This window comes from Coregonus lavaretus (genome assembly GCF_964263955.1).
Source record: "Coregonus lavaretus genome assembly, chromosome: 10".
NCBI classification, from domain to species: Eukaryota; Metazoa; Chordata; class Actinopteri; order Salmoniformes; family Salmonidae; genus Coregonus; species Coregonus lavaretus.
In genome coordinates, this window is record NC_139997.1 from 3,955,177 (window position 1) to 4,027,265 (window position 72,089).

Consider the following 72,089-nt stretch of genomic DNA (forward strand, 5'->3'; position numbering starts at 1 on the left):
TATTCAGAGACTTGTCCCGAAGCCACTCCTGCATTGTCTTGGCTGTGTGCTTAGGGTTGTTGTCCTGTTGGAAGGTGAACCTTCGCCACAGTCTGAGGTCCTGAGTGCTCTGGAGCAGGTTTTCATCAAGGATCTCTCTGTACTTTGCTCCGTTCATCTTTGCCTCGATGCTGACTAGTCTCCCAGTCCCTGCCGCTGAAAACATCCCCACAGCATGATGCTGCCACCACCATGCTTCACCATAGGGATGGTGCCAGGTTTCCTCCAGACGTGACGCTTGGCATGCAGGCCAAAGAGTTCAATCTTGGTTACATCAGACCAGAGAATCATATTTGTCATGGTCTGAGAGTCTTTAGGTGCCATTTTGCAAACTGCAAGCGGGCTGTCACGTGCCTTTTACTGAGGAGTGGCTTCCGTCTGACCACTCTACCATAAAGGCCTGATTGGTGGAGTGCTGCAGAGATGGTTGACCTTCTGGAAGGTACTCCCATCTCCACAGAGGAACTCTAGAGCTCTGTCAGAGTGACCATCGGGTTCTTGGTCACCTCCCTGACCAAGGACCTTCTCCTCTGATTGCTCAGTTTAGCCGGGCGGCCAGCTCTAGAAAGAGTCTTGGTGGTTCCAACTTCTTCCATTTAAGACACTGTGTTCTTGGGGACCTTCAATGCTGCAGACATTTTTTGGTACCCTTCCCCAGATCTGTGCTTCGACACAATTCTGTCTCGGAGCTCTCCGGACAATTCCTTCGACCTCATGGCTTGGTTTTTGCTCTTACATGCACTGTACCTGGCGCCGACAAAGATGGCAGCCACGCGACTATCTCTTAGGAAACATTGCGGTATTTTGTTTTGTTATTAAAGTGTTTTGTGTCATTACATACAGCCGGGAAAACTATTGGATATCAGAGTGACGGTAACTCACCAGCATTACGACCAGGAATACGACTTTCCCGAAGCAGATCCTTTGTTTGCTCTCCCCAGGGCAACTGAACTGATTCCAGCGGCTGACCCAAAACATTGCCGGCGGAGGAGAGGCACTCGGAGCGGCCTGCTGGTTCGACTTTGGAGGCGCGCACACCAACCACCGCTTCTAAGTATATTACTCGCTAATGTTCAGTCTTTGGATAACAAAGTTGACGAGTTCAGGGCAAGGGTTTCTTTCCAGAGAGACATCAGGGATTGTAACATACTCTGTTTCACGGAAACATGGCTCTCTCAGAATATACTGTCTGAGTTGGTCCAGCCAGTTGGGTTCTCAGTTCATCGCGCAGACAGAAATAAATATCTCTCCGGGAAGCAGAAGGGCAGAGGTGTGTGTTTCATGATTAACGACTCAGGTGTAATTGTAGTAAGATAGAGGAACTTGAGTCATTCTGTTCACCCGACCTAGAATACCTCACAATCAAATGCCGACCGTATTATCTCCCAAGATAATTTTCTTCGGTTGTAGTCATGGCCGTGTATATCCCCCCTCAAGCCGATACCATGACGGACCTCAAAGAACTTCACTGGACTTTATGCAAACTGGAAAGTTGGCATAAAGGCTGCATTTATTGTAGCCGGGGATTTTAACAAAGCAAATTTGAGGACTAGGCTGCCGAAGTTCTATCAACATATCAACTGTTGTACTCGGGCTGCTAAAATCCTCAACCATTGCTATTCGAACTTCCGGGATGGTTATAAGGCCCTCCCCCGCCCTCCTTTCGGCAAATCTGACCACCTCCATTTTGCTCCTCCCTTCCTATAGGCAGAAACTCAAACAGGAAGTACTCATGCTAAGGACAATTCAACGCTGGTCTGACCAATCAGAATCCACGCTTCAAGATTGTTTTGATCATGCGGACTGGGATATGTTCCGGGTAGCTTGCGAAAATAATTTAGACGAATAAACTGAAATGGTGACTGAGTTTATCAGGAAGTGTATAGGAGATGTTGTGCCCACTGTGACTATTAAAACCTACCCTAACCAGAAATCGTGGATAGATGGCAGCATTCGCACAAAAATGAAAGCGCGAACCACCGCATTTAACCATGGCAAGGTGACTGGGAATATGGCAGAATACAAACAGTATAGCTACTCACTCCACACGGCAATTAAACTGGTAAAACATCAGTATAGAGACAAAGTGGAGTAGCAATTCAACGGCTCAGACACGAGACAAATGTGGCAAGGTCTACAGACAATCGCGGACTACAAAAAGGAAAACCAGCCACGTAGCCAACACCGACGTCTCGCTTCCAGACAAGCTAAACACCTTCTTCGCCCGCTTTGAGGATAACACAGTGCCACCGACGCGGCCCACTACCAAGGACTGTGGGCTCTCCTTCTCCGTAGCCGAAGTGAGTAAGACATTTAAGCATGTTAACCCCCGCAAGGCTGCCGGCCCAGACAGCATCCCTAGCCGCGTCCTCAGAGTATGCGCAGACCAGCTGGCTGGTGTGTTTACAGACATATTCAATCTCTCCCTATCCTAGTCTGCTGTCCCCACTTGCTTCAAGATGGCCACCATTGTTCCTGTACCCAAGAAAGCAAAGGTAACTGAACTAAATGACTATTACCCCGTAGCACTCACCTCTGTCATCATGAAGTGCTTTGAGAGACTAGTCAAGGATCATATCACCTCTACCTTACCTGTCACCCTAGACACACTTCAATTTGCTTACCGCCCCAATAGATCCACAGACGATACAATTGCCATCACACTGCACACTGCCCTATCCCATCTGGACAAAAGGAATACCTATGTAAGAATGCTGTTCATTGACTATAGCTCAGCATTCAACACCACAGTACCCCGCACTGTGCAACTGGGTCCTGGACTTCCTGACGGGCCGCCCCCAGGTGGTGAAGATAGGAAACAACATCTACACTTCGCTGATCCTCAACACAGGGGCCCCACAAGGGTGCGTGCTCAGGCCCCTCCTGTACTCCCTGTTCACCCATGACTGCGTGGCAAAGCACGCCTCCAACTCAATCATCAAGTTTGCAGACGACACAACAGTAGTAGGCTTGATTACCAACAATGACGGGACAGCCTACAGGGAGGAGGTGAGGGCTCTGGGAGTGTGGTGCCAGGTAAATAACCTCTCACTCAACGTCAACAAAACAAAAGTGATGATCGTGGACTTCAGGAAACAGCAGAGGGTGCACCCCCCTATCCACATCGATGGGACCACAGTGAAGAAGGTGGAAAGCTTAAAGTTCCTTGGCGTACACATCACTGACTAACTGAAATGGTCCACCCATGCAGGCAGTGTGGTGAAGAAGGCGCAACAGAGCCTCTTCAACCTCAGGAGGCTGAAGAAATTTGGCTTGGCACCTAAAACCCTCACAAACTTTTACAGATGCACAATTGAGAGCATCCTATCTGGCTGTATCACCGCCTGGTACGGCAACTGCACCGCCCGCAACCGCAGGGCTCTCCAGAGGGTGATGTGGTCTGCCGAATGCATTACCGGGGGCAAACTATCTGCCCTCCAGGACACCTACAGCACCCGATGTCACAGGAAGGCCAAAAAGATCATAAAGGACATCAACCACCCGAGCCACTGCCTGTTCACCCCGCTATCATCCAGAAGGCGAGGTCAGTACAGGTGCATCAAAACTGGGACAGAGAGAATGAAAACCAGCTTCTATCTCAAGGCCATCAGACTGTTAAATAGCCATCACTAGCACATTAGAGGCTGCTGCTGCCTATTGAAATCACTGGCCACTTTAAGAAATGGAACACTAGTCACTTTAATAATGTTTACATATCCTGCATTATTCATCTCATATGTATATACTGTATTCTATAATATTCTACTGTATCTTAGTCCATGCCGCTCTGTCATTGCTTGTCCATATATGTATATATTCTTAAATTCCATTCCTTACTTAGATTTGTGTGTAATGGGTATATGTTGTGAAATTGTTAGATATTACTTGTTAGATATTACTGCACTGTCAGAGCTAGAAGCACAAGCATTTCGCTACACCCGCTATAACATCTGCTAAACACGTGTATGTGACAAATAACATTTGATTTGATTTGAAATGTGGGACCTTATATAGACAGGTGTGTGCCTTTCAAAATCAAGTCCAATCAATTGAATTTACCAAAGGTGGACTCCAATCAAGTTGTAGAAACATCTCAAAATTAAATCAAATCAAATCAAATTGTATTTGTCACAAACACGTGTTTAGCAGATGTTATAGCGGGTGTAGCGAAATGCTTGTGTTTCTAGCTCCGACAGTGCAGTAATATCTAACAAGTAATATCTAACAATTTCACAACATATACCCAATGGAAACAGGATGCACCTGAGCTCAATTTCGAGTCTCATAGGAAAAGATCTGAATAATTATGTTAATAAGGTATTTCTGTTTTTAATGTTTAATAAATTTGCAAAAATGTCTACAAAACAGTTTTCACTTTGTCATTATGGAGTATTGTGTTGGATATCTGTTGCTGAGAAAAAAATATATTTAATCCATTTTAGAATAAGGCTGTAATATAACAAAAGCAACAGATATCCAACATCTTCTCTCCTGGATCTTGGTATAATCTGAGGTTAGTGTGTGTGAGGTATAATCTGAGGTTAGGGTGTATGAGGTATAATCTGAGAGGGTCTGTGAAGTATAATCTGAGGATAGGGTGTATGAGGTATAATCTGAGAGGGTCTGTGAAGTATAATCTGAGGTTAGGGTGTATGAGGTATAATCTGAGAGGGTCTGTGAAGTATAATCTGAGGTTAGGGTGTATGAGGTATAATCTGAGAGGGTCTGTGAGGTATAATCTGAGGTTAGGATGTATGAGGTATAATCTGAGAGGGTCTGTGAAGTATAATCTGAGGTTAGGTTGTATGAGGTATAATCTGAGAGGGTCTGTGAAGTATAATCTGAGGTTAGGGTGTATGAGGTATAATCTGAAAGGGCCTGTGAAGTATAATCTGAGGATAGGGTGTATGAGGTATAATCTGAGAGGGTCTGTGAAGTATAATCTGAGGTTAGGGTGTATGAGGTATAATCTGAGAGGGTCTGTGAGGTATAATCTGAGGTTAGGGTGTATGTGGTATAATCTGAGGTTAGGGTGTATGAGGTATAATCTGAGAGGGTCTGTGAAGTATAATCTGAGGTTAGGGTGTGTGAGGTATAATCTGAGAGGGTCTGTGAGGTATAATCTGAGGTTAGGGTGTATGAGGTATAATCTGAGAGGGTCTGTGAAGTATAATCTGAGGTTAGGGTGTATGAGGTATAATCTGAGAGGGTCTGTGAAGTATAATCTGAGGTTAGGGTGTATGAGGTATAATCTGATAGGGTCTGTGAGGTATAATCTGAGGTTAGGGTGTATGAGGTATAATCTGAGAGGGTCTGTGAAGTATAATCTGAGGTTAGGGTGTATGAGCCAGGGTCAATAAATTGTGGATGAAATTAAAGTCAAGCAGTCATAAAACAATATGAGGGCCTGACTCACTCAGACAATCTGTTCACTGCAGTCTAATACATGTTATTTTCATCTCTTACCAAATAGAATTGATTCTCTATTACTTTTGATTAGATCAAAATTAATGGGGCAAAAGTTGGAGAATTGAGAACTAACTACCATCATAGTAGTGTGAAGACGGAACAGAAGAGAGGGTGTGTAGTGAAGACGGAACAGAAGAGAGGGTGTGTAGTGAAGACGGAACAGAAGAGAGGGTGTGTAGTGAAGACGGAACAGAAGAGAGGGTGTGTAGTGAAGACGGAACAGAAGAGAGGGTGTGTAATGAAGACGGAACAGAAGTGAGGGTGTGTAGTGAAGACGGAACAGAAGAGAGGGTGTGTAGTGAAGACGGAACAGAAGAGAGGGTGTGTAGTGAAGACGGAACAGAAGAGAGGGTGTGTAGTGAAGGGAACAGAAGAGAGGGTGTGTAGTGAAGACGGAACAGAAGAGAGGGTGTGTAGTGAAGACGGAACAGAAGAGAGGGTGTGTAGTGAAGACGGAACAGAAGAGAGGGTGTGTAGTGAAGACGGAACAGAAGAGAGGGTGTGTAGTGAAGACGGAACAGAAGAGAGGGTGTGTAGTGAAGACGGAACAGAAGAGAGGGTGTGTAGTGAAGACGGAACAGAAGAGAGGGTGTGTAGTGAAGACGGAACAGAAGAGAGGGTGTGTAGTGAAGGGAACAGAAGAGAGGGTGTGTAGTGAAGGGAACAGAAGAGAGGGTGTGTAGTGAAGACGGAACAGAAGAGAGGGTGTGTAGTGAAGGGAACAGAAGAGAGGGTGTGTAGTGAAGACGGAACAGAAGAGAGGGTGTGTAGTGAAGACAGAACAGAAGAGAGGGTGTGTAGTGAAGACGGAACAGAAGAGAGGGTGTGTAGTGAAGACAGAACAGAAGTGAAGGTGTGTAGTGAAGACGGAACAGAAGAGAGGGTGTGTAGTGAAGACGGAACAGAAGAGAGGGTGTGTAATGAAGACGGAACAGAAGTGAGGGTGTGTAGTGAAGACGGAACAGAAGAGAGGGTGTGTAGTGAAGACGGAACAGAAGAGAGGGTGTGTAGTGAAGACGGAACAGAAGAGAGGGTGTGTAGTGAAGGGAACAGAAGAGAGGGTGTGTAGTGAAGACGGAACAGAAGAGAGGGTGTGTAGTGAAGACGGAACAGAAGAGAGGGTGTGTAGTGAAGACGGAACAGAAGAGAGGGTGTGTAGTGAAGACGGAACAGAAGAGAGGGTGTGTAGTGAAGACGGAACAGAAGAGAGGGTGTGTAGTGAAGACGGAACAGAAGAGAGGGTGTGTAGTGAAGACGGAACAGAAGAGAGGGTGTGTAGTGAAGACGGAACAGAAGAGAGGGTGTGTAGTGAAGGGAACAGAAGAGAGGGTGTGTAGTGAAGGGAACAGAAGAGAGGGTGTGTAGTGAAGACGGAACAGAAGAGAGGGTGTGTAGTGAAGGGAACAGAAGAGAGGGTGTGTAGTGAAGACGGAACAGAAGAGAGGGTGTGTAGTGAAGACAGAACAGAAGAGAGGGTGTGTAGTGAAGACGGAACAGAAGAGAGGGTGTGTAGTGAAGACAGAACAGAAGTGAGGGTGTGTAGTGAAGACGGAACAGAAGAGAGGGTGTGTAGTGAAGACGGAACAGAAGAGAGGGTGTGTAGTGAAGACAGAACAGAAGTGAGGGTGTGTAGTGAAGACGGAACAGAAGAGAGGGTGTGTAGTGAAGACGGAACAGAAGAGAGGGTGTGTAGTGAAGGGAACAGAAGAGAGGGTGTGTAGTGAAGACGGAACAGAAGAGAGGGTGTGTAGTGAAGACGGAACAGAAGAGAGGGTGTGTAGTGAAGGGAACAGAAGAGAGGGTGTGTAGTGAAGACAGAACAGAAGAGAGGGTGTGTAGTGAAGACAGAACAGAAGAGAGGGTGTGTAGTGAAGACGGAACAGAAGAGAGGGTGTGTAGTGAAGGGAACAGAAGAGAGGGTGTGTAGTGAAGACGGAACAGAAGAGAGGGTGTGTAGTGAAGACAGAACAGAAGAGAGGGTGTGTAGTGAAGACGGAACAGAAGAGAGGGTGTGTAGTGAAGACGGAACAGAAGAGAGGGTGTGTAGTGAAGACAGAACAGAAGTGAGGGTGTGTAGTGAAGACGGAACAGAAGAGAGGGTGTGTAGTGAAGACGGAACAGAAGAGAGGGTGTGTAGTGAAGACGGAACAGAAGAGAGGGTGTGTAGTGAAGACGGAACAGAAGAGAGGGTGTGTAGTGAAGACGGAACAGAAGAGAGGGTGTGTAGTGAAGACGGAACAGAAGAGAGGGTGTGTAGTGAAGACGGAACAGAAGAGAGGGTGTGTAGTGAAGACGGAACAGAAGAGAGGGTGTGTAGTGAAGACGGAACAGAAGAGAGGGTGTGTAGTGAAGACGGAACAGAAGAGAGGGTGTGTAGTGAAGGGAACAGAAGAGAGGGTGTGTAGTGAAGGGAACAGAAGAGAGGGTGTGTGTAATGTTATGTGTGGATGCTGTGTGTTCTAATCTCTTCAGTAGCTGTCTATTTACGCTGTCATAGCTTGGTCCCCCTCAAACCCTTTACCCCTCGGGGGAGTCAAAGATCAGGGGTTAAAACATGTGAACGGGCTATGCTTTGTGTGTTTGTGCCGTGGGGGGTTAGGGTTAGGGGGGAGGGGAGGGGGGGGCTCCAGTTTCACCACACCACTTGTATGACTGATCAACCGTGAAAAGGACCCACCATTATAATAATAATAATACTATTAGTATAATATAATATTAGTATAATATTATACTATTAGTATAATATAATAATTGTATACTAATAATATTATACTATTAGTATAATATAATAATTTTATACTAATAATATTATACTATTAGTATAATATAATAATTTTGTCCATTGCTAGCTGCAGTAGAGGCAATTGGATGTCTATTTGGATTGTTTTGGAGGGATCAAACATAACTCATCATTAGACATGTACTAAACGTTTCATAATTGAGTCATAGACATTTGAAATTATAATCTCAAAATCCTTAGTCTTAGACACATGTACATGTAAATAACTGACCATACACTTGATTGATAAACCTGAAATGTATTTGACACAAAACGCTGCACTTTACCAGAGCATTCCTGGCATACGATACAAGAATCCAACGGTGTGGATTTACATTCACAAGACTGTGGAGGTTAGGAGGATACCTTCTCCTGACGGACACATCATCAGACCAATCACATTTAGTATACGATCATTCAGTTGTTCCTATAGGCTAGGTTGTTATTTGGCTGTATCCTATAGCTTTAAAAGAGTCATACACATACACGTAAATAATGTATACCTCTGTCACCGAGTGACTTAATAATATGTTCATCCAAACATCCAAACACAAAGATACAAATGCAAACATATGTACACATCGTTTTGGTCACAAAATGATAAAGGAACTCTAATTTGATCAAATATTGAACAAAATCGATCACAAAGAGGGGAAAATGTAGTGACAGGGTTGTGCTTGGTAAGACACTGAGAGACACTTCAATGACACAAAATAAACAACATATGCACCACTTACACACACACACACACATTACAGATAATTTTACAATCCATGACTTTTGTCAGTCATCAAATCAAATCAAATTTTGATTGGTCACATACTTAGCAGATGTTATTGCGGGTGTAGCGAAACCAGAAACATCTGTGAATGCTGTAAGATTAAAACACTCAAATTGATCTAACATGATATAACAACAACAACAACAACAACACTCATGTGGGATTTCCATAGAGGCCTTTTTGCTACATGGCCCTATTCTATATCCTCATCATTTCCTTTCAGGGAAGAGAATAAAGGGTCGTCGCAGACAACCACAGAAGAAGAAGACGAGAGAAATGAGAAAATAAAGAATCCATAAAGCCTAACAGCTCTTCAGTCAAGGGATGGAAGACAGACGGAATATAAAATAATTGATTCCAAAAGCTAGTCAATGAAGCAGCCTTTAATGATTGTGTGTTGGACTGTGGACAGATGCCATGTGGTGAGAGTCAGAGGGGAGCTAGTGAATAAACAGACAGAGAGAGAGAGAGAGAGAGAGAGAGAGAGAGAGAGAGAGAGAGAGAGAGAGAGAGAGAGAGAGAGAGAGAGAGAGAGAGAGAGAGAGAGAGAGGGAGGATAAGGAGAATGAGAGAGAGAGAGAGAGGGAGGAGAAGGAGAAGGAGAGAGAGAGAGAGAGAGAGAGGGAGGAGGAGAAGGAGAGAGAGAGAGAGAGAGAGGGAGAGGGCCTTGCTTATGTTATTCTCTGTATTGGGTATTGGGTTAAATTTCAACAGAAAACAGGAGCAGTATATCAATACTGAGCCTGTCTATTCTGTCTCGCCTGTCTAGTCTGTCTAATCTGTCTCGCCTGTCTAGTCTGTCTCGCCTGTCTTGCCTGTCTAGTCTGTCTAACCTGTCTAGCCTGTCTGAGCCTGTCTGAGCCTGTCTAGCCTGTCTAGTCTGTCTATTCTGTCTCGCCTGTCTAGTCTGTCTAATCTGTCTTGCCTGTCTAGTCTGTCTTGCCTGTCTAGCCTGTCTAGTCTGTCTAGTCTGTCTAACCTGTCTAGCCTGTCTGAGCCTGTCTAGCCTGTCTAGTCTGTCTATTCTGTCTCGCCTGTCTAGTCTGTCTAGCCTGTCTAGTCTGTCTAACCTGTCTAGCCTGTCTGAGCCTGTCTAGTCTGTCTAGCCTGTCTAATCTGTCTTGCCTGTCTAGTCTGTCTCGCCTGTCTAGTCTGTCCAGTCTGTCTCGCCTGTCTAGTCTGTCTTGCCTGTCTAGTCTGTCTAACCTGTCTGAGCCTGTCTGAGCCTGTCTAGTCTGTCTAGCCTGTCTAGTCTGTCTATTCTGTCTCGCCTGTCTAGTCTGTCTAATCTGTCTCGCCTGTCTAGTCTGTCTTGCCTGTCTAGTCTGTCTAGTCTGTCTAATCTGTCTAACCTGTCTAACCTGTCTGAGCCTGTCTAGTCTGTCTAGTCTGTCTAATCTGTCTAGCCTGTCTAGTCTGTCTAATCTGTCTTGCCTGTCTAGCCTGTCTAGTCTGTCTAGCCTGTCTAGTCTGTCTAGCCTGTCTAGTCTGTCTAATCTGTCTTGCCTGTCTAGCCTGTCTAGTCTGTCTAGCCTGTCTAGTCTTGACCAATACCTTTACTGTACTCTAGTAGTACAGCTCTATGGGTATTTTACATTCATTTCAGAGGTTTTTTTTCTTGGATCAAATACAAACTGCTATTATTCTTATTTGACTTACTAATTCCAAGGCTGTGAGCATGTATCAATCTTTAAACAAGTCAAAGACTCAATGATAAGTCATAATTGAAAAGGGTAACATGATAAAAACAAATAATCATCATTGACATCAAGGAAACTAGATACAAAAACAAAAAAAGTGACATGTTTTTGCTTTTTTTTTTTACATCATCATTCATTTCTATGTCATTAACATTATTTCAGGTTGACATATTGATATAAAGAAATATAATAGATATGTATATCAATATAAATACAATATCTGATTATTCATGTAAGTAAGTCATCCACAGACAAGGAGCAAGTAACTTTCAACAAGGACAGACAAATGCCATGGAAACTGTAAGACCAGGAGGGAAATAGCTATTTGAAATCAGTTTAGATTACAAAAATAGTTGTGTTTTCTCAACAACATTTCATTAGTCTCATGTGTATATAATAATAACTCTGAATCTGAATGAACAGAGAACCAGTAGTGATATTACTGTCTCACCCCACACCATCCCAGCCTGGTTATCCCAACATTGCACTCACCATTGTATGACTTAATCTCTTTAGTCTCATGTTCAGGCTGGTTTAACCAAGCTACCGCCACCCCTCAACGCATCTCAAAACAGAACACCCCCCTCCCCAATCCTTCACAACAATCCAGTACACAGCGCCCTGGAACCAGCTTGGATACATAGATACATACAGAGAAATCCCACCTTTTGACATGAATGGAATTTCCGTTCTAGTAATTATATTTCTATGGATAGATATCTCTGTACTAATTTGTTACGAATCTGAATCAACATACAGTAGAGCTGCTTGCTGCATGCCTAGTGCCCCCTCTCCTCTCCTCTCCTCTCCTCTCCTCTCCTCTCCTCTCCTCTCCTCTCCTCTCCTCTCCTCTCCTCTCCTCTCCTCTCCTCTCCTCTCCTCTCCTCTCCTCTCCTCTCCTCTCCCTGAGGGAAACAGTAGTCCTAAAGAGAACACATCACCTTACAGAAGAGCACACAGTGAACAGCTAACATACACACACATTCTGGGTCACACACACTCACACACACACAAACGTAAACACACACACACACACACTCTCACACACATACACAAAACATCACATTTTGAACTTGGAAAGGCATTGGAACTTGAAATTAGGGTTTGCATTGAATATGTGTTGTTCTGTTTAGGAGGATTACTGATGCATTTAACTACAGAGAAATGTAGAGGGAATATGTCTGCAAAGTTGAGGAGCGATGAATAGATCCAGAGACATATATTTAAATATACACTGAGTGTACAAAACATTAGGAACATTCCACCTGGGCAAGAGGAACACCTATGTGAGAATGCTATTCACTGACTACAGCTCAGTGTTCAACACCATAGTGCCCTCAAAGCTCATCACTAAGCTAAGGATCCTGGGACTAAACACCTCCCTCTGCAACTGGATCCTGGACTTTCTGACGGGCAGCCCCCAGGTGGTAAGGGTATCATTCAGATTGAGTGAATGCTTCTGTGGACAGGTGTCTTTTATACAGGTAACGAGCTGAGATTAGGAGCACACTCTTAAAGGGAGTCCTCCTAATCTCAGCTTGTTCCCTGTATAAAAGACACCTGTCCACAGAAGCAATCACTCAATCAGATTCCAAACTCTCCACCATGGCCAAGACCAAAGAGCTCTCCAAGCATGTCAGGGACAAGATTGTAGACCTACATAAGGCTGGAATGGGCTACAAGACCATCGCCAAGCAGCTTTGTGAGAAGGTGACAACAGTTGGTGCGATTATTCGCAAATGGAAGAAACACAAAAGAACTGTCAATCTCCCTCGGCCTGGGGCTCCATGCAAGATCTCACCTCGTGGAGTTGAAATGATCATGAGAACGGTGAGGAATCAGCCCAGAACTACACGGGAGGATCTTGTCAATGATCTCAAGGCAGCTGGGACCATAGTCACCAAGAAAACAATTGGTAACACACTACGCCGTGAAGGACTGAAATCCTGCAGCGCCCGCAAGGTCCCCCTGCTCAAGAAAGCACATATACATGCCCGTCTGAAGTTTGCCAATGAACATCTGAATGATTCAGAGGAGAACTGGGTGAAAGTGTTGTGGTCAGATGAGACCAAAATTGAGCTCTTTGGCATCAACTCAACTCGCCGTGTTTGGAGGAGGAGGAATGCTGCCTATGACCCCAAGAACACCATCCCCACCGTCAAACATGGAGGTGGAAACATTATGCTTTGGGGTTGTTTTTCTGCTAAGGGGACAGGACAACTTCACCGCATCAAAGGGACGATGGACGGCGCCATGTACCGTCAAATCTTGGGTGAGAACCTCCTTCCCTCAGCCAGGGCATTGAAAATGGGTCGTGGATGGGTATTCCAGCATGACAATGACCCAAAACACACGGCCAAGGCAACAAAGGAGTGGCTCAAGAAGAAGCACATTAAGGTCCTGGAGTGGCCTAGCCAGTCTCCAGACCTTAATCCCATAGAAAATCTGTGGAGGGAGCTGAACGTTCGAGTTGCCAAATGTCAGCTTCGAAACCTTAATGACTTGGAGAAGATCTGCAAAGAGGAGTGGGACAAAATCCCTCCTGAGATGTGTGCAAACCTGGTGGCCAACTACAAGAAACGTCTGACCTCTGTGATTGCCAACAAGGGTGTTGCCACCAAGTACTAAGTCATGTTTTGCAGAGGGGTCAAATACTTATTTCCCTCATTAAAATGCAAATCAATTTATAACATTTTTGACATGCGTTTTTCTGGATTTTGTTGTTGTTATTCTGTCTCTCACTGTTCAAATAAACCTACCATTAAAATTATAGACTGATCATGTCTTTGTCAGTGGTCAAACGTACAAAATCAGCAGGGGATGTAGCTCAGTTGGTAGAGCATGGCGTTTGCAACGCCAGGGTTGTTGGTTCGATTCCCACGTGGGGCCAGTATGAAAAATAGAAATGTATGCGCTCACTAACTGTAAGTCGCTCTGGATAAGAGCGTCTGCTAAATGACTAAAATGGGATCAAATACTTTTTTCCCTCACTGTAGCCTCCTGCTATTTTATTTTACTGCTGTTATTTAGCTATTTACTTTTATTTTGTATTTTTCTTAATTAACACTTTTTTATTTTACATTTTTCTTTAAAAAACTGCATTGTTGGTTAAGGGCTTGTAAGTAAGCATTTCAATGTAATGTCTACACCTGTTGTATTCGGCGCATGTGGCAAATAAAATTTGATTTGATTTGATATAGACTGACCAGGTGAATCCAGGTGAATGCTATGATCCCTTATTGATGTCACTTGTTAAATCCACTTCAAATCAGTGTAGCTGAAGGGGAGGAGACAGGTTAAAGAAGGATTTTTAAGCCATGAGACACTTGAGATATGGATTGTTTAAGTGTGCCATTCAGTGGGGTGAATGGGCAAGACAAAAGATTGAAGTGCCTTTGAACGGGGTATGGTAGTAGGTGCCAGGCTCACCGGTTTGAGTGTGTCAAGAACTGCAACGCTGCTGGGTTTTTCACTCTCAACAGTTTCCTTTGTGTATCAAGAATGCTCCACCACCCAAAGGACATCCAGCCAACTTGACACAAATGTGAGAAGCATTGGAGTCAACATGGGCCAGCATTCCTGTGGAACGCTGTCGACACCTTTGTAGAGTCCACGCCCCGACGAATTGAGGCTGTTCTGAGGGCAAAAGGGGGGTGCAGCTCAATATTAGGATGGTGTTCCTAGTGTTTTGTACACTCAGTGTATATTAAATACATTTTAAATATATGGCACTGAATAGGTGGACCAGTCTAATCTATAGTAATATCTAGTTCTACAACCACAGGGGTTCTATTGATGGGCTTCAATTGGTTGCCTGAACATGCAAATAAATCACATATGTAGCTATCATCCCGTTCTCGTGTTGAAGTCTATTATGACCTAGGACGGTGCCGTGTTGAAGTCTATTATGACCTAGGACGGTGCCGTGTTGAAGTCTATTATGACCTAGGACGGTGCCGTGTTGAAGTCTATTATGACCTAGGACGGTGCCATGTTGAAGTCTATTATGACCTAGGACGGTGCCATGTTGAAGTCTATTATGACCTAGGACGGTGCCGTGTTGAAGTCTATTATGACCTAGGACGGTGCCGTGTTGAAGTCTATTATGACCTAGGACGGTGCCGTGTTGAAGTCTATTATGACCTAGGACGGTGCCGTGTTGAAGTCTATTATGACCTAGGACGGTGCCATGTTGAAGTCTATTATGACCTAGGACGGTGCCATGTTGAAGTCTATTATGACCTAGGACGGTGCCGTGTTGAAGTCTATTATGACCTAGGACGGTGCCATGTTGAAGTCTATTATGACCTAGGACGGTGCCATGTTGAAGTCTATTATGACCTAGGACGGTGCCATGTTGAAGTCTATTATGACCTAGGACGGTGCCATGTTGAAGTCTATTATGACCTAGGACGGTGCCATGTTGAAGTCTATTATGACCTAGGACGGTGCCATGTTGAAGTCTATTATGACCTAGGACGGTGCCATGTTGAAGTCTATTATGACCTAGGACGGTGCCATGTTGAAGTCTATTATGACCTAGGACGGTGCCATGTTGAAGTCTATTATGACCTAGGACGGTGCCGTGTTGAAGTCTATTATGACCTAGGACGGTGCCATGTTGAAGTCTATTATGACCTAGGACGGTGCCGTGTTGAAGTCTATTATGACCTAGGACGGTGCCATGTTGAAGTCTATTATGACCTAGGACGGTGCCATGTTGAAGTCTATTATGACCTAGGACGGTGCCATGTTGAAGTCTATTATGACCTAGGACGGTGCCGTGTTGAAGTCTATTATGACCTAGGACGGTGCCGTGTTGAAGTCTATTATGACCTAGGACGGTGCCATGTTGAAGTCTATTATGACCTAGGACGGTGCCATGTTGAAGTCTATTATGACCTAGGACGGTGCCGTGTTGAAGTCTATTATGACCTAGGACGGTGCCATGTTGAAGTCTATTATGACCTAGGACGGTGCCATGTTGAAGTCTATTATGACCTAGGACGGTGCCATGTTGAAAGTCACTGAGCTCTTCAGTACGGGCCATTCTACTGCCAGTGTTTGTCTATGGAGATTGCATGGCTGTGTGCTAGATTTTCTACACCTGTCAGCAACGTGTGTGGCTGAAATAGCCGAATACACTAATTTGAAGGGGTGTCCACATACTGCTGTATATACAGTGTTTCATCCCATTCTTGTATTGAAGTCTATTCATTCTCAGTCATAGCGCCATATACAGTAGGACTACGCAGAAGTTACTGTAATACACACAGAATAATATATATCTGAACAGTCACAGTACATAAACGCGTAGCAATGTGCAATTCTAACTCCATCTACACCTCAGCAACACTCCCAAAGGCTTCTGTAGGGGTCTTGGGTTTACTGTACCTGCATTTCTCGTGCCCTGTTAAATGAAAGTTCCATTATTCAGCAGTGATACTTTGTTAACATTGTTCGAATTCTTAAAAAGCCTACAACAACAAAAAAAACACAGCAACTTAAATCTCCTGAGAAAAAGACCTGACGTAAATAATCACCATAACCACTTTGTTAGAATATAACTGGCTGCACCTGCACAAACAGTATATAATCTCAATGTATTTCTGTCATTTCTATTGTGCCATATATAAACCAGAGCTCTGATAAAGAATGATGAGCTCAGGTTAGAGATAAAGGCTGATTTACTGTGTCTTAGCTGCTCTAGTATAGCTGTCACAAAGCGTAGCACTAGCAGGCAACAACATGGGCAGCCATCTTGGGCAGCCATCTTGGGCAGCCAGATAGTGAGAATCTCACTGGCCCATCGCAGCAGGCAAAACAGGTTGCAGTGATGTCATGGTCAGGTCGTACTGTACACTGATTGTATAATGACGTTATGCTAACGTATTTTTACAACCAGAAAAATAAGTCTTTATATAGTTGTGATCTGGTTATCTAACCAGATAACAACCAAAATATAACGTCTTTCTCATGACTTCTTGATGTCGTCATTAAAAATACATGTATACCTGTCTGTACAGTAACAGCGAACAATCGGTTGTAATCTGGTTACTTAACGTCTTCTCAACCAGAAAACCAGTTCACAACCAGAAAATGACATCATGCCAGAATTGGCCTTTTGGTCTGATCTAGTCCATGCCAGTCTGGTCCAGGTCGGTCCGGTCCAGTCTGGTCCAGGTCGGTCCGGTCCAGTCTGGTTTGGTCCAGTCCAGTCAGGTCTAGGCACAATGTGAGAGCGTTAGTTTGATAAGTCCCTCCGTGTGCATCTTATAGAGTAGTTTGAACTCTGCTGGCAGCTGGTGGGACTCCTGCCACTTGGTGGTGAACTTGGTACCCTTCTTGTCGTAGTAGTGGTAGGGCAGCTCCTTGCCCGTGTTGGGGTCCCAGCCAAAGGGCCAGAAGCCGTACAGGTGGATCTCCTCACACATGGATGAGGCCAGAGTGTACATGAGGATCCCCGTGCTCAGACGCTTCGGTGACAGCTGCTTGGTCTTCCAGTATCTAACAGACACCAACAGACAGACAGGGTTAGAATTGGTTACTGTTGGAATGGTTACTGTTGGAATGGTTACTGTTGGAATGGTTACTGTTGGAATGGTTACTGTTGGAATGGTTACTTTTAGAATGGTTACTGTTGGAATGGTTACTTTTAGAATGGTTACTGTTGGAATGGTTACTGTTGGAATGGTTACTGTTGGAATGATTACTGTTGGAATGGTTACTGTTGGAATGGTTACTGTTGGAATGGTTACTGTTGGAATGGTTACTGTTGGAATGGTTACTGTTGGAATGGTTACTGTTGGAATGGTTACTGTTGGAATGGTTACTGTTGGAATGGTTACTGTTGGAATGGTTACTGTTGGAATGGTTACTGTTGGAATGGTGACTGTTGGAATGGTGACTGTTGGAATGGTTACTGTTGGAATGGTTACTGTTGGAATGGTTACTGTTGGAATGGTTACTGTTGGAATGGTTACTGTTGGAATGGTTACTGTTAGGACGGTTACTGTTGGAATGGTTACTGTTGGAATGGTTACTGTTGGAATGGTTACTGTTGGAATGGTTACTGTTAGGACGGTTACTGTTGGAATGGTTACTGTTGGAATGGTTACTGTTGGAATGGTTACTGTTGGAATGGTTACTGTTGGAATGGTTACTGTTGGAATGGTTACTGTTGGAATGGTTACTGTTAGGACGGTTACTGTTGGAATGGTTACTGTTGGAATGGTTACTGTTGGAATGGTTACTGTTGGAATGGTTACTGTTGGAATGGTTACTGTTGGAATGGTTACTGTTGGAATGGTGACTGTTGGAATGGTTACTGTTGGAATGGTTACTGTTGGAATGGTTACTGTTGGAATGGTTACTGTTGGAATGGTTACTGTTGGAATGGTTACTGTTGGAATGGTTACTGTTGGAATGGTTACTGTTGGAATGGTTACTGTTGGAATGGTTACTGTTGGAATGGTTACTGTTGGAATGGTTACTGTTGGAATGGTTACTGTTGGAATGGTTACTGTTGGAATGGTTACTGTTGGAATGGTTACTGTCTGGTGTTCCATTATCTAACTGACACCAACAGACAGACAGGGTTAACAGACAGACAGGGTTAACTGTAGACATGATTAACAGACAGACGTGGTTATAGGATGGTTACTGTTAGGACGGTTACTGTTAGAATGGTTACTGTTAGGATGGTTAATGTTAGGATGGTTAATGTTAGGATGGTTACTGTTAGGACGGTTACTGTTAGGACGGTTACTGTTAGGACGGTTACTGTTAGGATGGTTACTGTTAGGACGGTTACTGTTAGGACGGTTACTGTTAGGATGGTTACTGTTAGCATGGTTACTGTTAGGATGGTTACTGTTAGGATGGTTACTGTTAGGATGGTTACTGTTAGGACGGTTACTGTTAGCATGGTTACTGTTAGGATGGTTACTGTTAGGATGGTTACTGTTAGGACGGTTACTGTTAGCATGGTTACTGTTAGGATGGTTACTGTTAGGATGGTTACTGTTAGGACGGTTACTGTTAGCATGGTTACTGTTAGGATGGTTACTGTTATGATGGTTACTGTTAGCATGGTTACTGTTAGGATGGTTACTGTTAGGACGGTTACTGATAGGATGGTTAATGTTAGGATGGTTACTGTTAGGACGGTTACTGTTAGGACGGTTACTGTTAGGACGGTTACTGTTAGGACGGTTACTGTTAGGATGGTTAATGTTAGGATGGTTACTGTTAGGACGGTTACTGTTAGGACGGTTAACGTTAGGATGGTTACTGTTAGCATGGTTACTGTTAGGATGGTTACTGTTAGCATGGTTACTGTTAGGACGGTTACTGTTAGGACGGTTACTGTTAGGATGGTTACTGTTAGCATGGTTACTGTTAGGACGGTTACTGTTAGGACGGTTACTGTTAGGATGGTTACTGTTAGGATGGTTACTGTTAGCATGGTTAATGTTAGGACGGTTAACGTTAGGATGGTTACTGTTAGGACGGTTAGGTTACTGTTAGGATGGTTACTGTTAGGATGGTTACTGTTAGGACGGTTACTGTTAGGACGGTTACTGTTAGGACGGTTACTGTTAGGACGGTTACTGTTAGCATGGTTACTGTTAGCATGGTTACTGTTAGGATGGTTACTGTTAGGATGGTTACTGTTAGGATGGTTACTGTTAGGACGGTTACTGTTAGGATGGTTACTGTTAGGACGGTTACTGTTAGGATGGTTACTGTTAGGATGGTTACTGTTAGCATGGTTACTGTTAGGATGGTTACTGTTAGGACGGTTACTGTTAGGACGGTTACTGTTAGGATGGTTACTGTTAGGACGGTTACTGTTAGGATGGTTACTGTTAGGACGGTTACTGTTAGGACGGTTACTGTTAGGACGGTTACTGTTAGGATGGTTACTGTTAGGATTGTTACTGTTAGCATGGTTACTGTTAGGATGGTTACTGTTAGGATGGTTACTGTTAGCATGGTTACTGTTAGGATGGTTACTGTTAGGACGGTTACTGTTAGGATGGTTACTGTTAGGATGGTTACTGTTAGCATGGTTACTGTTAGGACGGTTACTGTTAGGATGGTTACTGTTAGGACGGTTACTGTTAGGACGGTTACTGTTAGGACGGTTACTGTTAGGATGGTTACTGTTAGCATGGTTACTGTTAGGACGGTTACTGTTAGGACGGTTACTGTTAGGACGGTTACTGTTAGGATGGTTACTGTTAGCATGGTTACTGTTAGGATGGTTACTGTTAGGATGGTTACTGTTAGGACGGTTACTGTTAGGACGGTTACTGTTAGGACGGTTACTGTTAGGATGGTTACTGTTAGCATGGTTACTGTTAGGACGGTTACTGTTAGGACGGTTACTGTTAGGACGGTTACTGTTAGGACGGTTACTGTTAGGACGGTTACTGTTAGGATGGTTACTGTTAGCATGGTTACTGTTAGGACGGTTACTGTTAGGACGGTTACTGTTAGGACGGTTAGGAACACAGAAGAAGAAGAAGAAGATTCCAGTATCTACACCAAGTGAACAGGCATGGTTATATAGTATGGTTAGGAACACAGTGAAACGATTACATAGGTTAAGCCATGACAATGTGTGTGTGTGTTTATGTGTGTGTGTGTGTGTTTATGTGTGTGTGTGTGTGTGTGTTCATGTGTGTGTGTGTGTGTGTGCTTATGTGTGTGTGTGTGTGTGTTTATGATTGTGTGTGTGTGTGTGTGTGTTTATGTGTGTATGTATGTGTGTGTGTGTTTATGTGTGTGTGTGTGTGTGTGTTTGTGTTTATGTGTATATGTTTATGTGTGTGTGTATGTGTTTATGTGTGTGTGTGTGTGTTTATGTGTGTGTGTGTGTGCGTGTGTGTGTTTATGTGTGTGTATGTGTTTATGTGTGTGTGTGTTTGCGTTTGTGTTTGCGTGTGTGTGTGTGTGTGTGTGTGTGTGTGTGTGTGTGTGAGTGCTGTACATGCTGCAGTATTAAGTTGAAACCCAATTAAAAACGATTGATGCTTTATCACAAAATAAAATTGGCCCCTCAACAATGGACACAATAGACACTGTCGTCTTAATGCGGACTGAGCTTGTTAAAATGGAGTAATTCTGTGCGAGAAGGTTACTTTAATGGGATTGAGGGAGATTACAGTACAACCAGTCTGAATCCCAAATAGCACCCTATTCACTTTCTAGCACACTACTTTTGACAAAGGCCCACAGGGCTCTGGTAGTGCACTATATAGGGAATAGGGTGCCATTTGGGACTCATCTCCAGTCTCTTCTAGAAGCAACAGCAAGCCAGGGGTAAATTAAGCCCCTCTTCATATGTATATCTCTGTACCAGACCCATTCACAGACAGAACTCTGTACCAGACCCATTCACAGACAGAACTATGTACCAGACCCATTCACAGACAGATATCTCCTTACAAGCAGGCAGCTTCCCGTTCTAAATCCCTCTCTCTCCATATCATATGGGCTCCCGAGTGGCGCAGCGGTCTAAGGCACTGCATCTCAGTGCTTGAGGCGTCACTACAGACCCCCTGGTTCGATTCCAGGCTCTAACACAACCGGACGTGATTGGGAGTCCCATAGGGCGGCGCCCAATTGGCCCAGCGTCGTCCGGGTTTGGCCGGTGTAGGCCGTCATTGTAAATAAGAATTTGTTCTTAACTGACTTGCCTAGTTAAATAAAGGTAAAATATATACTATCCACTTCATTTGGAATGTTAGACAACAGCCAAACAACGGAAGTGATGGATTCACTTCCTCTTTACTTCCCTACTGCAGTGCGCCGGTGGCAAACGTGCCAGAGTCAATTATTTGAAGGACTCAATTTATAGAGCATAAAAGTCAAGTAAACAAGTATAAATGTAAGTGTATAAGTGTAATTTTATATTGATTTAATTCAAGGTCTCTAACGTTAGCTAGACCTAGGCTAGTTCTGTTGTGATAATAATGTTAGCTAGACCTACTAGTAGGATGGTTCTGTTGTGAAAATGTTAGCATGCTAGTTAGCTAACACACGGTGTCGCCCCAGCCTCCCGCCTGCTATGCTAGAGGGAAGCGGGAGCGACCGGTAGACGGTGTCCTTCGCCTCCGCCTGTCGGGCACTGTTTTCCCTCAGTTCTGTTGGCGAAACGATGGCGAAGGCAGGTGTTCGACAGACTGGAGCAACAGACACCGTCTAACGGCTCAGATAATACTTTCATTTCCCTTTTGACCCACATTCAAAAGTGTCACAAGCATCAAGATGTTCATGAAGGAGAAACCAATGGGATCCTCGAGGGGAGGGGGGGGGGGGGGGGGGGGTGTTCATGAAGGAGGAACCAATGGGATCCTCGAGGGGAGGGGGGAGGGGGGGTGGTTCATGAAGGAGGAACCAATGGGATCCTCGAGGGAAACGCAGGACCGCCCCGAATTGGAGGCTGCAGTTGCACACTATTGGTGTGATTTCTCCCCTTCTCAGCTGTCTATTACTGCCTCCTGGTTTCCACCAATCAGCGTGCCCGAATGCACATTTGTACTCTGACCCCTCCCACTCCAGGTCAGTACTTTTAGTCACCGGAAGAAGAAAATGCAAGTTCTGGTTAGCGACCAAGTTGACTGTGTTTATTTTAGGAAGATTGTGCAACGTGTCCAAGAAGTGAGTTGTGGGGTTTATTGTCGGGAGGGTTAATGCTACGTTACGGGGATTGACTGCAAGCAATTACCTTGTTACATCTGTAGCTGTAGCTGTTTAGTACTTGCTACAGCTTGTATATTGTGCAGGTCGTTTTATAAGTGCCTGTATTGCACTGAATGTATTTTGCAGTAGATGTTATTGTATATGTAGGCGCACTTTACCACTGTTCTTTCATAGTTCCCGCAACTGTTAAGCCATGGCTGCGAGGCCTTATGCACCTCTCTCATCCTACAGTCGACCAGCCCTGCTCCAAGCCTCCTCAGTGGTCAGCGAGTGACCACACCCTCACCAGTTGGGAGCTGCTGAGAGAATACGAGGAGCGCAGCAAGAGATCAGGATGGCGTATTCTAGAACCTCCCAGCAGCGGGAGCACCGGTACCGCTGCTACTCTCCTGACCACCACCGCTCTAGGTCTCTCTGGCTAGAGCCATCGTCAGCGCCACGGGAGCGCCACTAGAGCTGAAACTCCCCGAGTCGGCCCGGCTACTCCCCTGACAGACACTACTCCAGGCCTCCCCAGCCAGAGCATTTACCACCTTCACGAGACCGTTGGTACTTCCACTATATGTCCCTAGGTGGCCCAGTTATTCACCAGATCGTCGTCGCTTCAGGTCCCCCTGGCAGAGCCTACGTCGCATTTACCAGAGTATCGGGAGCGCCACTTCTCCCCCGAGCTGGCCCAGCTGCTCCCCAGACCGACATTGTGTTATGTCCCTCCTACCCAAGCCACCAGAGCGCCGGATCCGCTTCTGCTGTCCAGTGCGGACTAGTTCCCCATCAGATCAACTCAACTCCGGAGTGCACAGTCCACGACACCAATGTCTGCACCCACCTCAGCCTGAGCCTCGACTAAGGAGCCCCTGCTGGTTGAGGCAGACGCTCGGGTGCCCGAGGTTTGACTGCCTGCTGCCCTGGAACCCTCCACCGGCCTTTCCTGCTCTTGGCCTGGTGCCCAAGCCAGCGGTGGATTCTTCACCTGCTCCTAGGATAGAGCTACAGCCTGCAGCTACTGCATATGTCAAGTACAGCCCAGTTGTTGGGGCCTCTCCCTCCACGGCCTGGTGGTGTCAGCCCCGTCCTGTCTTCGAAGTTCAGCCTGCCTCAGTCAAGTCCCAGCCTGCGGCCACAATGACCATACCTGGCTTGCAGTCCTCAGTCTTAGTAGTAGGTTCCAAGTCCCCTGCCCTGTCAGGGCCTGGGTTTCCTGCCCTGCTAGGCCCTCAGCCCCCTGACCTGGGGATCCACTGTTCCTTGACCTGGGGACCCTCCGGCCCTCGCACCTGGGGAACCGCCTGACCTAGTCTCTGGGGCCCAGCCGGGCACTGCCTCCGGATCCTTGACGAGCCTCACCCAGGGGTCCCTGCCTGTTCCACTATGGGAGCAGTGGTGAAAGAGTCACCAACCTCAGTGAGCTGCCAAAGACAGTTGTGGCAGGCGTGCCACATTCCTCCGCCGCAGTAGGTCGAGATACCTCCTTCAGCTGTAGCCAGCATTCCGGCATTGTACTCAGCGCCCATGGAAGGGCCCCAGCGGCCCTGCACCAGCTGAGTTCGACACTGTTCCCACAACATTGTGCACCCCCCCTGGCCCCCCATGGTTCTCTGAAGTGACACGGGCTATCAGCTGCCCCTCTAGTATGGCCAGACTGTAAAAAAAGGCAACGCCTGTGCACATGACTTTCCCCACAGTCCCATTAGCAAGTTCTGGTTAGCGACCAATGAAACTGTTTATTTTAGGAAGATTGTGCATGCATCCAAGAAGTGAGTTGTGGGGTTTATTGTCGGGAGGTTTAGGTTACCTACATTATGATGATTGACTGTAAGCGATTACCTTCAGGCCTAATTACCTTGTTACATCTGTAGGTGTATAGTACTGCTGCAGCTTGAATATTTCAGATACTCCATTTGCATGTTGTTTATATTGCATTGAATGCATGATTGTTTAGAGATGGTTAATTCCTATAGGCTATATGCGCATTTCACCGCTAATTCTTTCATAGTTCTGTTAAACCATATGGCTATAAATGGCACCGGAGGAGATGGCTGACCAATTGTGCTATTGTGTGTGTTTTTTCGCGTTGTTTGTAACATATTTTGTACATAATGTTTCTGCCACCGTCTCTTATGACCGAAAAGAGCTTCTGGATATCAGGACAGCGATTACTCACTTCGTACTGGACGAAGATTTTTTCTTTAACGAGTCGGACGCGAAGGATTTACTTCAGACACCCGACAAGGCCCAAATCCCCGTCATTCGCAGGAGAAAGAGACGGAGATATCGGGGACGTAGGTCGGGGTGCCTTGTAAGGATCCGACAGCGAGTGGGTAATCTGCCTCTACCATCAGTCCTATTAGCCAACGTACAATCATTGGATAACAAAATAGATGAACTACGATCACGAATATCCTACCAACGGGACATTAAAAACTGTAATATCTTGTGTTTCACCGAGTTGTGGCTGAACGACGACATGGATAACATACAGCTGGCGGGATATACGCTGCATTGGCAAGATAGAACAGCTGCCTCCGGTAAGACAAGGGGTGGCGGTCTGTGAATATTTGTAAACAACAGCTGGTGCACGAAATCTAATATTAAGGAAGTCTCGAGGTTTTGCTCGCCTGAGGTAGAGCATCTCATGATAAGCTGTAGACCACACTATTTACCCAAGAGAGTTTTCATCTATAATTTTCGAAGCTGTCTATTTACCACCACAAACCGAAGCTGGCACTAAGACCGCACTCAATGAGCTGTATAAGGCCATAAACCAAATCTAATTTTATTTGTCACATACACGTGTTTAGCAGATGTTATAGCGGGTGTAGCGAAATGCTTGTGCTTCTAGCTCCGACAGTGCACTAATATCTAACAGGTAATATCTAACAATTTCACAACATATACCCAATACACACAAAACTAGTAAGGAATGGAATTTAAGAATATATACATATATGGACAAGCAATGACAGAGCAGCATGGACTAAGATACAGTATAATATTATAGAATAGAATACAGTATATACATATGAGATGAGTAGTGCAAGATATGTAAACATTATTAAAGTGACTAGTGTTCCATTTCTTAAAGTGGCCAGTGATTTCAATAGGCAGCAGCAGCCTCTAATGTGCTAGTGATAGCTATTTAACAGTCTGATGGCCTTGAGATAGAAGCTGGTTTTCATTCTCTCGGTCCCAGCTTTGATGCACCTGTACTGACCTCGCCTTCTGGATGATAGCGGGGTGAACAGGCAGTGGCTCGGGTGGTTGATGTCCTTGATGATCTTTTTGGCCTTCCTGTGACATCGGGTGCTGTAGGTGTAGTGGAGGGCGGGTAGTTTTCCCCCGGTAATGTGTTTGGCAGACCGCACCACCCTATGGAGAGCCCTGTGGTTGTGGGCGGTGCAGTTGCCATACCAGGTGGTGATACAGCCCGACAGGATGCTCTCAATTGTGCATCTGTAAACATTTGTGAGGGTTTTAGGTGCCAAGCCGAATTTCTTCAGCCTCCTGAGGTTGAAGAGGCTCTGTTGCGCCTTCTTCACCACACTGTCTGCGTGGGTGGACCATTTCAGTTTGTCGGTGATGTGTACGCCAAGGAACTTAAAGCTTTCTACCTTCTACACTGCGGTCCCGTCGATGTGGATAGGGGGGTGCACCCTCTGCTGTTTCCTGAAGTCCACGATCATTTCCTTTGTTTTGTTGATGTTGAGTGAGAAGTTATTTTCCTGGCATCACACTCCCAGAGCCCTCACCTCCTCTCTGTAGGCGGTCTCGTCATTGTTGGTAATCAAGCCTACTACTGTTGTGTCATCTGCAAACAAATGATTTAGTTGGAGGCGTACTTGGCCACGCAGTCATGGGTGAACAGGGAGTACAGGAAGGGTCTGAGCACGCACCCTTGTGGGGACCCACTGTTGAGGATCAGCGAAGTGTAGATGTTGTTTCCTACCTTCACCACCTGGGGGTGGCCCGTCAGGAAGTCCAGGACCCAGTTGCACAGTACGGGGTTCAGACCCAGGGCCTTGAGCTTAATGATGAGCTTGGAGGGTACTATGGTGTTGAATGCTGAACTATAGTCAATGAGCAGCATTCTTACATAGGTATTCCTCTTGTCCAGATGGGATAGGGCAGTGTGCAGTGTGATGGCGATTGCATCGTCTGTGGATCTATTGGGACGGTAAGCAAATTGAAGTGGGTCTAGGGTGACAGGTAAGATATGATCCTTGACTAGTCTCTCAAAGCACTTCATGATGACAGAGGTGAGTGCTACAGGGCGATAGTCATTTAGTTCAGTTACCTTTGCTTTCTTGGGTACATAAGCAAACAGGAAAACGCTCATCCAGAGGCGGCACTCCTAGTGGCCAGGGACTTTAATGCAGGGAAACGTACATCCGTTTTTACCTCATTTCTACCAGCATGTTAAATGTGCAACCAGAGGGAAAAAAACTCTAGACCACCTTTACTCCATACACAGAGACGCGTACAAAGCTCCCCCTCGCCCTCCATTTGGCAAATCTGACCATAATTATATCCTTCTGATTCCTGTTTACAAGCAAAATCTAAAGCAGGAAGCACCAGTGACTCAGTCAATAAAGAAGTGGTCAGATGACGCAGATGCTAAGCTACAGGACTGTTTTACTAGCACAGACTGGAATATGTTCCGGGATTCTTCCGATGGCATTGAGGAGTACACCACATCAGTCACTGGCTTCATCAATAAGTGCATCGATGACGTTGTCCCCACAGTGACCGTACGTACATACCCCAACCAGAAGCCATGGATTACAGGCAACATCTGCACTGAGCTAAAGGGTAGAGCTGTTGCTTTCAAGGAGTGGGACTCTAACCCGGACGCTATAAGAAAAATATTGCTATGCCTTCCGACGAACCATCAAACAGGCAAAGCGTCAACACAGGACTAAGATTGAATCGTACTACACCGGCTCTGACGCTAGTCGGATGTGGCAGGGCTTGCAAACTTTTTAATACTACAAAGGGAAGCACAGACGCGAGCTGCCCAGTGACACAAGCCTACCAGACGAGCTAAATTACTTCTATGCTCGCTTCGAGGCAAGCAACACTGAAGCATGCATGAGAGCATCAGCTGTTCTGGACGACTGTGTGATCATGCTCTCCGTAGCCGATGTGAGTAAGACCTTTAAACAGGTCAACATTCACAAGGCCACAGGGCCAGACAGATTACCAGGACGTGTACTCCGAGCATGCGCTGACCAACTTGCAAGTGTCTTCACTGACATTTTCAACCTGTCCCTGACTGAGTCTGTAATACCAACATGTTTCAAGCAGACCACCATAGTCCCTGTGCCCAAGAACACTAAGGTAACCTGCCTAAATGACTACAGACCCGTAGCACTCACATCTGTAGCCATGAAGTGCTTTGAAAGGCTGGTCATGGCTCACATCAACACCATTTTCCCAGAAACCCTAGACCCACTCCGATTTGCATACCACCACAACAGATCCACAGATGATGCAATCTCTTTTGCACTCCACACTTCCCTTTCCCACCTGGACAAAGGGAACACCTAAGTGAGAATGCTATTCATTGACTACAGTTCAGCGTTCAACACCATAGTGCCCTCAAAGTTCATCACTAAGCTAAGGACCCTGGGACTAAACACCTCCCTCTGCAACTGGATCCTGGACTTCCTGACGGGCCGCCCACAGGTGGTAAGGGTAGGAAACAACACATCTGCCACGCTAATCCTCAACACGGGGGCCCCTCAGGTGTGCGTGCTCAGTCCCCTCCTGTACTCCCTGTTCACCCATGACTGCATGGCCAGGAACGACTTCAACACCATCATTAAGTTAGCTGACGACACAACAGTGGTAGGCCTGATCACCGACAACGATGAGACAGCCTATAGGGAGGAGGTCAGAGACCTGGCCGTGTGGTGCCAGGATAACAACCTCTCCCTCAACGTGACCAAGACAAAGGAGATGATTGTGGACTACAGGAAAAGGAGGACCGAACACGCCCCCATTCTCATCGACGGGGCTGTAGTGGAGCAGGTTGAGAGCTTCAAGTTCCTTGGTGTCCACATCACCAACAAACTTTGTCGTGAAGAGGGCACGACAAAGCCTATTCCCCCTCAGGAGACTGAAAAGATTTGGCATGGGTCCTCAGATCTTCAAAAAGTTCTACAGTTGCACCATCGAGAGCATCCTGACTGGTTGCATCACTGCCTGGTATGGCAACTGCTCGGCCTCCGACCGCAAGGCACTACAGAGGGTTGTGCGTACGGCCCAGTACATCACTGGGGCCAAGCTTCCTGCCATCCAGGACCTCTATACCAGGCGGTGTCAGAGGAAGGCCCTCAAAATTGTCAAAGACTCCAGCCACCCTAGTCATAGACTCTTCTCTCTGCTACCGCACGGCAAGCGGTACCTGAGCACCAAGTCTAGGTCCAAAAGGCTTCTTAACAGCTCCCCCCCCCCTCCCCCCAACCCCTCTTTTACGCTGCTGCTACTCTGTTTATTATCTATGCATAGTCACTTTACCTCTACCCACATGTACATATTACCTCAATTACCTCAACTAACCTGTGCCCCCGCACATTGACTCTGTACCGGTACCCCCCTGTATATAGCCTCACCACTGTTATTTTACTGCTGCTCTTTAATCGATTTTTTACTTAACACTTATTTTTCTTAAAACTGCATTGTTGGTTAAGGGCTTGTAAGTAAGCATTTCACTGTAAGGTCTACACCTGTTGTATTTTGCGCATGTGACAAAGAAAATTTGATTTGATTTGATTCTAGAAGTTTCAGACTGTCCTCAGTAAGATGTATGACTCTGTGGCACCAGACACAGATCAGATAAGATCTACATCCAGACACAGATCAGATAAGCCAGAGAGGGCTATAAATCGTGCCTTCAGAATAATTAGTTATCTCTCTCTATAGCAAGGAGTTTATACACGTCCATGTATGTAATGCCATTCTACCAGGCTATGTACAGATCCTGTTGTATTGCTGCATTACTATAGTTAATATGTTTATATGTCTCCATTCCCTTATAGAACCACAGGTACAGATTTCTGAGTGTGAATACTATAGTGTGGTAGTGGTGAATACTATAAACGTCCTGGACTGAGAAGTTCTTGCCGAACAGCCTGCAGTGAGTCAGAACCAGGTATATCAGGGATTCAGTCACTAGCGGGTGACGGCTCAGAAGCCAACTACTCAGACTGCTCCAGCTAGACGTTTTTACAGCACCACTATTTATTAGACCTACGTTTTTAAACAATAACATTATTATACCTGGGCTAGCACAACAATTATTATCAAGTGAGTACACAATTATTGTCCATAAATATTGTCCTCGACTAACCAGTGCCCCCGCACATTGACTCGGTACCGGTACCCCCTCTATATAGCCTCGCTATTGTTATTTTTGCTGCTGCTCTTTAACTATTTGTTACTTTTATTTCGTATTATTTTATATTGTATTTTTTTGTGATATTTTTTTTGGTATTCTTTCTTAAAAACGGCATTGATGGTTAAGGGCTTGTAAGTAAGCATTTCACTGTAAGGTCTACTACACCTGTTGTATTCGGCGATTGTGTATTTTACACTGCACGGAAGAGCAAGCGTGTATCTCTCATCCAATAGGCTGTTAGTAGACTAAAGAAAATCAGTCAAAATAAGTGTCCGACAATGTTTTGTTGCCGTGGCAGCGGAGAGGCCAGGTGCGTAATTGCGCAACAGAACAAAGACAGACAGGCTCGAGCTATACCCTAAGTTAGAAGCGTATGCATACTAGCCCAGAATTCATAAAGTCAATGTGAATATATCCAGTGAATTTACACAGCGAACAAAAAATAAGTATCAGATAACGAAATCATAGGTAGCCTACATTATGTGTGCTCCCGAGGCTGCGCTGAGTCCCTGATTACCAGCTTAAAAAGCTACCCTATTGTTTCAGTTTTTTAGGGACAAGAAATGTATCCTACCTAGGCTACAACAACACAATGTAAGGAAGAATGCCATTGTTTTCAAGTGAGTACAAAACTCTAGTATTCATAGGTTGCACCTCCATCACTCGGTCGCGTCATGCCATAGTGGTGCCCTAAAGTGGTGATAACCCCAGTCAATCTGGATGGAGGCTAACTACTGTTTCGTATAAATTACACTATAGTGCCTGGAAATACAATGAAATTGCTAAAGTAGCCAGATATTTAGTGGGAAACAACATTGCCAGCATTATCATGTCGTCAAATTTACTTTAGACAGATGGCAATGTTGTCATTAGCTAGCAAAGTTCGTCAAAAATAGCTAGAAATGCTAACGTTAGCTAGCTAATTTCCTGGTGGCCTCCCCTCTATTATAGCGTTATACTGCATCTAAAGTCAATCTAGGGACATCAAAAATGATGACAAAAGCTTTTCCTAGTAATTATTTGCCTCCTTTTGAGTGTCATTGTATTTCCAAGCCATTGTAATGCACTTTTGATTACATCTTCATCAGCGCTCATTGATGATGCATTGAGTAGAACGCTCAGTTGGGCATCAGTTCAAAGCAAACGTTCAAAACAATATTGTTATTATTCTATTATTCATTTGAATAAACGCTCAAAAGCCTGGCATTTTCAACTGCATCTAGCCTGCCTGATTGGGCAACCATTTCGATCAGTTATGGGGTTTTTCTCTGCAGTTTATCCTACAAGGTCCAGGCACATTAGCAGGCCAGTAATATGGTATATCTTTTTTTCAGGATGTATCAGCTAACAGAAACATGCTAATGCGGGGATTTCTAGCGGCGCGCATATGAATTATGATACTGCACGAGCGCGGAGGAAGTTGTATCCATAGTTTCCGCATTTGGCTTCCGTGTTTTAAAAGTTTTGGGAAATGAGGTGGAAACCTCAATATGCTGCTTATCCATTTATAGTAGACGAGAAGACCTAGGTAATATATGCATAGTGTTGGTCAATGATAGCTGTTCTTTCCTTAGGGTATTACTACATTTCATGTCAGTTACTGGGGGAGAGGTTATGGTAAGAAGAATGGATTGTGTGCATGACATAAAGACAAATTGTACAATGTTGCAAGAAAATCTTAATAATCTATTTCTGAGAAGAACATACAAAAGTCAAAATGCTATGTTGGGTGTGTCCAATGCAGAGGAGGCTGGTGGGAGAAGCTGTAGGAGGACGGGCTAATTGTAATGGGGTGAAATAAAATAAATGCAACGGAGTCAAACATGCTGTTTCCGTATGTTTGATGCGTTTGATACCGTTCCATTTATTCCATTCCAGCCATTAAAATGAGCCCGTCCTCCCACTTGCCTCCTCTGGTTCAATGCTAAGTTAGGGGTGTCTAATGCTATGCTAGGTGTGTCCAGTGCTATGCTAGGTGTATCCAATGCTATGCTAGGTGTGTCCAATGCTATGCTAGGTGTGTCCAGTTGTGATTCTATGTAACTTTTGAGGTGTTAAGTGTTTCCTCTTGAATGACAATAAACAAAATCAATCAATCAATCAACCAATAAATCAATCACTCAATCAACAAATCAATCAATCAACAAATCAATAAATGTATCAATAAACCAATCAGTCAGGTGTGTCCAGTCTTACCGGTTGACGTACTGCATGATGTTGCCAGGCCACGCTAGCTGAACCTTCAGCTGTCCTCTGTGCTCCACAAAGAAGTCCACCAGGGTCCTGGTCACCGTGGCCGAGGTATGGAAGAAGAAGGCAGGGATCCAGAGTATGGCCCTGTCCAGCTTCTTGAGACTCAGGAAGAAGTTGTTCCTGTCCTGGATGGTCAGCAGATTGTTGTAGTACTTCTCCAGGATGCTGGGGTTAAAGGTCGTGAGGTTGGTCCTCCGCCCCACGTCCCGGCGGAAGATCTCGGTGGGAGCGAAGTTGCAACGGAAGACAAAGTCAAACTTCTCGATCTCGGGGCCGCAGCGACTCCCTGTGAGGATGCCGCTGTTGCCCACCACGGCGCACACGTTGTAGTGCCTGTTGACGATGGGGGAGGCCTCGGGGAGCAGGGACTTGAAGTTCTCTCCGACGGAGAAGACGTACTTGTGGCTGGAGTAGTCGTAGTGCATCAGCTGACCCACGCGCACGCTGCTCCGGGTCAGGGTGAAGTTGTGGGCGATGTCGATGTGCTGAGAGATCTCTTTTCTGGAAGATATGGGGAGATCAGACAGGCGGGGAAATGTTAGGCTGTGTGTCCCAAATAGCACCCTATTTCCTATGTAGTGCACTTATTTTGATCAGGGCCCATAGGGGTCTACTAAGCTAACATATGGAATTGTTTTAAGATGGTCATACCATGGATCATTTAGCTATTTGATTTATAATTGTAGGACCCCTGTAGGTATAACAAAATATATATAAAACAATTATTTGATAAAATATTGAATTTTGTCTTTACTACTTTAGCCTATAGAAATGCATTGACTAACACATTCATAAATGGCAAAACAGACAGTCAAAAAAGAAATCATAAGGAATCAGGTTTTTAAAGTTTATGCGAGATATACGAAAGCTCAGGAAATATATATTTATTTTTTGACACATTTAACCCCCTTTTTTTGTTGGCACAAAACTGCTTCCATACTTCCATTCATTTTTTTAAGCCAGTACCAGGTTACCTTCAAATGAGTCCCGTTACACTTGTAGGGGTCATAAAGCAAAACGGGGAACACCATCGGCTTCGTAAGAGTCTCCCCTTTCCATATTTGTTTTTTAGCCCAAACGGTTTGGAGTTTGCAGACCGTATCGGATGCTACAGACGTTTTCATGAGAAGACCAATTTTTCGGGATGTCTCCTGCGCTGTAGCTCTGCCACTTCCCACCGCAGATGCGGAAGGACGACGTCGGCGGATGCGGTGGATTGAAATGCAACCCATACAAAAAAACATATCTCTAGCTTAAACAGACGGATTTTTGATGGGGATCTTTGTATTATGTTAATTAGATTGACGCACAGGTGCATCAATCAACTCTTAAGGATTAAAGCTGCAATATGTACATTTTTGGATGAGCCCACCAAATTCACATAGAACTGTGAGTTATAGAGCTGTCATTTTCATTGAAAGCAAGTCTAAGAAGGCGGTAGATCTGTTCTATGTGCGCTATTTCTATGCTTCCCGTTCTTAAGTTTTGTTTTTGCGTCTTTTACTTTTGGTTTTGTCCACCAGCTTCAAACAGCTGGAAATACAATATTTTTGGTTAAGGAAAATATATTTCACAGCGGTTTAGATGGTACAATGATTCTCTACACAATGGCCGCTTGTTTTGTCACATAAACTGAAATTAGTCGAACTACTACAAGTTTAGCAACCAGGAAATGGTGGAGCGATATCTCCATATTGCACCTTTAAGAACTGTCCATGTTGTCTGTGCCAGCATTCTCCCCCACCAGTGGTAGTGCCCCACTCCCCCACACTAGGAACCCCAAAATACACTTCTATGCCTGGTGACCTATGGAGGGTCTTACTGAATCCTGTATGCATGGGACTTGCTAACTCTCTTTACGATCTAGTAATACATTAGCAACATTCCATCCTAAAACCATTCCTAAACACTCCTAAACAACATTCCCTCCAAAACCCTCCATAGCTTAGTGCCTGGTCTAATCTCAGCACCCAGAACCAAATCTGCTTCTATCATTTTAATAATACCAGAGACAAAGCCTGGTCTAAAGTTATTGTGCTTCGATGAGCCTGGCCTGGGTCATGTTCATTAGGCCCCCCAAAAAAGTGTTTAAAAAGGAAGGTCACTACCTGAATGTGCCCAATAACAACACTGCTTTCTGTTGTAAAACATTTTAGTTAGTGCTTAATGAATAGGACCCAGATGTACAGTGGGGAAAAAAAGTATTTAGTCAGCCACCAATTGTGCAAGTTCTCCCACTTAAAAAGATGAGAGAGGCCTGTAATTTCCATCATAGGTACACGTCAACTATGACAGACAAATTGAGAAAAGAAAATCCAGAAAATCACATTGTAGGATTTTTTATGAATTTATTTGCAAATTATGGTGGAAAATAAGTATTTGGTCACCTACAAACAAGCAAGATATCGGGCTCTCACAGACCTGTAACTTCTTCTTTAAGAGGCTCCTCTGTCCTCCACTCGTTACCTGAATTAATGGCACCTGTTTGAACTTGTTATCAGTATAAAAGACACCTGTCCACAACCTCAAACAGTCACACTCCAAACTCCACTATGGCCAAGACCAAAGAGCTGTCAAAGGACACCAGAAACAAAATTGTAGACCTGCACCAGGCTGGGAAGACTGAATCTGCAATAGGTAAGCAGCTTGGTTTGAAGAAATCAACTGTGGGAGCAATTATTAGGAAATGGAAGACATACAAGACCACTGATAATCTCCCTCGATCTGGGGCTCCATGCAAGATCTCACCCCGTGGGGTCAAAATGATCACAAGAACGGTGAGCAAAAATCCCAGAACCACACGGGGGACCTAGTGAATGACCTGCAGAGAGCTGGGACCAAAGTAACAAAGCCTACCATCAGTAACACACTACGCCACCAGGGACTCAAATCCTGCAGTGCCAGACGTGTCCCCCTGCTTAAGCCAGTACATGTCCAGGCCCGTCTGAAGTTTGCTAGAGTGCATTTGGATGATCCAGAAGAGGATTGGGAGAATGTCAGATGGTCAGATGAAACCAAAATAGAACTTTTTGGTAAAAACTCAACTCGTCGTGTTTGGAGGACAAAGAATGCTGAGTTGCATCCAAAGAACACCATACCTACTGTGAAGCATGGGGGTGGAAACATTATGCTTTGGGGCTGTTTTTCTGCAAAGGGACCAGGACGACTGATCCGTGTAAAGGAAAGAATGAATGGGGCCATGTATCGTGAGATTTTGAGTGAAAACCTCCTTCCATCAGCAAGGGCATTGAAGATGAAACGTGGCTGGGTCTTTCAGCATGACAATGATCCCAAACACACCGCCCGGGCAACGAAGGAGTGGCTTCGTAAGAAGCATTTCAAGGTCCTGGAGTGGCCTAGCCAGTCTCCAGATCTCAACCCCATAGAAAATCTTTCGAGGGAGTTGAAAGTCCGTGTTGCCCAGCGACAGCCCCAAAACATCACTGCTCTAGAGGAGATCTGCATGGAGGAATGGGCCAAAATACCAGCAACAGTGTGTGAAAACCTTGTGAAGACTTACAGAAAACGTTTGACCTGTGTCATTGCCAACAAAGGGTATATAACAAAGTATTGAGAAACTTTTGTTATTGACCAAATACTTATTTTCCACCATAATTTGCAAATAAATTCATTAAAAATCCTACAATGTGATTTTCTGGATTTTTTTCTCTCATTTTGTCTGTCATAGTTGACTTGTACCTATGATGAAAATTACAGGCCTCTCTCAACTTTTTAAGTGGGAGAACTTGCACAATTGGTGGCTGACTAAATACTTTTTTTCCCCACTGTATCCTATAGGCTACTTCACCTCTGTTCTGTGAAAGCCGTTCTGTTATAGCGCCATTTGGAGGTGTTCTCCTGGAGGCCCTCGTTCAGGGCATTGGTCAGAGGGGTGAAGGCCGGGTCCAGGTACTTCATGGCCAGCTGAGACCTGTGGACAGAGGCAAACACATTGATACACACTGGAGAAGGCTTTGACCATAACGTTTCTGTGCCTAAGTATTTTCCACTGCTGCAGTGCTGCAAGCCAGAAAAAACAATACATTCAAAAGTCGCTAAGTAAAGGAATACTTTGGATTTAGTTTGTCTATTTAGTGTAAGAAGAACCAACCTCCTTTTTGACAGAGACGACCACAAAAACAGTGTGTTGTGTCCATTAGAGAGGGAAGGGAAGCCGGCCTAGTTGGTTCTGATGTTACTGGGAGGCAGGAATCTATTAAAGGGGCAATCTGCGATTCAAACAATAACAAAGCGGACGGACACCTGTTTTGGTAAAAATTATGTTATTTGGAGGCAGGAAGCTGGTAAAAGCAGGGCCTGATCAGCGTCCAACACCCTCTCCTCCACCCTCCTCTCCTCCACCCTCACCATCTTCCTCTCCTCCACCCTCCTCTCCTCCACCCTCCTCTCCTCCACCCTCCTCTCCTCCACCCTCACCACCCTCCTCTCCTCCACCCTCACCACCCTCCTCTCCTCCACCCTCACCACCCTCCTCTCCTCCACCCTCCTCTCCTCCACCCTCACCACCCTCCTCTCCTCTCCTCCACCCTCACCACCCTCCTCTCCTCCACCCTCCTCTCCTCCACCCTCCTCTCCTCCACCCTCACCACCCTCCTCTCCTCCACCCTCACCACCCTCCTCTCCTCCACCCTCTCCACCCTCCTCCTTGTTCCACAGCTCCTGTCACTCAATTTCCTAAAAAAAAGTAGGAAATTGTTATGTTGTTATGTTTCCCGTTTTAAAGCGGTAGCTACAATAGCTGCCATTCCATTCCATTGCAGTATTAGACCCAGGCAATGGGACACTATTGCCTGATTCAAATCAAATCAAAGTTTATTGGTCACGTGCACAGGATACAGGTGTAAACGCTACAGTGAAATGCTTACTTGCTAACTCTCCTCAACAATGCAGTACAATATCACAATTATACACTATCGTGCTGACCCGAACCGTACTGGGCTGACCCGAACCGTACTGGGCTGGCTTGGACATTGTCCTTTCCAGCATGGTTCTGACGACAATGGTGGATGCGTAACCAGCCCAGTCCAGTACAGCTCGGCTTGGCTCGGTTTGGGTTAGTAGTGTGAAAAGGTTTGGCTGCTAGGTTGAGAATGGCATGTGCACCACGCTGACACACTAAGCAATAGTATTAGCATGTAGGCTAGCTGGCTAGCAAGCACTGCAATTATTCGTTTTATGGGAGGATAGCATCATGCACTGCCTACTGTGTCCCAAATGGCACCCTATTCCCTATATAGTGCACTACTTTTGACCAGTGCCCTATGGGGGAATAGGGTGCCATTTGGTGCGAACACGCTGTGTAGCCTACACTGGCAGTCTAAATGGTTATATTAGCTTGTTTCACCATTAGGCTACCTGATGTCAATTGGTTGGATGATGTCCTGATGGTATCGTACTTGTGAAGGGATTGGACCGTGGCTGTGGGGATAAAACATGGAGAGTTATGGTACTGGGGTGTCAGGGAGTACTTTTACATGTACAGTATGGTTGCATTCCAAATGGTACCTTATTCTCTATATGGGGTCTTTTGGGCTCTGGCGTTTACACAGGCAGACCATTTCTGATTATTTTCCCGCTAATTGGTCTTTTGACCAATCAGATCAGCTCTTTTGCCAATAATTGGGGAAAAGATCAGATTTGGTCTGCCTGTGTAAACGCACGCAGCCTATGTATGGAATAAAAGTGCCAGTTGGGACACAACCCATTTAATTTAATCAGATATACATGTAGTAGCCTAACTATGATGTTGAGGGTTCACTTCACAGTAGTCTAATTATCATCAAAACAATAACCCAAAGATGACAAAATACGGGGAGGGGCGGACCGGAAGGAATGGCTAGATATCTGTCCCCTGAAGTGAATTTATCTTGCTTTTGCAAAATGGTTCCCTCCCCTCCTCTCCACAGAAACTTGGATTCAACAAAGGGGGGCGGGGACGATTACAGTGTGGAAATGAATCTACCGCCAAAATCAGAAACCAAGGACAGCTCCCTGGAGCGAGCCAGAGAACACAGCAGCCAATCAGAAACCAAGGACAGCTCCCTGGAGCGAGCCAGAGAACACAGCAGCCAGTGGCCACCAAGGACAGCTCCCTGGAGCGAGCCAGAGAACACAGCAGCCAGTGGCCACCAAGGACAGCTCCCTGGAGCGAGCCAGAGAACACAGCAGCCAGTGGCCATTGCATCACAGCTGGACGTTCAGGACCTCTCCAGCTGAGCATCATAACACAGGGGCCTTGTGGCAAAGACCTCACAGCAGTACCATAATTAGAACATGCGCTGTGCTTCTTGCTCATGACCGGATAGGATTACGTTCTGCTCTATTTTACGACGGGTGGGCTGGCTTGTTGCTGTATGTGGGGTATTCATTCATTTGGCTGATATTCGACTTGATATCAGGATGAATTTTTAAAAAAACAGTGACAGCCGGTAATTCAATAATCGTAGGAAATATGGATATGTTGATTATTGATATAACCTTAGAATATGATGGGAGAATCGACAGAGGCGTCGTCATATTTCTACTGTGACAGTGTAGGCCTTTTGGTTTGTGGTGTAGCCTACTGTAGGCTAGCAGCCTCTGACACAAGCCTCCCTAATATGAAACCTCTGGTTTTAGAAACAGTCTCCACCCAACTGCTATTCTGGAAGTAAAAACACACCATTATACATTGCGTGAAAATAAAGACCGTTAACATGTATGCATATGCTACAAGAATGTAAAACTGTACACTTCAGCAGGCTATAGCCTACGCACATAGCACACGTTTCTATTGCGAGATGATGTTATTGCAATACTTACCGAAATCCGGCATGAAACATATACATCCGAGGACCCCCTGAACTTGCATATTTGGGGGTCGTGAAGAGAAAATCTTTCTTTATTGACACGTAGCTGATCAACGAGAGTATGAGCAGAGCAACACTGAACATCACCAACCCCAGGACGCTCGCTATACGAACCATCTTGCGGAGTTGACATTCCCGTCTGTGCAACGACAAGGACAGCTATGTTGCTATTCAGCGGAAGAGAAGCGACATGTTTAGGAGAAGGACACGGTCCGCTGGCATGCCCTATTTTATTTCATACCTAGAGACAGTCAGAGAGAAGCTGAAAGCAGCATCTGAAATGGAAGGTGGTTTCTTGTTTTGAAGGTATGTCTCTATCTCTGGGCTCAGAGCGGTTCTCATTCTCCCGGTGCGCCGGTCCTGCTCGGTTTTGTCTAGAAGGGATACAGCTTTTGTCAAGATTGACTTTTCGTAGCAGGTTTAGGAGAATTTACGCAACAAGTTAGGATAATTAAGTTCAGGTTAGGAAAAGGGTTAGGGTTAGCTAAAATGAAAAAAAAAAAACTTTTGACGTCAATTTGACAGAAGCTGTATCCCATCTAGACATAACAGTCCTGCTCGTGACATTCCGTTCCCTCGCTGGGAAGATAGATACAAGCATTAATAATGGCGCTGGGAGATGCATGCATTTCGAATCTAAATAATGAACCTTACCAGATGTTTAAAGGAGCAGTTAACCTATCAATTAAATAAACAACCGCGTTCGGTCTGAGGGGTATACCACAAAGTAGGTTTCAGAATATTTGGGCAATTTAGCTGGTTAACTCATTGATTCTGCTTCGTATTTATATGCTTCTTTGCAAAACCGCATGGATTATGTCCTGTTAAACCTGCATGACATTTTAGACTGCCTTCTAGAGATGTGCTCCATGCTGTTGTGATGTTTATCTCAGTGGTATGGGTCAAAGGGCATGTAGGCTACAATATGATTATTCATCAGTGGACTGCAACTGTCCTTCAATACACCATACACCAGAACACAAGTTGTTTTGTTGTATGGTGTCCAAGTCTTTCAGAGGGTTATCATGTGTATCAATATATCAGCATGTTATGTATGCTGTCATTATAGTTGTAAATACACTTTATATACAAAGTTATGTGGACACCCATTCAAATTAGTGGATTCGGCTATTTCAGCCACACCCGTTGCTGACAGGTGTATAAAATCGAGCACACAGTCATGCAATCTCCACAGACAAACATTGGCAGTAGAATGGCCTTACTGAAGAGCTCAGTGACTTTCAACGTGGCACCGTCATAAGATGCTACCTTTCCCAACAAGTCAGTTTGTCAAATTTCTGCCCTCCTAGAGCTGCCCCGGTCAACTGTAAGTGCTGTTATTGTGAAGTGGAAATGTCTAGGAGCAACAACGGCTCAGCCGCGAAGTGGTAGGCAACACAAGCTCAGAATGGGACAGTCGTGTTCTGAAGCGCGTAAAAATCGTCTGTCCTCGGTTGCAACACTCACTACTGAGTTCCAAATTGCCTCTGGAAGCAATGTCAGCACAATAACTGTTTGTCGGGAGCTTCATGAAATTGGTTTCCATGGCCGAGCAGCCGCACACAAGCCTAAGATCACCTTGCGCAATAACAAGCGTCGGCTGAAGTGGTGGAAAACTCGCCGCCACTGGACTCTGGAGCAGTGGGAACGCTTTCTCTGGAGTGATGAATCACGCTTCATCATCTGGCAGTCTGACGGACAAATCTGGGTTTGGCGGATGCCAGGAGAACGCAACCTGCCCCAATGCATAGTGCCAACTGGAAAGTTTGGTGGAGGAGGAATAATGGTCTGGGGCTGTTTTTCATGGTTCGGGCTAGGCCCCTTAGTTCCAGTGAAGGGAAATCTTAATGCTACAGCATACAATGAAATTCTAGACAATTCTGTGCTTCCAACTTTGTGACAACAGTTTGGGTAAGGCCCTTTCCTGTTTCAGCATGACAATGCCCCTGTGCACAAAGCGAGGTCCATACAGAAATGGTTTGTCGAGACCGGTGTGGAAGAACTTGACTGGTTTGCACAGAGCCCTGACCTCAACCCCATCAAACACCTTTGGGATGAATTGGAACGCAGACTGTGAGCCAGGCCTAATCGCCCAACATCAGTGCCCGACCTCACTAATGTTCTTGTGGCTGAATGGAAGCAAGTCCCCGCAGCAATGCTCCAACATCTAGTGGAAAGCCTTCCCAGAAGAGTGGAGGCCGTTATAGCAGCAAAGGGGGACCAACTCCATATTAATGCCCATGAATGAGATATTTGACGAGCAGGTTTCCACATACTTTTGGCCATGTAGTGTAGCTTTTCCATATGACACTAAGCTGCGTTTCTTCAGCCTCATAGACTAGACATACCATAGTACTGTAAATGTAAATCCGGGACACTCAAATTAATATGATATGTTACATTTGGTATGTAACATATCATAAGACAAAAGGTTATTTAGGCCAAAAAAAAAAAAAGGATTGTGGTTGGTCAGGGTGGATGGGTGGGCGTATTAACGCAAATGTCAAGGAACCCAAAGGTTGCGTGTTGGAATCTCATCACGGTGAACTTTAGCATTTTGGCAACTTTGCAACCACTTACTACTTAGCATGTTAGCTAACCCTTCCCGTAACCCTAACCTTTACCCTAACTCCTAACCTTCAATCAATCAAATTGTATTTATAAAGCCCTTTTTACATCAGCAGATGTCACAAAGTGATTATACAGAAACCCAGCCTAAAACCAAGCAATGCAGATGTAGAAGCACGGTGGCTTGGAAAAACTCCCTAGAAAGGCAGGAACCTAGGAAGAGGTACCAGGCTCTGAGGGGTGGCTAGTCCCCTTCAGGCTGTGCCGGGTGGAGATTATAACAGTACATGGCCATTAAGGCCAGATTTTTCTCCAAGATGTTCAAACGTTCATAGATGACCAGCAGGGTCAAATAATAATCACAGTGGTTGTAGAGGTTGCAACAGGTCAGTACATCAGGAGTAAACCTCACTTGGCTTTTCATAGCCGGGCATTTAGAGGTTGAAATAGCAGGTGCGGTAGAGGGAGAGAGAGTTGAAAACAGCAGGTCTGGGACAAGGTAGCACGTCCGGCAGAAGAGTGGAAACTGGAGCAGCAGCACGACCAGGTGGACTGGGGACAGCAAGGAGTCATCAGGCCAGGTAGTCCTGATGCATGGTCCTAGGGCTCAGGTCCTCCGGGATGGGAGGGAGAGAGGGAGAGAGAGAGAATTAGAGGGCGCATACTTAAATTCACACAGGACACTGGATAAGACAGGAGAATAACACCAGATATAACAGACTGACCCTAGCCCCCCGGCACATAGACTACTGCAGCATAGAGACTGGAGGCTGAGACACGGGGGGGTCGGGAGACACTGTGGCCCCGTCCGACGATACCCCCAGACAGGGCCAACCAGGCAGGATATAACCCCACCCACTTTGCCAAAGCACAGCCCCCACACCACTTGAGGAATATCAACAGACCACCAACCTACTACCCTGAGACAAGGCTGAGTATAGCTCACGAAGATCTCCTCCACTGCACAAGCCCGAGGGAGCGACACACTGGACAGGAAGATCACGTCAGTGACTCAACCCACTCAAGTGATGCACCCCTCCTAGGGACGACATGGAAAGCACCAGTAAGCCAGTGACTCAGCCCCCGTAAATAGGATCAGAGGCAGAGAATCCCAATGGAGAGAGGAACCGGCCAGGCAGAGACAGCAAGGGCGGTTTGTCGCTCCAGTGCCTTTCCGTTCACCTTCGCACCCCTGGGCCAGACTACACTCAATCATAGGACCTACGGAAGAGATGAGTCTTCAGTAAAGACTTAAATGTTGAGACCGAGTCTGCGTCTCTCACATGGATAGGCAGACCATTCCATACAAATGGAGCTCTATAGGAGAAAGCCCTGCCTCCAGCTGTTTGCTTAGAAATTCTAGGGACAATAAGGAGGCCTGCGTCTTGTGACCGTAGCGTACGTGTAGGACCAAATCGGAGAGATAGGTAGGAGCAAGCCCATGAAATGCTTTGTAGGTTAGCACTAAAACCTTGAAATCAGCCTTAGCCTTAACAGGAAGCCAGTGTAGAGAGGCTAGCACTGGAGTAATATGATCAAATGTTTTGGTTCTAGTCAAGATTCTAGCAGCCGTGTTTAGCACTAACTGAAGTTTATTTAGTGCTTTATCCCGGTAGCCGGAGAGTAGAGCATTGCAGTAATCTAATCTAGAAGTGACAAAAGCATGGATGAGCTTTTCTGCATCATTTTTGGACAAAAAGTTTCTGATTTTTGCAATGTTACGAAGATGGAAAAAAGCTGTCCTTGAAATATTCTTGATATGTTCGTCAAAAGACAGATCAGGTTCCAGAGTAACGCCGAGGTCCTTCAGTTTTATTTGAGACGACTGTACAACCATCAAGATTTATTGTCAGATCCAACAGCAGATCTCTTTGTTTCTTGGGACCTAGAACTAGCATCTCTGTTTTGTCCGAGTTTAAAAGTAAAACATTTGCCGCCATCCATTTCCTTATGTCTGAAACACAGGCTTCCATGGTAGGCCATTTTGGGGCTTCACCATGTTTCATCGAAATGTAGAGCTGTGTGTCGTCTGCATAGCGATGAAAGTTAACATTGTGTTTCCGAATGACATCACCAAGAGGTAGAATATATAGTGAAAACAATAGTGGTCCTAAAACGGAACCTTGAAGAACACCGGAACTTACAATTGATTTGGCAGAGGACAAACCATCCACAGAGACAAATGTATATATTTCCGACAGATAAGATTTTAACCAGGCAAGAACTTGTCCGTGTAGACCAATTAAGGTTTCCAATCTCTCCAAAAGAATGTGGTGATCGATGGTGTCAAAAGCGGCACTAAGGTCTAGGAGCACGAGGACAGATGCAGAGCCTTGCTCTGACGCCATTAAAAGGTAATTTACCACCTTCACAAGTGCAGTCTCAGTGCTATGATGGGGTCTAAAACCAGACTGAAGCGTTTCGTATAAATATTTTGTCTTTAGGAAGGCAGTGAGTTGCTGCACAACAGCTTTTTCTAAAACGTTTGAGAGGAATGGGAGATTCGATATAGGCCGATAGTTTGGTTTGGCTTTTTCAAGAGAGGCTTTATTACTGACACTTTTAGTTTGGTACACATCCAGTGGATAGGGAGCCATTTATTATGTTCAACATAGGAGGGCCAAGCACAGGAAGTAGCTCTTTCAGTATTTTAGTTGGAATAGGGTCCAGTATGCAGCTTGAAGGTTTAGAGGCCATGACTATTTTCATGAATATGTCAAGCGATATAGGATTCAAAAAACTTGAGTGTCTCCATTGATCCTAGGTCCTGGCAGTTTTGTGCAGACTCAGGACAGCTGAGCTTTGGAGAAATACGCAGATTCAAAGAGGCGTCCGTAATTTGCTTTCTAATGATCATGATCTTTTCGTCAAAGAAGTTCATGAAATCATCACAGCTTTCTTTTTTCTTTCTTCTTTTTTTCACTTTTATTTAACCAGGTAAGCCAGTTGAGAACAAGTTCTCATTTACAACTGCGACCTGGCCAAGATGAAGCAAAGCAGTGCGATAAAAACAACAACACAGAGTTACATATGGGGTAAAACAAAATATAAAGTCAATAATACAACAGAAAATATATATACAGTGTGTGCAAATGTAGTAAGTTATGGAGGTAAGGCAATAAATAGGCTATAGTGCTAAATAATTACAATTATTAATTATTATTAACACTGGAATGATAGATGTGCAAGAGATGATGTGCAAATAGAGATACTGGGGTGCAAATGAGCAAAATAAATAACAATATGGGGATGAGGTAGTTGGGTGGGCTAATTTCAGATGGGCTGTGTACCGGTGCAGTGATCGATAAGGTGCTCTGACAACTGATGCTTAAAGTTAGTGAGGGAGATAAGAGTCTCCAGCTTCAGAGATTTTTGCAATTCGTTCCAGTCATTGGCAGCAGAGAACTGGAAGGAATGGTGGCCAAAGGAGGTGTTGGCTTTGGGGATGACCAGTGAGATATACCTGCTGGAGCGCATACTACGGGTGGGTGTTGCTATGGTGACCAATGAGCTAAGATAAGGCGGGATTTGCCTAGCAGTGATTTATAGATGGCCTGGAGCCAGTGGGTTTGGCGACGAATATGTAGTGAGGACCAGCCAACAAGAGTGTACAGGTCACAGTGGTGGGTAGTATATGGGGCTTTGGTGACAAAACGGATGGCACTGTGATAGACTACATCCAATTTGCTGAGTAGAGTGTTGGAGGCTATTTTGTAAATGACATCGCCGAAGTCAAGGATCGGTAGGATAGTCCGTTTTACGAGGGCATGTTTGGCAGCATGAGTGAAGGAGGCTTTGTTGCGAAATAGGAAGCCGATTCTAGATTTAACTTTGGATTGGAGATTCTTAATGTGAGTCTGGAAGGAGAGTTTACAATCTAATCAGACACCTAGGTATTTGTAGTTGCCCACATACTCTAGGTCAGACCCGTCGAGAGTAGTGATTCTAGTCGGGTGGGCGGGTGCCAGCAGCGTTCGATTGAAGAGCATGCATTTAGTTTTACTAGTGTTTAAGAGCAGTTGGAGGCTACTGAAGGAGTGTTGTATGGCATTGAAGCTCGTTTGGAGGTTTGTTAACACAGTGTCCAATACTGCTGAAGTGAAAGGTATCCTCTCTTGGGGAATGCTGCTTTTTAGTTAGCTTTGCGACAGTATCAAATATACATTTAGGATTGTTCTTATTCTCCTAAATTAGGTTGGAAAAATAGGATGATCGAGCAGCGGTGAGGGCTCTTCGATATTGCTCTGTACTTTATTTCCAAGCTAGTAGGAAGACTTCCAGTTTGGTGGAGCGCCATTTCCGTTCCAATTTTCTGGAGGCTTGCTTCAGGGCTCGGGTACATTCTGTATACCAGGGAGCTAGTTTCTTGTGACGAATGTTTTTTGTTTTTAGGGGTGCGACTGCATCTAGGGTATTACCCAAGGTTAAATTCAGATCCTCAGTTAGGTCGTTAACTGATTTTTTTACTCCGACGTCCTTGAGTAGGTGGAGGGAGTCTGGAAGGGCCTCTAGGAATCTTTGGGTTGTCCGAGAATTTATAGCATGGCTTTTGATGGTCCTTGGTTGGGGTCTGAGCAGATAATTTGTTGCGATTGCAAACATAATAAGATGGTGGTCTGGTTATGAGGAAAAACATTTAGATCCACAATATTTATTCCACGGGACAAAACTAGATCCAGGGTATGACTGTGGCAATGACTAGGTCCGGAGACATGTTGGACCAAACCCACTGAGTCGATGATGGCTCTGAAAGCCTTTTGGAGTGGGTCTGTGGACTTTTCCATGTGAATATTAAAGTCACCAAAAACTTGAATATTATCTGCCATGACTACAAAGTCCGATAGGAATTCAGGCAACTCAGTGAGGAACTCTGTATACGGCCCAGGAGGCCTGTAAACAGTAGCTATAAAAAGTGATTGAGTATTTTATTTTATTTTTTTATTTAACCTTTATTTAACCAGGTAAGCCAGTTGAGAACAGGTTCTCATTTACAACTGCGACCTGGCCAAGATAAAGCAAAGTAGTGCAATAAAAACTGTATAGGCTGTATAGATTTCATGATTAGAAGCTCAAAAGACGAAAACACAGTCATTTTTTGGGGGGTAAATTGACATTTGCTATCGTAAATGTTAGCAACACCTCCGCCTTTGCGGGATGCGTGGGGGATATGGTCACTAGTGTAACCAGGAGGAGAGGCCTCATTTAACACAGTAAATTAATCAGGCTTAAGCCATGTTTCAGTCAGGCCAATCACATCAAAAAAGATTATGATCAGTGATTAGTTAATTGACCATAACTGCCTTGGAAGTGAGGGATCTAACATTAAGTAGCCCTTAACACTAACCTTAACCTTAACCCCTAGCATAGCTAACGTGAGCCACCTAGCTAACATTAGCATTAGCCACCTAGCTAACTTTTGCCACAACAAACTGGAATTCGTAACATATCATACTTATTGCAAATTCAAACGTATCATACGAATTGTAATTCGTAGCATACGAAATATGATGATGGAAATCCAAAAATGTATACATACAATACGTAACATATCAAACTAAAAGTATGAAAAATGTCTGCACTCACTAACTGTAAGTCGCTCTGGATAAGAGCGTCTGCTAAATGACTAAAATGTAAATCTAAATGGAGGGAGACAGTAAATGTAAACTATGTTCAACTCAAATCAAAGTTAGACATCCCCTGTATGTTTCACTGTTTCCTAAAGGATAGATAGACATCCCCTGTATGTTTCACTGTTTCCTATAGGATAGATAGACATCCCCTGTATGTTTCACTGTTTCCTATAGGATAGATAGACATCCCCTGTATGTTTCACTGTTTCCTATAGGATAGATAGACATCCCCTGTATGTTTCACTGTTTCCTAAAGGATAGATAGACATCCCCTGTATGTTAAACTGTTTCCTAAAGGATAGATAGACATCCCCTGTATGTTTCACTGTTTCCTATAGGATAGATAGACATCCCCTGTATGTTTCACTGTTTCCTATAGGATAGATAGACATCCCCTGTATGTTTCACTGTTTCCTATAGGATAGATAGACATCCCCTGTATGTTTCACTGTTTCCTAAAGGATAGATAGACATCCCCTGTATTTTTCACTGTTTCCTATAGGATAGATAGACATCCCCTGTATGTTTCACTGTTTCCTAAAGGATAGATAGACATCCCCTGTATGTTAAACTGTTTCCTAAAGGATAGATAGACATCCCCTGTATGTTTCACTGTTTCCTATAGGATAGATAGACATCCCCTGTATGTTTCACTGTTTCCTATAGGATAGATAGACATCCCCTGTATGTTTCACTGTTTCCTATAGTATAGATAGACATCCCCTGTATTTTTCACTGTTTCCTATAGGATAGATAGACATCCCCTGTATGTTTCACTGTTTCCTATAGGATAGATAGACATCCCCTGTATGTTTCACTGTTTCCTATAGGATAGATAGACATCCCCTGTATGTGTCACTGTTTCCTAAAGGATAGATAGACATCCCCTGTATGTTTCACTGTTTCCTAAAGGATAGATAGACATCCCCTGTATGTTTCACTGTTTCCTATAGGATAGATAGACATCCCCTGTATGTTTCACTGTTTCCTATAGGATAGATAGACATCCCCTGTATGTTTCACTGTTTCCTATAGGATAGATAGACATCCCCTGTATGTTAAACTGTTTCCTATAGGATAGATATATACAGTAGAACAGAGTAATGATCAGTGACATTTCAGAGATGACCTTTCCACTTATATCAGTCCCTGATGTTGCCTCACCCCCCTCCTCCTCCACCTCTTCACCCTCTCGCCTCACCCCCGTCCTCACCCCCTCCTCCTCACCCCCTCCTCCTCCACCTCCTCACCCTCTCGCCTCACCCTCCTCCTCACCCCCTCCTCCTCATCCCCCCTCCCCCTCCCCCTCACCCGCTCGCCTCTTCCCCCTCCTCACCCCCTCACCTCACCCATCTCCTCACCCTCTCGCCTCATCCCCCTCCTCATCTCACCCTCTCACTTCAACCGCCTCCTCACCCTCACCCTCTCGCCTCACCCCCTCCTCAGTTTCTCTCTTGACTCCTCTCTGGGTTTGAGGCAGGGACAGGGAGGAGATACAGACAGATCAGTTTCTCTATTGACTCCTCTCTGGGTTTGAGCAATGGTAATGAGCTGTAGAGCTTCAGGTAATCTCTGGTGACTTGATTACCTTTAGGGGATACATACAGCACCTGGTTACTTTATCAGCATAAAATCGATGAAGTCAAGAGTGATGGAAAAAACGATGGAAAACTTTGAACGTTATAACGGGTAGGAATTCAAACATGGCTGCCTCTTTTGTTGAATCAGAGGGTGTATTTATCAGGAAACCACGTGACATTGCAATTTACTTTAATGACTATTTACTGGCAAAAGTGGACAAGTTGAGAAATGAGTCCAACTGATGGCTCCCTGTCTATACCCTTATAAAAGATTGTATCATGAATGAGAGGAATTGCAAGTTTGAATTTCACCAATTAGAAAGAGAAGAGGTGAAAAGTATATTGTATCTATATCTGATCATATCTATATCATAGCTTACATATCTCTTTCTGATGATGAATCACCAGGTACAGATAATCTTGACGGCAAATTGCTTAGAGTTCCACCCCATTTGTCATATTTTGAATAGGTGCTTGACGTGTGGGGTGTGCCCAGACACCTTGAAAGTGTCAAAGGTCATTCCACTACCTAAGGAAAAAAAGATCAGCCTTCCCTGGTCCAAATAGTCATCCTATAAGCTTGTGTTAAAGAAATTATTGGCAAAAATTGTATCTGTGCAAATTCAGGATTATTTCCCATGTAATGATCTGATGATGAGTTTCGAGCATGCATACAGAGGAGGGCATTCGACGAGTACCGGCCTTAGCTCAAGTGACAGATGACTGGCTAACGAGTATGGATGACAGGAAGTCAGTTGGCACAGTGATGTTGGACTTAAGTGCTGCTTTTGATGTAATTCATCATGAACTGTTGCTATGTAAACTCAAATGTTATGGTTTTATGTCTTCCGCTCTCTCCTGGATGGAAAGCTTCTTTAAATGGACAGTAAAGATTTAACATTTACGTCATTTAGCAGACACACTTATCCAGAGCGACTTACAGTTAGTGAATACATATCTTTTTATACTGGCCCCCCGTGGGAATCAAACCCACAACCCTGGCGTTGCAAATGCCATGCTCTATCAACTGAGCTACATCCCTGCCGGCCATTCCCTCCCCTACCCTGGACGACGCTGGGCCAATTGTGCGCCGCCCATGAGTCTCCCGGTAGCGGCCGGCTGCGACAGAGCCTGGATTCGAACCAGGATCTCTAGTGGCACAGTTAGCACTGCGATGCAGTGCCTTAGACCACTGCGCCACTCACATTTAACCTGTGGCGTTCCTCAAGGAAGCTGCCTAGGCACACTTTTCTACTCTGTGTTTTCTAATGATTTACTGTAATGAACAAAGCAACAGTGGTTATGTATGCTGATGACTCTACAATGTACAGTATAGCGCTGCGTCAGCATATAGTGAACTAACAGATGTACTGAGCAGAGAACTAAGAACGGTGTCTGAGTGGGTTAACGTGAACAAATTGGTGTTGAATATTTCTAAAACAAAATGTATTGTATTTGGTCCAAGATATGCACTACCAGTCAAAAGTTTTAGAACACCTACTCATTCAAGAGTTTTTCTTAATTTTTTTACTATTTTCTACATTGTAGAATAATAGTGAAGACATCAAAACTATGAAATAACACATATGGAATCATGTAGTAACCAAAAAAGTGTTAAAAAATCTAAATATATTTGATATGTGAGATTCTTCAAATAGCCACCCTTTGTCTTGATGACAGCTTTGCACACTCTTGGCATTCTCTCAACCAGCTTCATCTGGAATGCTTTTCCAACAGTCCTGAAGGAGTTCCCACATATGCTGAGCACTTGTTGGCTGCTTTTCCTTCACTCTGCGGTTAGACTCATCCCAAACCAACTCAATTTGGTTGAGGTCGGGGGATTGTGGAGGCCAGGTCATCTGATGCAGCACACCATCACTGACCTTCTTGGTAAAATAGCCCTTACACAGCCTGGAGGTGTGTTGGGTCATTGTCCTGTTGAAAAACAAATGATAGTCCCACTAAGCCCAAACCAGATGGGATGGTGTATCACTGCAGAATGCTGTGGTAGATATGCTAGTTAAGTGTGCCTTGAATTCTAAATAAATCACAGACAGTGTCACCAGCAAAGCAACCCCACACCATAACACCTCCTCCTCTCCTCCATTCTTTACGGTGGGAAATACACATGCGGAGATCATCCATTCACCCGCACCGTGTCTCACAAAGACACAGCGGTTGAAACCAAAAATCTCCAATTTGGACTCCAGACCAAAGGACAAATCTCCACCGGTCTAATCCATTGCTCGTGTTTGTTGGCCCAAGCAGGTCTCTTCTTCTTATTGGTGTCCTTTAGTAGTGGTTTCTTTGCAGCAATTCGACCATGAAGGCCTGATTCACACAGTCTCCTCTGAACAGTTGATGTTGAGATGTGTCTGTTACTTGAACTCTGTGAAGCATTTATTTGGGCTGCAATTTCTGAGGCTGGTAACTCTAATGAACTTATCCTCTGCAGCAGAGGTAACTCTGGGTCTTCCATTCCTGTGGCGGTCCTCATGAGAGCAAGTTTCATCATAGCGCTTGATGGTTTTGAGACCGCACTTGAAGAAACTTTCAAAGTTCTTGGAATTTTCCGTGTTGACTTAAAGTAATGATGGACTGTCGTGTCTCTTTGCTTATTTGAGCTGTTCTTGCCATAATAAGGCTATCTTCTGTATACCCCCCCTACCTTGTCACAACACAACTGATTGGCTGAAATGCATTAAGAAGGAAAGAAATTCCACAAATTAACTTTTAAGAAGGCACACCTGTTATTTGAAATGCATTCCAGGTGACTACCTCATGAAGCTGGTTGAGAGAATGCCAAGAGTGTGCAAAGCTTTCATCAAGGCAAAGGGTGGCTATTTAAAGAATCTCAAATATAAAATATATTTTGATTTGTTTAACACTTTTCTGGTTACTACATGATTCCATATGTGTTATTTCATAGTTTTGATATCTTCACTATTATTCTACAATGTAGAAAATAAAGAAAAACCCTTGAATGAGTAGGTGTGTCCAAACCTTCGACTGGTACAAACAAACAAACGCGTTAACAAACTTTTGACCGGTAGTGTATGCTTACTGGTGACCCTCAATTAAACTTGTCGATGGATGGGTTGCCTGTGTGTCACGCCAACTCCTGCTCCCTCCCTCCGGTGCTCCACGTTGCCGGTCTAATAACCACCGGTCCTGGCAACCTACATTGCCCACACCTGGCAACCATCATTGTGCACACCTGGCAACCATCATTGTGCACACCTGGCAACCATCATTGTGCACACCTGGCAACCATCATTGTGCACACTTGGCAAGCATCATTGCGTAATCTTGGACTTCATCACCACCCTGATTACTCTCCCTTCATATAACCCTCAGTATCCTCAGTCATCAGTCAGTATTGGTTTTGGTTACGTTCAGTACGCTGCTCCTTCATATAACCCTCAGTAGCATCAGTCATCAGTCAGTATTGGTTTTGGTTACGTTCAGCTTCTATCGTTTTGTGTTTTCGTTCATGTTTATTATTATTACACTCACCTTCTGCACCTGCTTCCTGACTCCCTGCGTACACTCACCTTCTGCACCTGCTTCCTGACTCCCTGCGTACACTCACCTTCTGCACCTGCTTCCTGACTCCCTGCGTACACTCACCTTCTGCACCTGCTTCCTGACTCCCTGCGTACACTCACCTTCTGCACCTGCTTCCTGACTCCCTGCGTACACTCACCTTCTGCACCTGCTTCCTGACTCCCTGCGTACACTCACCTTCTGCACCTGCTTCCTGACTCCCTGCGTAAGCATTACACTGTGGAACAAGTTAAATAGACCAAACGACTTGGCGTCACGTTGGACGCTGATCTCTCCTGGTCTGAACATATAGATAATATTATAATTAAAAATTGGGTAAAGGGTATTGCCATAACAAGACAATATGTTCTGAGCATTTAACATCCAGCGCTCTGAATCAGGTGATTCAAGCTTTGGTTATAACACACTTAGAGGTGCTGTCCAGTCATGTGGTCGTCTGCAGCAAAACAATATCTGAAAAAGCTCCAACGCCCTCAAAACATGGCTGCCAGACTAGGTCTTCATAGCGCTATACATATGAATGCCTACCTAATACATCTTAATCTCTCATGGTTTCCCATTGAAAGCAAATTAGTATCCAGTCTTTAGATTATTATTTTTATTTTTTTTGGAATGTAGCAATTTTAAAGAAACCAAGGTATTTCGACTCGAGTCACACTTAAGTCGCAAAGAAAATGACTTGCGACTTGACTTAGACTCATGATCAGTTGACTTGAGACTTGACTTGGACTCTAGATGAGAGACTCGTGAACAATGCAAGTCAGTACTGGGATACGTTTTTGTTGTGCATTCTGTCAGATAACATGGAACAGGTGGCATTGTAACACAGAGATAGTAGTTTAATACAGAGGGCTGAAAAGCGTTCTAGAACGGCTGCGTCATTTGCACGTCACTGTAGTACTACCGCTAAACCTATCCTAATCAGCAACAATGTCATCAGGTGGTGAGGCTTTCGTTATTACATTCGGTTACAAGAACCTGCAGTATAAAAAATAAAAAAACGAAATGCTGTTTGCAAAACTTGTCGAATTAACATTAAAGATGCTGGCGCAACTACATCTAACGTCATCCGACATTTGAAAACTCACCGCGAAAGGTCAGTTAGGCTAGCTAGCTAACAACGTTACAATGTGGTGAGACTAATAATGGCCTGTTTAGCCGATGCTAGCTTGATATAGCTAGCTTTCTTGTGTGTCATCTTTTAGCTAACTGGAAATGTATTACTGTCGAATATTTCTCGAAAGGTTAAGAGGTGGGTTGTCAGATAGCTAGGCCTACTTGTTAGCAGAGATGATTAAATTACATCTCAGCGATATACAGTGGGGAAAAAAAGTATTTATTCAGCCACCAATTGTGCAAGTTCTCCCACTTAAAAAGATGAGAGGCCTGTAATTTTCATCATAGGTACACGTCAACTATGACAGACAAATTGAGAAATAAAATCCAGAAAATCACATTGTAGGATTTTTTATTAATTTATTTGCAAATTATGGTGGAAAATAAGTATTTGGTCACCTACAAACAACCAAGATTTCTGGCTCTCACAGACCTGTAACTTCTTCTTTAAGAGGCTCCTCTGTCCTCCACTCGTTACCTGTATTAATGGCACCTGTTTGAACTTGTTATCAGTATAAAAGACATCTGTCCACAACCTCAAACAGTCACACTCCAAACTCCACTATGGCCAAGACCAAAGAGCTGTCAAAGGACACCAGAAACAAAATTGTAGACCTGCACCAGGCTGGGAAGACTGAATCTGCAATATGTAAGCAGCTTGGTTTGAAGAAATCAACTGTGGGAGCAATTATTAGGAAATGGAAGACATACAAGACCACTGATAATCTCCCTCGATCTGGGGCTCCACGCAAGATCTCACCCCGTGGGGTCAAAATGATCACAAGAACGGTGAGCAAAAATCCCACAACCACACGGGGGGACCTAGTGAATGACCTGCAGAGAGCTGGGACCAAAGTAACAAAGCCTACCATCAGTAACACACTACGCCGCCAGGGACTCAAATCCTGCAGTGCCAGACGTGTCGCCCTGCTTAAGCCAGTACATGTCCAGGCCCGTCTGAAGTTTGCTAGAGTGCATTTGGATGATCCAGAAGAGGATTGGGAGAATGTCATATGGTCAGATGAAACCAAAATAGAACTTTTTGGTAAAAACTCAACTCGTCGTGTTTGGAGGACAAAGAATGCTGAGTTGCATCCAAAGAACACCATACCTACTGTGAAGCATGGGGGTGGAAACATCATGCCTTGGGGCTGTTTTTCTGCAAAGGGACCAGACTGATCCGTGTAAAGGAAAGAATGAATGGGGCCATGTATCGTGAGATTTTGAGTGAAAACCTCCTTCCATCAGCAAGGGCATTGAAGATTAAACGTGGCTGGGTCTTTCAGCATGACAATGATCCCAAACACACCGCCCGGGCAACGAAGGAGTGGCTTCGTAAGAAGCATTTCAAGGTCCTGGAGTGGCCTAGCCAGTCTCCAGATCTCAACCCCATAGAAAATCTTTGGAGGGAGTTGAAAGTCCGTGTTGCCCAGCGACAGCCCCAAAACATCACTGCTCTAGAGGAGATCTGCATGGAGGAATGGGCCAAAATACCAGCAACAGTGTGTGAAAACCTTGTGAAGACTTAAAGAAAACGTTTGACCTGTGTCATTGGCAACAAAGGGTATATAACAAAGTATTGAGAAACTTTTGTTATTGACCAAATACTTATTTTCCACCATAATTAGCAAATAAATTCATAAAAAATCCTACAATGTGATTTTCTGGATTTTTTTTTCTCATTTTGTCTGTCATAGTTGACGTGTACCTATGATGAAAATTACAGGCCTCTCTCATCTTTTTAAGTGGGAGAACTTGCACAATTGGTGGCTGACTAAATACTTTTTTCCCCCACTGTACATATCACTATGGGATTTAATATACTTTCTGTTGTAGCCTGGTCCTAGGAAGTAAGTTAGTATAAAACGAGAGTTCAAAGCATGCAACTTCTTGGACATTTCTGCTGAAAAATCCCATCGACCATATATATTTGTTTGTGTCTGTCCTTGTACTTCCATCTCAAGTCAGCAACAACTATCTATCATGTTTGTTCATCTGCAGGTTCACTGAAATCCTGCAAAGCAAAGGTGGCCAGCGCAGGGACAGAAGGACAGAGCAGCATTGACTCATTCTTGACCACCACAGGTGTCCATGTGTACAGCCAGGGCCACCACAGGCAGAAGGCCATAACAGAGGCTATACTGCAAGACCTGATCATTTCCTGCAACCTGCTTATGTCCTTAGTGGACAACCCTCACTTTAGGCATTTCATGTCAGTGGTAGGTGATAAATATAGACCAGTAAGTAGGCCCACGTTGACCAGGCGCCTGCATGACTTAACACTGAACAAAGGGCTACAATCAAAAGTGCCCTAGAGAAGACAGAATCAGTGTCTTGTCACTGTAGATGTATGGACTGACAGGACCATGAGGGGCTTCATGGGAGTAACGGCCCATTACATGGCCATGGAAGAGAGAAAAACTCCCAGACTGGAGTCAGTTCTGTTGAGCTGTGATAGATTCACAGGGTCACACACTGGGAAAAGAATCAGTGATACATTTGAAGTAATATGTGATAATTTTGGCATAAAACATAAATGAGATTATATCATATGTGATAACGCTGTAAGTATGAAAAAGGCCTTCACAGTTTGTTTCCCCAAAAGCAAGCAATGATCATGATGATGATGATGATGATGATGTGGATAACCCCAGCCTATGGGAAGAATTTGGTGAAGAGTACAATGCTGATGTTGAAGCTATCCAAACCAACTGCAGGCAACAGCGCTTACAGTGCTTTGCCCATTCATTACAACCGGTGATTAGAGATGGACTAAAGGAAACAACAATCATAAACAGTGTGATGGCTAAGGTAACTAAACTTTGCCAGCTTACTACATACTACCTGTGGTCTGAAATAAGCATTTGAAGCTGAGTTCGGAGCCAATCGTAGTATCCCTCCGGCTTGTTAAAGCAGTCACCAATCTGAATCAACAAAGCCGCAATACTCCACTTGAGGCCCAAGGACACAAGGAGCTCTGCTTATCACCAAGGGAATGGAGCCAGCTATTGGAGCTAGTGGACATTTTGGACCCTTTTGTCCAGGCCACCGACCTTACTCAGGGGGGAGAACGTGGTGACTCTCAGTGCTGCCCTTCCTTGTGTACTGTCACTCAACTATAACCTGCAAAGTATACTGAGCACAAGTCGTCACCTAGTCGGTCTAGTAAAAGCACTGCAGCAGTCCCTCAAACGCCGATTCCAGGGGGGTGTTTGTGAATGTCAGAATGGAGCACTCGGATGAACAGGCAACAAAACCTCCATTTGGTGACAATGTCTACATAATGGCTGCACTGCTGGACCCATCTTTCTGCCTGTTCTGGCTTGATCATGATGTCCTCATACCACATGAAGATAAAGCTGAATTGAAGGAGAGTCTGATGCCACTTCTTGCATTCAAATAATAATTATTTGTTTTCATGTATAATGTATCCTGTTATATTCTTGATTATATACATCATTTAATGAAAAAATAAATTCAGACCTTGTTTTTGCTGAGGCACGGAAAGTCACCGTTATGGAGAGCAGTAGTGGAGAAGAGAAAAAAAACCACATGCCAAAACCTCTAGATTGTTCTCTTGCTACGGCAACAAGATCAGCAAGAAGAAAGGAGACATAAAGTCATCTGTCAGAGCAGAGATTATTCGCTACATTCAAGTATCTTCTGATGAAAATGAAGTTGATTGCTTGGATTTATGGAGAATCCATGCGAAATACTTTCCAAGGCTCAAGCAGGTAGCAATGACAGTGTTGGCTGTGCCTGCCACCAGTTCCCAAGTGGAGAGAGTGTTTAGTCATGGAGGTCTCATCATGCGCCCTCATCGTGCCAGGCTCAGCGCAAGAACGCTGACAAACTTGATCTTTCTGAAATGTAACCTGTCTGCAACAGAAATGTTCTCTGTCTTAGGGCACAGGATGTAATTTGCTACTTGTTACAGGAAATGGTGTTTCTGTTGTTAAGTGTCCAGGTCAGTAAGTATATTTTAGGTAAATAGAACACTTTAGTAGTGCAGTTATTGAACACCTGTCAGTCATTTTAGTTTACATACTTGTCATTTATCTTCCCTCCCCTACAGATGTTCTGTTTGTGTGACAGAATGAAGTGAAATATAGACAATGTCTGCCACAAAATTAAATGTTATGTTAGCTTTTATTCATATCCGGTACAGTTACTTTTATTCATGTAAACTGTCTACATTTTAAAAGGAAATGTATTTTTATTTAAATAGTGCCTGATGTGCTTTCTTTCATACAAGTATGGACTAATGAAGGGAGTCTCTTCAAATCATTTACAAGGTTTATAGACCTAACCCACAGCAAGCAGAAAGCCATTACAAAAAGGGACTTGAGACTTGACTTAGACTTGGCCCTAAAAGACTTGAGACTTGACTTAGACTTGGCCCTAAAAGACTTGAGACTAGACTTAGACTTGGCCCTAAAAGACTTGAGACTTGACTTAGACTTGGCCCTAAAAGACTTGAGACTAGACTTAGACTTGGCTCTAAAAGACTTGAGACTTGACTTAGACTTGGCCCTAAACAACTTGAGACTTGACTTAGACTTGGCCCTAAAATACTTGAGACTTGACTTAGATTTGGCCCTAAAAGACTTGAGACTTGACTTAGATTTGGCCCTAAAAGACTTGAAACTTGACTTAGACTTGGCCCTAAAAGACTTGAGACTCGACTTAGACTTGGCCCTAAAAGACTTGAGACTTGACTTAGATTTGGCCCTAAAAGACTTGAGACTTGACTTAGACTTGGTCCTAAAAGACTTGAGACTTGACTTAGACTTGGCCCTAAAATACTTGAGACTTGACTTAGATTTGGCCCTAAAAGACTTGAGACTTTACTTAGATTTGGCCCTAAAAGACTTGAGACTTGACTTAGATTTGGCCCTAAAAGACTTGAAACTTGACTTAGACTTGGCCCTAAAAGACTTGAGACTCGACTTAGACTTGGCCCTAAAAGGCTTGAGACTTGACTTAGATTTGGCCCTAAAAGACTTGAGACTTGACTTAGACTTGGCCCTAAAAGACTTGAGACTCGACTTAGACTTGGCCCTAAAAGACTTGAGACTTTACTTAGACTTGGCCCTAAAATACTTGAGACTTGACTTAGACTTGGCCCTAAAATACTTGAGACTTGACTTAGACTTGGCCCTAAAAGACTTGAGACTTTACTTAGACTTGGCCCTAAAATACTTGAGACTTGACTTAGACTTGGCCCTAAAATACTTGAGACTTGACTTTGACTCAACCCCAAAGACTTGTGAACATCTCTGCCAATTAGTGTATACAAGCAACAAACAGAACCACCAAACCAGACAGGCACGTACAGGTCATCAGATACCCGCCAGACCAAGGACAAATCTCCTCAAATCTACAGTAATATACAGAGCCATCACTAAATGGAATTCTTTACCAAATCACATTTCTCAGGCAAAAAGTAAACCTACCTTGAAGAAAACAAAAACAAAAAAAACATCTAATGCGATCGATCACATGACTTGACAGATACTAATCACATTGAACGTTAAATGACCCATCGGGCGGCGCACAATTTGCCCAGCGTCGTCCAGGGTAGGGGAGGGAATGGCCGGCAGGGATGTAGGTTCGATTCCCACGGGGGGCCAGTATAAAAAAAATAAAAAATATGTATGCACTCACTAACTGTAAGTCGCTCTGGATAAGAGCGTCTACTAAAATGTAAATGTATTACATTTAAGGTATTTTAATTGTCTGTCATGTCTACTTGTTAAATGTGTGTACTGTCTTAATGTCAAATGTAATTGTTTGTAATTTCTTGTTCTGTGTTGGACCCCAGGAAGATTAGCTGATGTTATGGCGTCAGCTAATCGGGACCCCCCCCCCCCACCCCCACATGCTTAGTCACATGTTTTCTAACACAGTGGATTCATTGGACAGGTTATGGGGTATGTATCTGTGACAGTGGTCAGTATAGGCTGCAGTCTATCCTAATGCTTTTTACCCCATCCCTCTACTCTCTTCTCTATCTTCTATCTATCTCTCTCTCTTTTCTCTTGGGGGACAAATGAGGACCAGGCAGGAAGCACCAGAGAGGATGTGTGCGTGTGTGTATGTTCACCTTTTGGTTGCATTAGGCATTAGGGCTGTCTCAAATGTCTGTCCACGCTCGGCCTCTCCTGTCACATAGACTCTGTGCTCAATGGGGCAGAAGAAGAGGCTCCATGAATCGTCCATTAGCCCAGTTGGGTTTTAATGACCTGGCCAAACGGCTTCAAAATGCTTTCCAGCCAAAATCGGCAACAAAACACACAACACCAGAACTCTGCAATCAGTGGGGGGGCGTCCCAAATGGCACCCTATTCCCTATATAGTGCACTACAATCGTATTTGCCCTGATCGACAGTAGTGCACTATATAGAGAATAGTGTGCCATTTGGACAAAGAGGGCTTCATAATTGTTCGCTGAGCGGCGGTTTCCTTTGTCTCAATCAAATGAGCGTGAAATTGCACTTCTCAGTTAGCCATGTACACTAGCCTCACCTAGTCAGCAGAGAGTCCAGGCAAATTAAGGACCTTATGTCCTCACACACACACACACACACACACACACACACACACACACACACACACACACACACACACACACACACACACACACACACACACACACACAGTGCTTGACTTGGGAAGGAGCTCACCAGAGCTGAGTACCGGTACCTCAAATGTCCTACTGCTTCAGTTCCTGTTCCTCTTATAGAATATTAGCTCAAAAATATTGTGGAGCTTCTGTACCTAAATATAAACAGTACCGGAACCCAAAATGAGTACCGGCACCTATTTCAGTCCATGTCAAGCACTTCAAACACACACACACACACACACATACACACACACACACACACAGGACACACACACCCAGGTGCCCCACTAACAAATGACTTAAAGGTAGATTCAGTGAGATGACGTAGATGTGAAAAGTAGATACTAAGTAGATACTAAGAGCCACATTGTAACATGTCCTCAAATTGTACCAGTTCAACCCTGCCTACTTCCAGGTCACAGTGACATCGCAAATTCTGCTCAAGGCCCTGACCAACCTACCACACACTGTGAAAGTGCATGATTGACCAGACACACGTATCCTTTTGGTGCTCAGTATAATCTAGAGGCCCAGTGTAGCTCAGTTGGTAGAGCATGGCGCTTGCAACGCGCAGGGTTGTGGGTTCGTTTCCCACGGGGGAGGGGGGCAGTATGAAGAAAATAAAATGTATGCGCTCACTAACTGTAAGTCGCTCTGGATAAGAGCATCTGCTAAATGACTAAAATGTATATTACAGTCTGAGACTATGTCCCTGACTATTTGATTGAAGTGATACTGTCCATGGCTATAGCGATTTTAATATTACTCAGTGAACATTGACAGTTCAATATTTTCTTTGGCTAGTTCAGAGCAGGAAGGAATAGATCTACTGTACTTCCTCCAGCCAAGGTCACAATAAAGAGTGAAGATTCCCCAGACATTTGATCATTTCAACTCCAGGGCCGGGCAGAGGGCTGTGGAACCTTCCTATTCTGAGGAGTAAATGGAGTTTCATACAGTGCTTTGTTATTTCGTGAATAGACAGCCGGCCTTATCGACAATAGACAAAAGACAAAAGGACTGTGGCATCAGTCATGGTTTTGAGGTGGACAGCTGAAATGGACTGAGCTATGGGCCAGAGGGAGGCCACTGGACAGGGCCTTGAGCTGGCCGATCCGGTGCTAAATGCTGGCTATTTTTGACGGGACAGGGCTAAGATGAATGGACACATTAGGAGTGTGGAGATGGTCCTGGCTGGCTGTTATGCCCAACCCCCCTCCCCCCTCTGCCCCAGCCACACCCCTCCCCCCTATGTGTTTTGATATATGGCTGAAGGGTCAGACACTGTGAGACCAATGGACGGGTGGGGTGGGCGGACAGAGGAGGGGGGGGGGGGGGTGCAGGGGACAGCGAGCGGAGGGGATGGACCGACCAGCTGAGATGGGGGGCTGTGGTTGCCTAGCAACGTGCTGACCAAGGGGAGCAGTGCCCTGATTGCAGTCACTCTGGATCAATTTCCGCGTGCGTAGAGCTGACCAGTATCAATCACCCTGACTCACAGGGGGGAAAACTCATTCATTAGATGAGTTTGGGGGCAGGTGATGTTGAGGAGAGAGAAAGAAAGAATGGGGGGAAATGAAAGTGAGTTCACAGAACCAGGAGTGGTTCAACACTGACCTAAAGACAGAACCACAGCACAGGAGTGGTTCAACACTGACCCAAAGACAGAACCACAGCACAGGTTCAACACTGACCCAAAGACAGAACCACAGCACAGGTTCAACACTGACCCAAAGACACACAAATCTCCAGTTTTACATTGAAAGTGAGTTCACAGAACCAGGAGTGGTTCAACACTGACCTAAAGACAGAACCACAGCACAGGAGTGGTTCAACACTGACCCAAAGATGGAACCACAGCACAGGTTCAACAATGACCCAAAGACAGAACCACAGCACAGGAGTGGTTCAACACTGACCCAAAGACGGAACCACAGCACAGGTTCAACAATGACCCAAAGACAGAACCACAGCACAGGAGTGGTTCAACACTGACCCAAAGACAGAACCACAGCACAGGTTCAACACTGACCCAAAGACAGAACCACAGCACAGGAATGGTTCAACACTGACCCAAAGACAGAACCACAGCACAGGTTCAACACTGACCCAAAGACAGAACCACAGCACAGGAATGGTTCAACACTGACCCAAAGCCAGAACCACAGCACAGGTTCAACACTGACCCAAAGACACATAAATCTCTCAGGGGGAGACCGTTTTACATTTAGTTGTTGTCAGTGTCACTTTGGCACTAAGATTGATGGAAGTACAACAGCGTTAGTGTTTTTTTATTCAGTGATTATTCTGAGTGCATGCCAACGATAGCGTCATTTCAGAACTTTTATTCATGAGACAGTCATCGATGTTGCCACGACGCACAATAACATATTGTAGCCCCGACACCTTTTGACACCAAGTGGTCCGAACCTCTTGACAAGGTCATCGGGGCAGCTTCCAAAATGGCACCCTATTCCACATACAGTGCATTCGGAAAGTATTCAGACCCCTTGGCTTTTTCCACATTTTGCTACTTTACAGCCTAATTCTAAAATTGATTAAATTATTTTTCCCCCTCATCAATCTACACACAATGACAAAGCGAAAACAGGTTTTTAGAATTTTTAATAATTCTATTTTTAGAATTATTATTATACCTTATTTACATAAGTATTCAGACCCTTTGCTATGAGACTCAAAGTTTAGCTCAGGTGCATCCTGTTTCCAATGTTCAACCTAGAGATGTTTCTACAACTTGATTGGAGTCCACATGTGGTAAATTCAATTTATTTGAGATCATTTGGAAAGGCACACACGTGTCCATATAAGGTCCCACTGTTGACAATGTATGTCAGAGCAAAAACCAAGCCGTGAGGTCGAAGGAATTGTCCGTAGAGCTCAGAGACAGGATTTTTTTATTTTTTTATTTTTTATTTCACCTTTATTTAACCAGGTAAGCCAGTTGAGAACAGGTTCTCATTTACAACTGCGACCTGCCCAAGATAAAGCAAAGTAGTGCAATAAAAACAACACAGAGTTACATATGGGGTAAAAAAAAACATAAAGTCAGAAATACAACAGAAAATATATATACAGTGTGTGTAAATGTAGCAAGTTATGGAGGTAAGGCAATAAAAAGGCTAATAAATAGATTGTGTCAAGGCACAGATCTGGGGAATGGTACCAAAACATTTCTGCAGCATTGAAGGTCCCCAAGAACACAGTGGCCTCCATCATTCTTAAATGGAATAATTTTGGAACCACCAAGACTCTTCCTAGAGCTGGCCGCCCGGCCAAAATGAGCAATTGGGGGAGAAGGGCCTTGGTCAGGGAGGTGACCAAGAACCCGACGGTCACTCTGACAGAGCTCCAGAGTTCATCTGTGGAGATGGGAGAACCTTCCAGAAGGACAACTATCTCTGCAGCACACCGCCAATCAGGCCTTTACGGTAGAGTGGCCAGACGGAAGCCACTCCTCAGTAAAAGGCACATGACAGCCCGCTTGGAGTTTGCCAAAAGGCACCTAAAGGACTCTGACCATGAGAAACAAGATTATCTGGTCTGATGAAACCAAGATTGAACTCTTTGGCCTGAATGCAAATCGTCACGTCTGGAGGAAACATGGCACCATCCTTACGGTGAAGCATGGTGGTGGCAGCATCATGCTGTGGGGATGTTTTTTCAGCTGCAGGGACCGAGTGACTAGTCAGGATTGAGGGAAAGATAAAAAAAAATAATATATATGTATGCACTCACTAACTGTAAGTTGCTCTGGATAAGAGCGTCTGCTGTAAATGTGTCCAATGGGGTGCCATTTGGGGCGCTCCCCTAGGTTCCCCTAACCAAAGTTCATCTAAAGCAATACATTTAATTGCCAACCTGGCCTCCCCGGACCCATCCTCTCCCCCCCTCGACCATATTTACCTGCCTTCTGTTAGACAGCCATCACATTATGTTAAGCAACAAGACCGAGACAGAGAAGGAGACAGAGGCGACGTGCAGGCAGGCTTCCAATCAGGGTCTGAATGGTATTGAACAGACATTTTCATCCAGAGAAATGGAACCCAGCTCATCATGGAAAATAAATGAGGACTACATTACATTACAGTGAGACCAACTAGACGTAATTTGGCAGGACTCGTTTTTCACTTCATTTCTGAAATGTAAACTGTTTTATGAGGAGGGATGGAGGAGATGGTCCCCCAAATCCACCCCCCCACACACTCTCTCTCTCTCTCTCTCTCTCTCTCTCTCTCTCTCTCTCTCTCTCTCTCACACACACTCACACACGTACGCACACACACACACACACACACATTCTCTCTTTCTCTCGCACACACTCACAAACACTCTCTCTCTCTCACACACACACACACACACTCATACACACACACACACACACATGGCCCCTATGTACTGTACAGTAAAGCTTTGAAGAGGAATCTGTCCTAACGGTAATTCTTCTGATTACATTTCAGGAGCAGGAGAAGGAGTGTAGGAAGGTGAGGCTGGAATCTGTCATTTGTTTTGTCATATTTACTTCCTGTTCAAGTTCAGTAATGTTCCTCAGTTCTATTTGAAAGATAAGTGTGTAGTATTAGTTACAATAGATGTGTTACAGTAGTTTCCAGGCTACAATATAAACCCTGGTGGTTCTACCACCCCCTCATCCTCACACCAAAGCTAACAGAACAATAATAAGAGGTCTGTAATAATGACTGAAGAGCGGTGATATGAATGACGTTACTGGGGATAAACACATCACATCATCATCACACAGTTCACTGGCAACACTGAATCTGTTTAGAAGAGGATCAGAGATCGAAGCTTCTCTCCCTGTCAAGCATATGAGGCAGCGCTCGGTTTGTTGTTTTTTGAAAGTGTCTGGAAAAAGTGTTCTATTGAAAACGTTTTGTTTACTAGCTAGCTACGTTTTGATTTTTTGGATCCCGCGACGCGGTTGGCATCCGTTGCTGGGACCGCTGCTATCTGTCCAGGGATCCTGCCGACCGAGGGTCTGATGATGAGCTGCTTGGCGTAGTAGCTAGCCTAGCTGCCTATCAAGATAGCAGGGTTTCCTCTTGGGCTTGAGCACAGCCCGCGACGTGGTTAGTCCTTGTGGCTGGGACCGCGGATTGTTCCGGGCTTGTGGCTCTCTACATCCCTCCTGTTTGTTGCTGTTTCCATCTTCCCTGTCTGGAATTGCGGGGAGTAACAGCGTAGCCTACGTTGCTACCATGACAAAGACCAAAGCCGGTTGGAGTACCGTCGAGGACAGTGGTGTCTCTCTATCACAGGTGAAAGATGTTTAAAAAAAAAAAAAAATAGTTCTACAAGCAGTTGTTACAACAACAAGAAAAATAGCTTCAAGTGTTGTGTCCAAATATTGGTGGAGTCGACTAATAAAAGACTGGACGACCTGACCAGAGAGGTCCAGGACCTGAAGAACCGTTTGCAGTTCTCCCAGGGGTCAGATCAATGAGTTGAAACAGGAGAACGGCAAGATGACATCAATCTGTAAGTCATTGAGAGAGGACATCAGTTCTGTGTGTGAATCCATGATAACAACGACAGAGAAATCAGATTATCTTGAGGGACAATCAAGGCGGAACAACATTGTTGTAGACGGAATTGCAGAATCTCCACATGAGACCTGGACGGAGTCTGAGGAAAAAGTGAAGCGCGCCCACAGGACTGGAAAACCCACCACCGGCCCAGGTGACAGGCCCAGGCTGATAATCGTCAAGTTCCTGAGGTTCAAGGACAAGATAGCGATTCTGGAAAGAGCCAAGAACTTGAGTGGAACGTACATCTTCCTCAACGAGGACTATCCTGAAACTGTGCGCCAGAAGAGAAAATAACTTATCCCAGCCATGAAAGCTGCCAGAGCGCGTGAGGACATTGATTACATCTGCTAGGACAGGCTCATTGTCCTCCCTCCCTCCCAGAAGCCTGGAAGGGATGAGAGAGCCAAGCCTATGGGTTCGTACCTTCAACCCCGCAGCACTTACACACACCAACTGATTAATGGACTGCTAAATGTATGTTTTTTCTCTTGCTTTGTTTGTTCTTTTCCATATTATATCTATCTCTGAGAAGCTACCCAGGAAAGGGCTGAAAATAGCCCATATTAAAATACACTACATGGCCAAAAGTAAGTGAACAACTGCTCGTCGAACATCTCATTCCAAAATCATGGGCATTAATATGGAGTTGGTCCCACCTTTGCTGCTATAACAGCCTCCACTCTTCTGGGAAAGCTTTCCGCTAGATGTTGGAACATTGCTGCGGGGACTTGCTTCCATTCAGCCACAAGAGCATTAGTGAGGTCGGGCACTGATGTTGGGCGTTTAGGCCTGGCTCGCAGTCGGCGTTCCAATTCATCCCAAAGGTGTTCGATGGGGTTGAGGTCAGGGCTCTGTGCAGGCCAGTCAAGTTCTTCCACACCGGTCTCGACAAATCATTTCTGTATGGACCTTGCTTTGTGCACGAGGGCATTGTCATGCTGAAACAGGAAAGGGCCTTCCCCAAATTGTTGCCACAAAGTTGGAAGCACAGAATCGTCTAGAATGTCATAGTATGCTGTAGTGTTAAGATTTCCCTTCACTGGAACTAAGGGGCCTAGCCCGAACCATGAAAAACAGCCCCAGACCATTATTCCTCCTCCACCAAACGTTACAGTTGGCACCATGCATTGGGGCAGGTTGCGTTCTCTTGGCATCCGCCAAACCCATTGCATTCGGACCATAAGGACAGCTCGCTTGGAAGGATTTGAACTCCTAGATTTCGCCAGCCGTGAGTAACCACTGCGAATGAATAGTATCTTTAGATCCTTAAGTTGCATTCGTTGCGTTGATGGATTGCATTTCCACGTTAGGCCAAATATTAGATATATGATTAGGCTACATTGTGCATAGGATCTGTGTTTCCCAAACTTAAACTTCTTAATTGTTTTCACAGCGCTGTATTTTGAATTCCATTCCCAAGTTTATCAAACATTCCAATTATAAGCACATTTGCGCTTCCATAATATGCATGATCAAACGATCGCCTTGAACAGGGCAGCTCATTCATTCGCAGTGGTTACTCACGGCTGGCGAAATCTAGGAGTTCAAATCCTTCCAAGCGAGCTGTCCTTATGGTCCGAATGCAATTACAAATAGAACAAAATCCAGCGTGTGTCCGAACCGGAGATTTCCTTCCGGTAGTAATCCTTCACTGAGTTTTTTGACTTGATTGTAGTGGCTTCCTTTCCTCTTTACCATAGCCACTGCCCTAGCCTGAAGCGGGGTTGTTTCGGACGCATACAGTCCACACTCAACGTTTCCAAACGGCCAAACATTCAATGAGATCCAGGGATATAGTGCAACAAAAGGTTTTTAAAACCCAAAACAGAAGCTGACTTTAAACAGCAGTTCAAGTCCAAGAGTAGGGGAAGCAGCTTTGCCACTACAGTAGCTGTAGTGGCAGATTGTGACTCTGAAAAACCTTTAAAAGAACAAACATTCAAAGTAAAGAGACCAGGCACCTACCCTTCTGATGCTCCCAGTATCTCATGTATATTTTGTGCTGGTGCGCATTTATTGGTCGACTGCCAACAGGTGAAGGCACAGCCACATGAATTCAAGGTTGAGTTTCTGAGATCAAAGGGCCTTTGTTTTGGCTGTTTGATGAGAGGACACTTAAGCAGAGAATGTAAAAGAAGGATGACCTGTCAGAGCTGTCAAAGAAAGCACCCCACTATCCTGCACATTGAAGGAAGAGAGAGATTTAGATCTCAAAAGGCAGATATGAGTGGTGTAGCAGTAAAGCGGGAGGAGACTGTCAGCAGTGCTCTTGTTTCACTGGAAGCTGGTGAAGATACCGGGGCCGGTACAGATTGTGCACTTGCAATTGTGCCAGTTCAAGTAAAGGTGGCAAATGGAAGCAAGTCTGTGTTAACCTATGCGTTTCTCGATTCTGGTAGCTCAGCAACATTTTGTACGGAGAGACTCATGAGGCAGTTGCAAGCTAAAGGCAGTGCGACTAAAATTCTGCTACGCACAATGGGGCAGGAGAGTCCTACCAAGAGCTTTGAGATATCTGGATTAGAGATTGGCAATGTGGAAGGCGACACATTTCTTGCATTACCAAAGGTCTACACCCAACATAAGATCCCAGTGACAAGAGAGAACATTCCCACTCAGAAAGAGCTCAAAAGGTGGCCATACCTGAAAGAGGTTCAGTTGAAGGAGATTGATGCTGACGTCGAACTTCTGATTGGCGTAAATGCTCCAAAGGCAATGGAACCCTGGCAAATCATAAATAGCCAAGGCAACGGACCGTATGCAGTGAAAACCCTCTTTGGATGGGTGATGAATGGTCCTCTCAACAGTTGTACCATGGCAGAAGAATCCGGGCGTCCTACGGTGATGGCCAATCGTATCTCAATGGCCGACCTGGGGGTTCTTCTTGTAAATCAGTACAACCATGACTTCCCTGAGAGAGAGTATGAAGAGAAAAGTGAGATGTCAGCTGAGGATCGTAGGTTTATGGAGATAGTATCAAGCTCCATAACCCTCAAAGACCATCACTACTACTTACCGTTGCCCTTTCGCAACAAAGATGTAGTCCTGCCAAACAACCGTGACATGGCAAAGCAGCGGGCTCTAAATATTATCAGGAAGTTCAAGAAGGACAAAGGTTACGCTGCAGAGTACAAAGGCTTCATGGAAGAGATGATAACAAAAGGTTACGCCGAGAAGGTACCACAAGAACAGCTCCTCAGAGAGAAAGGCAAGGTATGGTACATACCACACCATGGCGTTCACCATAAGCGCAAAGGAACGATACGAGTGGTGTTTGACTGTTCATCATCCTATAAAGGTACATCTCTTAACAGTGAACTCCTTCAAGGCCCTGACCTGGCAAACACGCTTATAGGAGTCTTGCTAAGATTTCGGCAAGAGCACATTGCCATGATGGCAGACATCGAAGGAATGTTCCATCAAGTACGTGTCCATGAAGATGACTTAGACTTCCTGCGATTCCTATGGTGGCCGGATGGTGATACTAACAAAAGATTGGAGGAGTACAGAATGACAGTACATCTTTTCGGTGCTATATCCTCTCCAAGTTGTGCAAACTTTGCACTGCGAAAGACTGCAGAAGACAACTGTGAGGGGTACGATGAAGAGGTGATTCAAACAGTCAAGTCCAACTTCTATGTTGATGACTGCCTCAAGTCAGTGGCCACAGAAGAACAAGCCATAGCTCTCACAAGAAACCTCAGGGATGTGTGCTCTCAAGGTGGGTTCAAATTGACCAAGTGGGTCAGCAACAGCCGCACTGTACTAGCTTCTATCCCTGATGAACACAAAGCCAAGCAGATAAAAGAACTGGACCTGGACAGAGAAAAGCTGCCTGTTGAAAGAGCACTTGGAATCCGATGGAACATTGAAAGGGATGTGTTTACCTTCCAGGTCACTGTCAAGAACAGACCCCTTACAAGAAGAGGTATTCTCTCAACTGTCAGCTCTATTTATGATCCATTAGGTTTCCTCGCCCCATTCGTATTAAAGGCAAAGCAAATTCTTCAAGTGCTCTGCAAGCTAAAGTGTGGATGGGACGAAGTCATCCCTGAAGAACACTCTATTTCATGGAAGAGATGGCTCTCAGAGCTGGACCAGCTCTCCAGATTCCAGATCAACAGGTGTATGATGCCGGAGAACTTTGGTCAAATCAAGACCGCACAGCTGCATCACTTCGGTGATGCAAGTGAACAAGGTTATGGCACGGCAAGCTACCTTAGGTTCACAAACGTTATGGAAAAGGTCCACATCGCATTCATACTGGGGAAATCAAGGGTGACTCCACTCAAGCAGATGACGATCCCCAGACTGGAACTTGCTGCAGCAACATTGGCAGTGCGAGTGGACAGGATGTTAAGGTTGGAGCTCCAGATTGAACTTGAGGAGTCAACTTTCTGGACAGACAGCCAGTCGGTGCTAAAATACATCCGCAACGATACCAAGAGATTCCATACTTTTGTGGCTAATAGGGTTGCTATGATCCGTGACCTATCGAAAGCAAAACAGTGAAGGTATTTGAACTCCAAACACAACCCAGCCGATGATGCCTCAAGAGGATTACATGTTGAAACTTTCCTGAACTCAAAGAGATGGCGCAAAGGACCAGAATTCCTGGAGAAAACAGAAACACAATGGCCGAAAGTCCCCGAGGAGCTTGGCTCCATCCCTCCAGATGATCCAGAGGTGAAAAAAGACGTCATCGTAAACAGTACATGTGTGGAAGAAAAGAGTCCGACCAGCAAACTGATTGAGTACTATTCAACATGGAACAGCTTGAAGAAAGCAGTTGCCTGGATGCTGAAACTGAAGAGACTTCTACTACAGTTAAGCCAGAAAAGGAAAGTTCTCACCCAAACTGATCCAGGATCAGATCAGAGTCTGACAAACTCACTGAAGGAACAAATTGACAAGTTCAAACTGACGTTTGGAAAAGAAAGTCTGTCTGTAGATGACCTAGATGAAGCAGAAAAGGTCATCATTCGATTTGAGCAACGACAGCACTTTAAACAAGAAATTGCACTAGTTGTAAAAGGAAAACAATGTGCCAAGAGAAGCGGCTCAATCTGTAAGCTTGATCCAATAGTTGACAATGGCATTCTGAGAGTAGGAGGAAGGTTAAGCAAAGCTGCTATGCCTACGGAACTAAAGAATCCTATGAGCCAGCCCAAAGACTCCTACATCTCCAGACTGATCTTACTCCACATCCATGAGCAGGTTGGCCACTCTGGGAGAGGTCACATGCTTTCTAGACTTCGCCAGCGATATTGGATACCCTGTGCCAACTCCTTAGCAAGGAAGATCCTTAAGAGCTGTGTCTTCTGCAGGCGGATGCAAGCTAGAGCTGGGGAACAGAAGATGGCTGACCTTCCACAAGATCGGGTAGCACCTGATTTGCCGCCTTTCACCCATGTGGGCATAGATTACTTTGGCCCCATAGAGGTGAAGCGAGGCCGCGTTCATGTGAAGCGGTATGGTGTGATCTTTACTTGCCTTGTGAGTCGAGCTGTCCATCTAGAAGTTGCTAGTTATCTGGATACTGATTCCTGCATCAATGCCCTGCGCAGGTTCATCTGTCGAAGGGGCCCAGTAACAAGTATCAGAACAGACAATGGCACCAACTTTGTTGGAACACACAGAGAGCTAGGAGAAGCTCTGAAAGAGCTGGATCACAACAAGATTCAAAATAAATTACTGAAGGAAGGAGTGACATGGTCATTCAACCCTCCCTCTGGAGCCCACCATGGGGGGGTATGGGAGAGGTTGATCCGACTGGTGAAAAAGATCCTCTATTCAGTCCTTAAAGAGCAAGTACTGGATGATGAGGCTTTGCAGACAGCCTTGTGTGAAGTTGAGGCGATTATGAACGACAGACCAATCACTACTGTAACAAATGACCCTAACGATCTAGAACCCCTGACTCCGAACCATCTGCTTCATCTGAAAGCAAAGCCAGTCCTGCCACCAGGACTATTCCAGAGAAGTGACCTATACTCACGAAGGAGATGGAAGCAAGTACAATATATCACTGACCTCTTCTGGAAGAGATGGATCAGGGAGTATCTTCCACTTATGCAGGAGCGGAACAAGTGGAACAAAACTAAGAGAAACTTCAGTCCTGGTGACCTTGTGGTCATCGTCGATGACACCGCCCCAAGGAACTCTTGGCTAATGGGGCGTGTGGTGAAGGCTTTGCCAGGGGCCAAAGGTCTTGTCCGGAGCGTCATGGTTAAGACTAAGACCAATATCCTACAGAGACCTATCAATAAACTCTGTCTGCTCCTTGAGGCGACGAAGTGAGACACACACACACACACAGTGCTCCATCTTTGAATCACGTGCACCTCTGATTCGTTGATGTCGTACTCTTACATTCTTTGATGTCATACATTTTGTGGACGTCAAACTCTTGACATTTTTTGGAAGTTGAAC

General features: G+C 44.8%; 1 protein-coding gene across 1 annotated transcript; it reads right to left on the reverse strand.

The window, feature by feature from the left end:
• Positions 1-16,866: 16,866 nt before the first annotated feature.
• Positions 16,867-39,137, reverse strand: LOC311136415 (alpha-N-acetylneuraminate alpha-2,8-sialyltransferase ST8SIA3). The gene is made up of 4 exons (XM_084170539.1): positions 38,955-39,137; positions 35,941-36,063; positions 32,076-32,633; positions 16,867-17,275 (listed from the first exon to the last, which is right to left on the reverse strand). Exons 1-4 carry the CDS (start codon positions 39,116-39,118, stop codon positions 16,993-16,995), a joined length of 1,128 nt encoding a protein of 375 aa, XP_084026665.1. The 5' UTR covers positions 39,119-39,137; the 3' UTR covers positions 16,867-16,992.
• Positions 39,138-72,089: the final 32,952 nt, after the last annotated feature.

What these genes read in the sequence shown, in the direction of transcription:
- LOC311136415 (XM_084170539.1), bottom strand. Translation starts at nt 39,118, where the DNA reads ATGGTTCGTATAGCGAGCGTCCTGGGGTTGGTGATGTTCAGTGTTGCT. An exon ending in ATGTTTCATGCCGGATTTCG is followed by an intron (nt 36,064 to 38,954) that starts GTAAGTATTGCA and finishes CTCTGTCCACAG; the next exon opens with GTCTCAGCTGGCCATGAAGT. An exon ending in ACGGCTTTCACAGAACAGAG is followed by an intron (nt 32,634 to 35,940) that starts GTGAAGTAGCCT and finishes CATATCTTCCAG; the next exon opens with AAAAGAGATCTCTCAGCACA.